The sequence below is a fragment of the Bubalus bubalis genome, chromosome 7, assembly GCF_019923935.1.
Source record: "Bubalus bubalis isolate 160015118507 breed Murrah chromosome 7, NDDB_SH_1, whole genome shotgun sequence".
Classification (NCBI taxonomy): Eukaryota; Metazoa; Chordata; class Mammalia; order Artiodactyla; family Bovidae; genus Bubalus; species Bubalus bubalis.
The window spans coordinates 107,677,688-107,749,776 of record NC_059163.1 but is presented as its reverse complement, the minus strand read 5'-3'; the positions used below and the strand labels follow the sequence as shown (position 1 = coordinate 107,749,776).

Below are 72,089 nucleotides of genomic sequence, written 5' to 3'. Positions count from 1 at the left end.
ATGTCCATCGAGTCAGTGATACCATCCAGCCATCTCTTCCTCTGTCATCCCCTTCTTCTCCTGCCCCCAATCCCTTCCAGCATCAGAGTCTTTTCCAATGAGTCAACTCTTCCCATGAGGTGGCCAAAGTACTGGACTTTCAGCTTTAGCATCAGTCCTTCCAATGAACACCCAGGACTGATCTCCTTTAAAATGGACTGGATAGATCTCCTTGCAGTCCAAGGGACTCTCAAGAGTCTTCTCCAACACCACAGTTCAAAAGCATCAATTCTTCGGTGCTCAGCTTTCTTCACATTTCAATTCTCACATCCATACATGACCACTGGAAAAACCATAGTCTTGACTAGATGGACCTTTATTGGCAAAGTAATGTCTCTGCTTTTTAATATGCTATCTATGTTGGTCATAACTTTCCTTCCAAGGAGTAAGCGTCTTTTAATTTCATGGCTGCAATCACCATCTGCAGTATGACCCAGCAATCCTACTGCTGAGCATACACACCAAGGAAACCAGAATTGAAAGAGACACATGTACCCCAATGTTCAACACAGCACTGTTTACAATAGCCAGGACATGGAAGCAACCTAGATGTCCATCTACAGACAAATGGATAAGAAAGTTGTGGTAGGTATACAAAATGGAATATTTATCAGCCATTAAAAAGAATGCATTTGCAAGGATTTTTCAATATCTGCAAATCAATCAATGTAATAGACCACATTAACAAATTGAAAAATAAAAACCATATGATTATCTCAATAGATGCAGAGAAAGCCTTTGACAAAATTCAACATCCATTTATGATCAAACCTCTCCAGAAAGCAGGAATAGAAGGAACATACCTCAACACAATAAAAGCTATATATGACAAACCCACAGCAAACATTATCTTCAATGGTGAAAAATTGAAAGCATTTCCTCTAAAGTCAGGAACAAGACAAGGGTGCCCACTTTCACCATTACTATTCAACATAGTTTTGGCCACAGCAATCAGAGCAAAAACAGAAATAAAAGGAATCCAAATTGGAAAAGAAGAAGTAAAACTCTCACTATTTGCAGATGACATGATCCTCTACATAGAAAACCCTAAAGACTCCACCAGAAAATTACTAGAACTAATCAATGATTATAGTAAAGTTGCAGGATATAAAATCAACACACAGACATCCCTTGCATTCCTATACACTAATAATGAGAAAACAGAAAGAGAAATTAAGGAAACAATTCCATTCACCATCGCAACGAGAAGAATAAAATACTTAGGAATATATCTACATAAAGAAACTAAAGACCTATATATAGAAAACTATAAAACACTGGTGAAAGAAATCAAAGAGGACACTAATAGATGGAGAAATATACCATGTTCATGGATTGGAAGAATCAATATAGTGAAAATGAGTTTACTACCCAAAGCAATCTATAGATTCAATGCAATCCCCATCAAGCTACCAACGCTATTCTTCACAGAGCTAGAACAAATAATTTCACAATTTGTATGGAAATACAAAAAAACCTCGAATAGCCAAAGCTATCTTGAGAATGAAGAATGGAACTGGAGGAATCAACCTACCTGACTTCAGGCTCTACTACAAAGCCACAGTCATCAAGACTGGCACAAAGACAGAAATATAGATCAATGGAACAAAATAGAAAGCCCAGAGATAAATCCACGCACTTATGGACACCTTATCTTTGACAAAGGAGGCAAGAATATACAATGGATTAAAGACAATCTCTTTAACAAGTGGTGCTGGGAAAACTGGTCAACCACTTGTAAAAGAATGAAACTAGGACACTTTCTAACGCTATACACAAAAATAAACTCAAAATGGATTAAAGATCTCAACGTAAGACCAGAAACTATAAAACTCCTCAAGGAGAACATAGGCAAAACACCCTCCGACATACATCACAGCAGGATCCTCTATGACCCACCTCCCAGAATATTGGAAATAAAAGCAAAAATAAACAAATGGGACCTAATTAACCTTAAAAGCTTCTGCACAACAAAGAAAACTATTAGCAAGGTGAAAAGACAGCCTTCAGAATGGGAGAAAATAATAGCAGATGAAGCAACTGACAAACAACTAATCTCAAAAATATACAAGCAACTCCTACAGCTCAATTCCAGAAAAATAAATGACCCAATCAAAAAATGGGCCAAAGAACTAAATAGACATTTCTCCAAAGAAGACATACAGATGGCTAACAAACACATGAAAAGATGCTCAACGTCACTCATTATCAGAGAAATGCAAATCAAAACCACTATGAGGTACCATTTCATGCCAGTCAGAATGGCTGCGATCCAAAAGTCTACAAGCAATAAATGCTGGAGAGGGTGTGGAGAAAAGGGAACCCACTTACACTGTTTGTGGGAATGCAAACTAGTACAGCCACGATGGAGAACAGTGTGATGATTCCTTAAAAAACTGGAAATAGAACTGCCTTATGATCCAGCAATCCCACTGCTGGGCATACACACTGAGGAAACCAGAAGGGAAAGAGACACGTGTACCCCAATGTTCATCGCAGCACTGTTTATAATAGCCAGGACATGGAAGCAACCTAGATGTCCATCAGCAGATGAATGGATAAGAAAGCAGTGGTACATATACACAATGGAGTATTACTCAGCCATTAAAAAGAATACATTTGAATCAGTCCTAATGAGGTGGATGAAACTGGAGCCTATTATACAGAGTGAAGTAAGCCAGAAAGAAAAACAGTATTTGGCAAAACTAATACAATTATGTAAAGTTTAAAAATAAAATAAAATTAAAAAAAAAAAAAAAGAAAAACAGAAAGAAAATGTGCCAGTATACTAACGCATATATATGGAAATATCAATAACCTCAGATATGCAGATGACACCATCCTTTATGGCAGAAAATGAAGAGGAACTCAAAAGCCTCTTAGAATGAGTTTGGAAGTTTACCTTCCTCTGCAATTTTCTGAAAGAGTTTGAGCAAGATAGGTGTTAGCTCTTCTCTAAATTTTTGGTAGAATTCAGCTGTGAAGCCGTCTGGACCTGGGCTTTTGTTTGCTGGAAGATTTTTGATTACAGTTTCAATTTCCGTGCTTGTGATGGGTCTGTTAAGATTTTCTATTTCTTCCTGGTCCAGTTTTGGAAAGTTGTACTTTTCTAAGAATTTGTCCATTTCTTCCACGTTGTCCATTTTATTGGCATATAATTGCTGAGAGTAGTCTCTTATGATCCTTTGTATTTCTGTGTTGTCTGTTGTGATCTCTCCATTTTCATTTCTTTATTGATTTGATTTTTCTCCCTTTGTTTCTTGATGAGTCTGGCTAATGGTTTGTCAATTTTATTTATCCTTTCAAAGAACCAGCTTTTGGCTTTGTTGATTTTTGCTATGGTCTCTTTTGTTTCTTTTGCATTTATTTCTGCCCTAATTTTTAAGATTTCTTTCCTTCTACTAACCCTGGGGTTCTTAATTTCTTCCTTTTCTAGTTGCTTTAGGTGTAGAGTTAGGTTATTTATTTGACTTTTTTCTTGTTTCTTGAGGTATGCCTGTATTGCTATGAACTTTCCCCTTAGGACTGCTTTTACAGTGTCCCATAGGTTTTGGGTTGTTGTGTTTTCAGTTTCATTCGTTTCTATGCAAATTTTGATTTCTTTTTTGATTTCTTCTGTGATTTGTTGGTTATTCAGCAGCGTGTTGTTCAGTCTCCATATGTTGGAATTGTTAATAGTTTTTCTCCTGTAATTGAGATCTAATCTTACTGCATTGTGGTTGGAAAGGATGCTTGGAATGATTTCTATTTTTTTGAATTTACCAAGGCTAGATTTATGGCCCAGGATGTGATCTATCCTGGAAAAGGTTCCGTGTGCGCTTGAGAAAAAGGTGAAATTCGTTGTTTTGGCATGAAATGTCCTATAGATATCAATTAGGTCTAACTGGTCTATTGTATCGTTTAAAGTTTGTGTTTCCTTGTTAATTTTCTGTTTAGTTGATCTATCCATAGGTGTGAGTGGGGTATTAAAGTCTCCCACTATTATTGTGTTATTGTTAATTTCTCCTTTCATACTTGTTAGCATTTGTCTTACATATTGCAGTGCTCCTATGTTGGGTGCATATATATTTATAATTGTTATATCTTCTTCTTGGATTGATCCTTTGATCATTATGTAGTGACCTTCTTTGTCTCTTTTCACAGCCTTTGTTTTAAAGTCTATTTTATCTGATATGAGTATTGCTACTCCTGCTTTCTTTTGGTCCCTATTTGCGTGGAAAATCTTTTTCCTGCCCTTCACTTTCAGTCTGTATGTGTCCCCTGTTTTGAGGTGGGTCTCTTTTAGACAACATATGTAGGGATCTTGTTTTTGTATCCATTCTTTGTCTTTGTCTTTTGGTTGGGGCATTTAACCCATTTACATTTAAGGTAATTTATTGATAAGTATGATCCCACTGCCATTTACTTTATTGTTTGGGGTTCGAATTTATACACCCTTTTTGTGTTTCTTGTCTAGAGAATATCCTTTAGTATTTGTTGGAGAGCTGGTTTGGTGGTGCAGAATTCTCTCAGCTTTTGCTTGTCTGTAAAGCTTTTCATTTCTCCTTCATATTTGAATGAGATCCTTGCTGGGTACAATCATCTGGGCTATAGGTTATTTTCTTTCATCACTTTAAGTATGTCTTGCCATTCCCTCCTGACTTGAAGAGTTTCTATTGAAAGATCAGCTGTTATCCTTATGGGAATTCCCTTGTGTGTTATTTGTTGTTTTTCCCTTGCTGCTTTTAATATTTGTTCTTTGTGTTTGATCTTTGTTAATTTGATTAATATGTGTCTTGGGGTGTTTCACCTTGGGTTTATCCTGTTAGGGACTCTCTGGGTTTCTTGGACTTGGGTGATTATTTCCTTCCCCATTTTAGGGAAGTTTTCAACTATTATCTCCTCAAGTATTTTCTCATGGTCTTTCTTTTTGTCTTCTTCTTCTGGGACTCCTATGATTCGAATGTTGTATTGTTTAATATTGTCCTGGAGGTCTCTGAGATTTTCCTCATTTCTTTTAATTCGTTTTTCTTTTTTCCTCTCTGATTCATTTATTTCTACCATTCTATCTTCTACTTCACTAATCCTATCTTCTGCCTCTGTTATTCTACCATTTGTTGCCTCCAGAGTGTTTTTGATCTCATTTATTGCGTTATTCATTATATATTGACTTTTTTATTTCTTCTAGGTCCTTGTTAAACCTTTTTTGCATCTTCTCAGTCCTTGTCTCCAGACTATTTATCTGTGATTCCATTTTGATTTCAAGATTTTGGGTCAATTTCACTATCATTATTCAGAATTCTTTATCAGGTAGATTCCCTATCTCTTCCTCTTTTGTTTGGTTTGGTGGGCATTTATCCTGTTCCTTTACCTGCTGGGTATTCCTCTGTCTCTTCATCTTGTTTATATTGCTGAGTTTGGGGTGTCCTTTCTGTATTCTGGCAGTTTGTGGAGTTCTCTTTATTGTGGTGTTTCCTTGCTGTGTGTGGGTTTGTACAGGTGGCTTGTCAAGGTTTCCTGGTTAGGGAAGCTTGTGTCGGTGTTCTGGTGGGTGGATCTGGATTTCTTCTCTCTGGAGTGCAATAAAGTGTCCAGTAATGAGTTATGAGATGTCTATGGATTTGGAGTAACTTTGGGCAGCCTGTATATTGGAGCTCAGGCCTGTGTTCCTGTGTTGCTGGAGAATTTGCTTGGTATGTCTTACCCTAGAACTTGTTGGCCCTTGTGTGGTGCTTGGTTTCAGTGTAGGTATGGAGGCGTTTGATGAGCTCCTGTCAATTAATGTTCCCTGGAGTCAGGAGTTCCCTGGAGTCAGGGTTTGGACTTAAGCCTCCTGCTTCCAGTTATCGGTCTTATTTTTACAGTAGTCTCAAAACTTCTCCTTCTATACAGCACCACTGATAAAACATCTAGGATAAAGATGAAGTTTCTCCACTGTGAGGGTCACCCAGAGAGGTTCACAGCGTTACATGGAGAAGAGAAGAGGGAGAAGGGAGTTAGAGGTGACCCGAATGAGATGAGGTGGAATCAATAGAGGAGACAGCAGGCTAGCCAGTAATCACTTCCTTATGTGCAGTCCACAACTGGACCACTCAGAGATGTTCACGGAGTTATACAGAGAAGAGAAGGAGGAGGAAGGAGACAGAGGTAGCCAGGAGGATAAAAGGGGGGAATGAAAAGGAGAGAGACAGATCCAGCCAGTAATTAGTTCCCTAAGTGTTCTCTACCATCTGGAACACACAGAAATTCACAGAGTTGGGTAGAGTAGAGAAGGGTTAGGGAGGAGACACAGGTTACCTGGTGGAGGAAAAAGGAGAGTCTTAAGGGTAAGAGAGCAGTCAAGCCAGTAATCTCGCTCCCAAGTAAAAAATGGGTACTGAAGATTGTGTTCTTAAAGGTACAAAATTGGCAACAAATACCTAAAAGCAAAAATTAAAAATCTAGAGTAGAGTTTGGAATTTCAAAAATACGATGTTAAAGAAAAGAAGAAGGAAAAGAAAGAGAAGGAAAAAAAAGTCACAAAAATTATAAAGAAAATATAGGTACAAAATTGATAACAAGTACCAAAAAGCATAAATTAAAAATCTAGAGTAAAGTTTGGAATTTCAGAAATACAATGTTACAGAAAAGAAGAAGAGAAAGAAAGAGAGACAAAAAAAAGTCACAAAAATTATAAAAAAAAAATATAGGTACAAAATTGATAACAAATACCAAAAAGCTAAAATTAAAAATCTAGGGTAGAGTTTGGAATTTCAAAAATACAGTGTTAAAGAAAAGAAGGGAAAAAAAGAAAGAGAAAAAGAAAGAAAAAAAAAACAAGGTCACAAAAATTATAAAAAATATATATATGAAGTTTGTTTTTAAAAGAAAATAGGGTCTTGTTTTTTTTTTTTTTTTTTCAAAGTAATAGTAGGTTATAAAAGTCAAAGTTAAAGGAGTAATAGAGGACTTAAAATTTTTTTAAAAAACTTAAAAAAGAAAGAAAGAAAGAATGATCGTAAAAATAGTTAAAATATATCTAGGACTTTCTCTGGTGTTGTTAAGGGTATTGTGGGGTCAGTTCATTTTTGGCTAGTTCCTTGGTCCGGCTTATATTTCTCAAGATCTATAGGCCCCTTCCTATGTAGTCTGTACTAACAACAGGGTTTTCATCTACTGCCTGTCGCTTCCAAGGCAGTTCCCTCTGTTATAGCTTCTTCTGTTTGCTGGTCTCTTCTCTGTCTGATTTCCGCCCTGATACAAAGGGAGCAGTGGTGGACACTTTTTTTTTTTTTTTTCAGGCTCACTTGTTCAGTTGTGCTGTGGGGAGGGAGGGACGCTGCAAACAAATAACACTGGTGTGTGTTTGCAGTGCCTTAGCCACACTGGGCCTGCCCCGGCTCACGGCGTGTGTAGCCTCCCTGCCCACACTGCTCAGGCTCTAGGTTGCTCCACCAGGAACCATCCGAGGCCAGCCCTGGGCTGCCTGCACCTCCCAGGTCTAAGCCACTCAGGTTCTGGCACTCGGGTAGTCCTCAGAGGCACAGACTCGGTTGGGCCTGCGTTTTGTGCCCTTCCCAGGTCCAAGCAGCTCAGGTGATGAGGTGTTTGGCGAGTGCGATTGCTGCGACTTATCACCTCCCCGCTGCTCGGTTATCTAGGTGTACAACTGGCACACCTTCTCAGGTGGATGTTGACCATCCAGACCCCCAAGAAGTCTTAGCTAGCAAAGAAGCCTGCTTACAGTTTTTTAGATAATGTCTCTCTGGGGCTGCAATTGCCCCCTTCTGGCTCTGGCTCAAAAGCATCAATTCTTCAGTGCTCAGCTTTCTTCACAGTTCAACTCTCACATCCATACATGACCACTGGAAAAACAATAGCCTTGACTAAAAGGACATTTGTTGGTAAAGTAATGTCTCTGCTTTTTAATATGCTATCTAGGTTGGTCATAACTTTCCTTCCAAGGAGTAAGCGTTTTTCAAATATAATTCCACACACACACACACACACACACACACACACACAAATCTTTGAGAAATGAAAAGATAGGCCTCTCTCAGCACAAGCAAAAAGCTGGGGTTTTTATTCAGATTTCTTCAGTCATGAAATAGACATACTCTTACGGAGTATTGATTATCCTCATATTCAAACCTGTTACCTTTGAAAAGTAACTTCCAAGTCTTCAGTAAAAACAATTTTTTAGGCAAAGAAATACAAGTGCTGTCAGGTGTAAATGGTCTGGAGCACACCGATAAGATGTATATGTGGCACCAGTATTCGCTACACTGCACCCATTGTACTATTCAGATCCTCTTGAGAGGGTAACAGGCAGGAAGGCCAGGGTCTCCAAACCGAGGAAATAGCCTCCAAGTGTCAGATATTTTTATCTCGCTTAAGAGGCAGAAGGAAACAAACTAGCGATATTTTTTTTCCTTCTCTATACAAATTTAAAAATAAGTTTCTCGTAAATACTGTGTTGCCATAATGACAACTGGTTTCACCTGAAGTTAACTATTCTCAAACCTAGAGATAACCAATGCCTTTTTCTTATGGAAAAGTTTGCCTTAAGCTATGCTAATATACTATGCATTTACCCCAAACTCTGTCTTCAAGTGGTTCCGCCTCTTGGCTCAGAACCTACTTGACAAACCAGTATGTTATACTCAGATATTGTTCCCCTAATCTATGTAAATGAAATTATTTGTATGGTGATCTGCCCTTCTTCAAAACTCAAGTTAATCATTTTATGGCCCAGGATGAACCATTAGGTGCCAAGATTATCCCAAAATGCATCTTACGGGTGAGGGGCCTGGTGCCATTCTGAGTTTTAAGACATTCCTTTCTTTCATTAACAGACTGCTAGTGACTATATAACATCCAGCTGAAGACTAGTAGGGGGGTACTCTTTCTGTCCCCTTCCGATGCCTATGTCAGAAGCTTTCTCTATCTCCTTTATACTTTAGTAAAACTTTATTACACAAAAGCTCTGAGCGATCAAGCCTCGTCTCTAGCCCCGGATTGAATTCTTCTCCTCCGGGGGCCAAGAATTCTGGCGTCTTTGCATGACTCAACAATAACCTTTCACTCTTACTCTCTGACATATGAAGATATCCCTTGAGTTGTAAAGCCATATACAAACATCTTGTCTTTCTCTGCAAACATTTACTTCGATTCCAAAGTATGAAGACTCAAGATTCTTCCCATTATATTTCCAAAGAGACTCTTAGAAGGAAAGGAAGGAAAGCTGTCTCTTTCTTCCCTATAAATGCCAGATTTATTTTTTCTGATACCTGCCTACAGTAGATCCTGTTACATGCCAGACTGTATCTGTTTCCTCTTACATCATCCCAAGGGTAAGAATAAAGGCAAAGTGAACCCTAAGAAGTTAATACTCTATATAAATAGTAATAATCTACCTTGTTTCTGAATCTTCATGTTGGCATTCAAGATAATATTAATGAATGTAGACATTAAAATCTTAAACTCTTTTTTCCTGCCTGTTTCTCTATCAAGAGGAGTCCAAGGTGACAAGGCAGGAGACATAATCCTAAGAGTAGGGACTAGTGGACCCTTTCTTGTGTTTCCTGATAGACACACACTCCCTCTCTCCCTTTTCCTCCAACTCACCACTCTTTAAGAATCAGTTTCTTTATTCCAATGGTACCTCAAGTTGTGCACATAGAAACACAAATTCCCAAATGGGTCATGGGAAGTTACAATGAGAGGAGCAGTGGTATTTCTATGCAGTGGTTTGCAAGCCAACATATTCTACCTGTCAGGGATATAGTCCCACAAAATGGCCATTGATTCAAATTATATATTTTATCTTGAAATATAGTAGGCCAGCTTCACCAGATGCATATCCAGTTTTGTACATTAGGTGAGCATTTACCTAGTCATTACAGTGTTTTTCCATTCAGGTTTTGGGAATAGTTTTTAACAAAAATTTCCCCCGTAGCCATAGGAGATGAGAGTTTCTTTAGTTCTCCCATAGAATCTTTCTGAATTTCACTGTGTATCATGAGTTGGCAGTTAGCTGAAATGTACCTGTCATTTTCTTCTTTCATAGCATTTCCTCTTTCTCTGCACTGAATAGAAAATACCCACATTCACATTCATTTTAATAATCAATACCATTGTATCTCTCATACAATGGCATAAACCAGTGTTTCCTAGAGTAGTCTGAAGAGTCTCGGCTAAATTTTAACACCTTGGCATAGAAAGGTTCAGAAATGAGGGCTAATCTAAAGTCCCAGCCATGGAAACAGATATAAAGAGCCTGGATTTTCTGGAAAGGAATCACACTCAAGAGAAAGCAAATATGGAAGATGGCCTCCATTGGTTTTGTACATCAGGGTACAAGACACAAAGCCAGCAACTAAAGAATATAAATAAAGGAATTAGAATAAAACGGAACCATATACCTAGGCTGATATGGGGACACATATTCCTCTGGGTTCCTAGTTGGAAGCTTAAAATATCCTCACTCATTAGGCCAGTTTAAGTCAGGTTTTCAGTTTCTTCCAGTGGAGATTATCTTAACTGATATATGTGGTATGCCAGTGTTATCTGTCTAAAAATGAACAGATTTTTTTCTATAGTAAGTAAGTTAAAGGAGGAAAAAGACTAAAAATGTATGTAAGATTAAACAGTAATTCTTATTCTTTACATATTTCCCAGATAACTGAGATATAATTTATATATTTTGTAAGGCATAGAACATGACAACTTGATTCACATATATATTGTGAAATGACTACCACAATAGGTAGTTATAACTACCACAATAGGGTTAGTTATAACTTCTATCACCTCACATAATTACCTTCTTTTTGTAGCCTACTGAAATCTTTCAAGATTTGCTCTCTTGCTGCTAAGTCGCTTCAGTCATGTCCGACTCTGTACTACCCCATAGACGGCAGCCCACCAGGCTCCACCATCCCTGGGATTCTCCAGGCAAGAACACTGGAGTGGGTTGCCATTTCCTTCTCCAATGCATGAAAGTGAAAAGTGAAAGTGAAGTCGCTCAGTCTTGTCTGACTCTTCGCGACCCCATGGACTGCAGCCTACCAGGCTCCTCTGCTTGTGGGATTTTCCAGGCAAGAGTACTGGAGTGGGTTGCCATTGCCTTCTCCTAGCAAGTTTCAAGTAAATATTATAGTTCTATTAATGATATTTACCATGCTTTAAACTAGATATTTGGGACTTACTCAATTTATAATTGAAGGTTTATACTCTTCAATCAACATCACCCCATTTTCCCCACCCCAGACTCCTGGCAACCATTCTTCTACTCTCTTATTTATAAGGTCAGTGTTTTCAGATTCCACATAAGGATGACATCATACAGTATTTATTTTTATCTGTCTGACATTTCACTCAGTGTAAGGTCCTCAAGCTCTATTGCTATAAGACAAAAGGCTGATTCTATTCTTTCTTATGGCTGAATAATATACCAGTGTGTATGTTTATGGGTGTGTGTCACATTTTCTTTATTGTTTCACCCATTATTGGACATGTAGACTTCTTACATATCACTGTTCACTATTGTGATTATGCTATGATGAACATGGGAGTACATACACTCTAAGGTGATAATCACCAATTCCCTGCTTCCAAACTGAATCCTCAAGTGAGGTCAGATTTGACCTGTTCTATGAGTTGGTGTCTGATCATTTGGTTCTTCTACACATAACTAGACTAAGGCGGATCACATGAAGTTACATTTTGGAAAGTCAAAAATAATCAAATATTAACAATTTTGTGCAAAACAACCAATTTGTAATCTCAAAGATAACCATGTAATACTAAAATATTGCATTGTTTTATATCTTTTTAGTTTCATGTTTTTCATTATAGCCACTGTGGTAGAAAATAGACAAAAATGAATAAGATCTAGTCCCTTCCCTTAAAGAGCTTATAGCAGATACCTAATAGGAATGAAGTAAATAAATGAAGTTATGAATCAGTGGATATACATAGAACACAATTAGCAGATACTAGGCATATAGAAGAGTAAATAAAACACTGAAAATGAAAAGGTAATCATAGGAAGTGGGTAAAACAGCCATTTAATACCTGTAAGTTACTGAGAATTTGCTTTGTAAATAAAAATAGTGATAATAATACCTTAAGCATATTATTTCTCACCTTATAATTAGGATCACATTATTTCAGAGAGTAGATTTTTGTATTTTCCCTGGTAAAACATATAGGGATTTTTCTCTTAATTCTGTACAAGATTATTTTTTTATGGTAGCAAAGAGTTATATAACCATACATTTTGGTTATGATGCATTGCAACAATTTTCTTTATGGGGGATATATAGGTTCTTTTTATTCTGGATGTAGGTTAAGTAGAAAATGCTTATATACAGACTTGTTTATAAGTAAGAGCATCTGGAAGTTCTGTAATTTAGTAGTTATATAAAGAAAATATATAATCCACAATGTTAGAGCATAAGTTTAAATATAGAATTGAACTATATTTGTCCACCATAGAGGACATATTATTCTTTTATTGAAGAAGGCAAAATTTAATTTGTTAAAAAATGTTCTGAACACGTTTCAGAACTAGAAAGCAATTTACAGTAAGATGCAAACTAAAGAACATGCTGTTCATTTTGTTTTTACATTATGTGATATATTTTTTTTCAGGAATGGAAAAAAAATAGGGAATCCTGTTAGACTCACAGCCACAGTGAATTCACCATTGAATTTAGTAAGATAGGATGTGTGCTCAATTGCTCAGTCATGTCCAACTGTTTGTGATCCCAAGGACTGTAGCCCATCAGGCTCCTCTGTCCATGGGATTTCCCAGGCAAGAATACTGGATAGGTTGCCATTCAGCAGGTTCAATCCATAGGTCAGGAAGATCCTCTGGAGAAGGAAATGGCAACCCACTCCAGTATTCTTGCCTGGGAAATCCCATGGACAGAGGAGCCTGGTAGGCTACAGTTCATGGGGTCACAAAGGAGTTGGACACAAATTAGCAACTAAACAACAACAAACAGCTATATCAGGGTCTTTACCTAAAACAATCAGTGGCAATTGTTTAAATTTCTTCTGCCTGTTGTTCTTCAATCCGTAAGTGGTGTCTAACTCTTTGCTATCCCATGGACTGCAGTGCACCAGGCCTCCCTGTCCTTGACGATCTCCCAGAGTTTGCTCAAACTTACGCCCATTGAGTCGGTGATGCCATTCAAATATCTCATCCTCTGTCATCCTCTTCTCAGCCTGCCTTCAATCTTTCCCAGCATCAGGGTCTTTTCCAATGAACCCTTCCCATCAGGTGGCCAAAGTATTGGAGCATCACCATCAGTCCTTACAATGAGTATTCAAGACTGATTTCCTTTAGGATTGACTGGCTTGGTGTCCTTACAGTCCAGGGGACCCTCAAGAGTCATCTTCAATACCACAGTTTGAAAGCATCAATTTTTCAGCACTCAGCCTTCTTTATTGTCCAACTCTCACATCTGTATGTGACTACAGATGTGGAAAAACACACATCTTTGCTGGCAATGTCTCTGCTTTTTAATATGCTGCCTAGTTTTGTCATGGCTTTTCTTCCAAAGAGCAGGTGTCTTTTAATTTTGTGACTGCAGTCATTGTCTGCAGTAATTTTGGAGCCCAAGAATATAAAACCTGACACTGTTTCCATTTTTTCCCCATCTATTTTCCTGGGGTGGCAACAGTTGGGGACTAAAAAGGGGGTGACCAAAACTTAAAAATTAGAAACGGAGAATGAGATCAATAGGGGACTTTTAAAACCTTAATGTATTCCTAGAAACCAAGAAGATAATGCCCATATAAAGGCTTGTATTCATGCCAAATAAAAACAAAAGACTTAATCTCTCAGCTCTATCTGACCTTGAATCCCTGACAAGAAGGAAGTGAAAGAAAGCTAAGACAGAGTTATAAACTGCCTGCCTAAGCACTGAAAGCAAATATCAAAACAAACACAGTGCCCTTCTGCTAAGACTGGGAAACTTATTGGCTCAAAGCATTTATGAAAATCTCCTTCAAATTATTAGCTGAAAATGAAAGTAACCAAGCAGGGCATTCAGTGGCCACACAACACAAAGAATACAGACCTTATAGAATTAGTCCAGGAAAGACATAAAACAAATAGCAAGAAGAATAACAAAAAACAACAATCAGCAATAACACAAACTTTAGGGGAGGAGGTGATCTGCATCAGAGGATCCCCTATTATATTATCTAAAATGCGTAAGTTTTAATAAAGCAATATGAGACACAGAAAACAAACAAACAAAAAAGCATGACCCTTGCACGGGGTTGGGGGGGAGTGGGGGAATCAGTCAATAGAAAAATATTCCTGAGAAAGATCAGACATTGGGCTTAATATTCAAAGCTGATATAAATATGTTCAAAGAGCTAAAATAAACCATCTCTGCAGTTTTGTGGAAACAATGTCTCACCAAATAGGTATTAGTCTATTAAAGAGACTGTGGGAACAATGTCTCATGAAATAGATATTAATCAAGATAGAAACCATTAAAAAAGAAAAGAGAAATAAATCTTTAATTGAAAAGTATATATATGAAATACTCATTAGAGAGGATAAGCAACAGGCTGGATTGGATAGAAAAAGAAAATAGTGAACCTGAAGATAGGTCAATTAAGGTTATCCAATATGAGAAAACAAAGAAAAAATAAAGAAAAATAGACTCTCAGAATCTTGTGACACACCATTTAGCATATAAACATATGCTTAATTAGAGTCTCAAGAGAAGACAAAGGAGTAGAAAGAATATTTTAATAAATAACAGCATTTAAAAAAAACCCTCCAAATTTGATGAAAAACATTTATCTGCCCATCCAAATGCTCAATTAATTCTAAAATGGATGAACTAGAGAAATCCACTTCTAGACACATCATAGTGCAACTGATAAAAGCCAAAGACAAAAAGGATGATGAAAGTGGGAAGAGAAAAGCAACTCATCACATCTGAGGAATTCTCAATAAAGTTAACAGCTGACTCTTCACAGGATAATGGATGCCAGATGGCAGGAGGATGACATATTCAACGTGCTGAAAGAAAATGAATGTCAACCAAGAATCCTGTATTCAGCAAAACTATCTTTCAAAATCGAAGGAGAAATTAACACACACCCTAATAAATAAAAACAGAGATTTCATTGCTAAAAGACTTTCCTATAAGAAATATTAAATGAGCCCTTCAGGAAAAGCACTATGCAATAACTCAAATCAATGGGGAAAAAATAAGAACACTGGTGAAAATAACTGCACAGGTAAATATAAAAGACAATATAAATATATTTTTCTTGGTAATGCTTCATTTCTGTACAAAAAATAATTTTAAAACTATGAGGATGAACTCATATAAAACTGTTTATTTATATGAAAATAGGACATAAAGCTGAGGAATGGCACTAAATTGGGGCAAAATTTCTGTATATTGTATAAATTCAAGCTTTAATATAAACTAGATTGCTTTAGTTAAGATGTTAGTTGTAATCCGTAGGAGACCTACCAAGATGAAAACTAACAAATAAGAGTTAAATATCCTAGAAAATATCTATTTAGCAAAAGAAAGTAGTTGTTTTTTTTTTTTAAAGGAATAACTGCAGCAAAAAGACAAGATATATAGACAACAAATAGTGAAAATGTCAGGCTCAACTTTCACCTTATCAGCAACTGCACTAAATATAAGTAGATTTACAAAATTGTCAAAATGACTATACTACCCAAGACAATATACAGATTCTGAACAATAAATATCAAATTACTAATGGCTTTTTTCACAAAACTAAAACAAAAAAAATTCTTAGAATTTGTATGGAAGCACAAAAGACCGTAAATAGCCAAAACAATCTTGTGAAAGAAAAACAGAGCTGGAGGAATCAGGCTCCTTGACTTCAGACTATACTACAAAGCTACAGTAATCGAGACAGTATGGCAATAGTAATATAGATCAACAGAACAGGATGGAAAACCCAAAAATAAACCCATTCACCTATTATCAATTAATCTATGACAGAGGAGGCAAGATTACACAATGTTGGAAAGACAGTCTCTTCAAAAAATAGTACTGGGATAACTGGACAGCCACATTAAAAAAAAATAAATTTAGATCACTCTTTAACCCTGAGATTGATCCCAGGTCTCCCACATTGTAGGCAGATGCTTTATCAGCTGAGCCAGCCGAGAAGACCCATTTTTTAACACCATATGCAAAAATAAGCTCAAAATGGATTATAGACCTAAATGTGAGACCAGACACTATAAAACTCTTAGAGGAAATCATAGGCAGAACACTCTCTGACATAAATCACAGCAATATCTTTTTGATCCATCTCCCTGACGAATGGAAATAAAAACAAAAAATTTAAAATGAAACCAACTTAAAAGCTTTTGCACAGCAAAGGAAACAATGAACAAAACAAAAAGACAACACACAGATTGGGAGAAAATATTTGCAAATAATGTGGTCGACAAGTATTAGTCTTCAAAATACATCAGAAAATTATTCTTAAGTGTATGTGAAATATGCACCAGGATAGACCATTTGATGGGCTTTAAAATAAGCCTCAATCAATTCTATATAATTTCAATTATATAAAGTATAATGGTCAGGCACATTAGAATTAAATGAGCTATCAATAAAGGAAAGAAATTTGCATATTACACAATATGTTGAAAAGAAACATTATGCTCTTAAAAAAACAAATGGCTCAAATTATAAGAGAAATTTGAAAATATTTTGTGATGAATAAACAGCACAAAATAAAAAAAAAAAACTTGAGATTCAGTTAAAGTAGTGTATAGAGAGTAATTTATAGATGTTATCCCCTGTATTACCAACTCAATGGACATGAATTTGAGCAAACTCCTAGAGGCAGTAAAGGACAAGGAAGCCTGGTATGCTGCGGTTCTTGGGGTTGCAAAGAGTCAGACATGACTCAGCAACTGAACAATATCACCTGTATTGAAAAAGAAAGATCTCAAATGAAAACCTAAATTTTCACCTTAAGAAATAAAATGAAGATCAAAACTGAAAGAAGCAGAAAGAAAAATATAATAAATAGAGCAGAAGAAAAGGACATAGAACTAGAAAAACAAATAGAGAAAACCAACAAAATCAAAAGTTGTTTCTTTGGAAAGATTCAAACAAAATTAACAAAACTTTTTAGCTAGAATAATCAGGAAAGTAGAGACCAGACTCAAAGTCTGGTCAGAAAGAAAAAAAGAGAGACCACTATCTTCTTTACAGGATAAATAAAAGGATATAAGATAACACCACGAGAAAATACAAGTTACCATGTCTATATGTCAAAAAATGCAATAACTTGGATAAAATGGACACATTTCCAGGAAGAAAAAACCTACTGAAATTAACTCAAAAAATAAATTTAAAAATCTGAAAAGATGTATAAAAGTAAAGAGAGTTAATTGATAATCAAAAAACAAAGGAAATCCCACCCAAGATCAATATACTGGTTTATTCTAACACATATTTAAGGAAGAAATAACACCAAATCTTCAGAAATTCTAAAGTATAAAGGAGTTATTATTTCACAAATCATTTAATGAGTCCAGCATCAACCTACAACCAAAACCAGGCAAAGACAGCACAAGAGAAAAATAATCATATATCCCTTATGAATATGGATGCAAACTACTCAGCTAAATACTAACAAATTGAGTCCAGCAACAACAAAAATAAACAAATAGCTGTACATTATGCCAAGGTTAAATTTAAATCAGTAAGAAGAGACTGATTCAAAATACAAAAACAATCCATTAATAACACCATATTACTTAGAAGACCAAAATCATGTAAGTACCTTAACAGATGTATTAATAGAAAATTATTTGGGAAAAAAAACATCCTTTCATTGTAAGCACACCTAACAGAGTAGAAGCAGAAAACAACTTTCTCAAACAATAATGCAAATCTATGAAAAATCTTCAGGTGATATCAGACATTATGGTTAAAACTTTACCTAAAATCAGGGAAAAGACAGGGATATACACTCACCCCTGGGCTTCCCAAGTGGCTCTAGTGGGAAGAACCCACCTGCTAATGTAGGAGACATAAGAGATGTGGGTTTGAATCCTGAGTCTGGAAGGTCCACTAGAAGAGCACATGGCAACCCATTCCAGTATTCTTGCCTGGAGAATTTCATGGAAAGAAGAGCCTGGAGGGCTACAGTCCATAGAGTTGCAAAGAGTCGGGCACAACAAAAGTGACTTAGCATGCACACATACACTCACCCCTGGAGAAGGGAATGGCAGCCCACTCCAGTATTCTTGCCTGGAGAATCCCATGGACAGAGGGACCTGGAAGGCTACATAGTCCATGGGGTCACAAAGAGTCAGATATGACTTAGTGACAACACATACACTCACCCCACTTAATTTCAATCTTGTAATGAGGGTCCTAAGCTAGACATTAAAAAGAAAGCACCAAGATTGGAAAAGTTTAAGTAAAACCACCTCTATTTATAAATGACATAGTTTTTTCTATTCATGCCTCCTCAGTCGTGTCTGACACATTGTGGCACCACAGACTGTAGCCCGCCAGACTCCTCTGTCCATGGGATATTTTTCAGGCAAGAATACAGGAGTGGATTCTCATTTCCTCCTCCAGGGATCTTCCCAACCCAGGGATCCAACCAGCATCTCCTGCATTGGCAGGCTAATTCTTTACCACTGAGCCACCTGAGAAGCCTGCTAGTTTTTCTTATAGAAAAATCATAAAGAATCCATTAAGAAAAATTACAGAGTGAATAAATTAGTTCAGCAAAGTTTTTTGTTACAAATTCAATAAAAAAAATCAATTGTATTTCTTTTTTTAATTAATTTATTTTTAACTGAAGGATAATTGCTTTACAGAATTTTGAGGCTTTCTATCAATCTTAAACATGAATCAGCCATAGTGTGTGTGTATATATATATATATATATATATATATATATACACTATATATAGTGTATATATATATATATCCCCTCCCTCTTGAACCTCCCTAGAAATGAACAATCTGAAAATGAAATTAAAGAAACAATTCAATTTATAATAGCATCAACAAGAACTAAATAGGAATAAATTCAACAAACTGTAAACTTAAAACTATAAAATATGGTCAAAAGAAATTAAAGTGGTCCTAAGTACAAAGAAAAGCATCTCATATTCTTGGACTGAAAATTTGTCCATGGAGGAGGAAATGACAATCCACTCTCCAATTAACCTGCAAACTCAACACAACTTTTCTCATTTAGCTCAGCTGCCTTTCTTTAGTAGATACTGAGAAGCTGCTCCTAAAATTCATATGAAAATACAAATGATGCAGAATAACCCAAACAGTCTTTGAAAAGAGAGTAAGGTTGTTGGATTCACATTTCCTGATTTCAAAAATTATTTAAAAACTCCATTAATCAAGACATGAGGTACTGGCATGTAGATAGATATGTAGATCAATGAAATAAAACTGAGAATACAAAAATAAGTTCTTACAGTATGGTCAACTGGTTCTTGACAAGTTATCAATAATATTTAGTGGGAAAGTAACAGCTGTTTCAACAAAAGATGTTGGGTCATCTAGATATCCACACACAAAGAATGAATTAAATTGAATCCACGCTTCACATCATGTAAAAAATTTAATTCCAAATTAATCACAGACAAATATAAAAGCTTAAAATATAAAACTAAGAAAAATATAGGTATGAATCTTTGTGACCTGGGGTTAGGCAATGGTTTCTTTGGTATTATGGTAAAAGTACAATTAAAGAAAAAAATAAACTTTATTAATACCAAAAACATTCAATTCAAAGAAAATGAAATGATACAGAATGGGAGAAGATGTTTACAATAAATTATCTGACAATGATACTGTATGCACAACATATAAAGAACTCTTAGAAATCATTTGAAAAGGCAGCCCAATTAAAAATGTGCAAAATATTTGCATAGACACTTCTCCAAAGAAAATATACAAATGTCCAACAGCACATGAAAACATGCTTGATATAAGTAGTCATAAGGAAAATGCTAATCAAAACTATAATATGATGTCCCTTTATATAAGAATGACTAAAATAAAAAAATAAAAATAAAAACAAGCAACAAGTGTTGGTGAGGATGTGATGAATTAGAACACTCAGAAACTGCCAGTGGGAATGCAAAAATGTGAAGCACTTTTGAAAGCAATTTGGGAGTTCTTAAAAATGTTAAACACAGAGTCACAATTTCACTCAGCAGTATCAATCCTAGGTAAAAGCCCAAGAGACTTGAAATATATGTCTACACAAAAGCTTTTACACAAATGTCCATAACATCATTATACTTGATAGCCAAAAAGCAGAAACCATACAAATGTCTATCAACTGATGAATGAATAAACAAAAGTAATGTATTCACACAATGGAACATTATTTAGCCATAAAAATGAACAAAGTACCATCCATGCTACAACATGAATATCCCTTAACAATACTATGCTAAGTGAAAGAAGCCAATCACAAAAGACTTCACATTATATAACTTCAAAGCATCCAGAATATACAAATCTATGTAGACAAAAAGCAGATTAGTGATTTTCAGGACCTGGGGGAAAGAAGAAAGAGGAAATGATCACAAATTGGTATGAGATTTCTTTTGGGGGTGATACAAATATTAAAAATTAGAATCAATATAGTGAAAATGAGTATACTACCCAAAGCAATCTATAGATTCAATGCAATCCCTATCAAGCTACCAACAGCATTCTTCACAGAGTTAGAACAAATAATTTCACAATTTGTATGGAAATACAAAAAACCTTGAATAGCCAAAGCGATCTTGAGAAAGAAGAATGGAACTGGAGGAATCAACCTACCTGACTTCAGGCTCTACTACAAAGCCACAGTTATCAAGACAGTATGGTACTGGCACAAAGACAGAAATATAGATCAATGGAACAAAATAGAAAGCCCAGAGATAAATCCACGCACATATGGACACCTTATCTTTGACAAAGGAGGCAAGAATATACAATGGATTAAAGACAATCTCTTTAACAAGTGGTGCTGGGAAATCTGGTCAACCACTTGTAAAAGAATGAAACTAGAACACTTTCTAACACCATACACAAAAATAAACTCAAAATGGATTAAAGATCTAAACGTAAGACCAGAAACTATAAAACTCCTAGAGGAGAACATAGGCAAAACACTCTCCAACATACATCACAGCAGGATCCTCTATGACCCACCTCCCAGAATATTGGAAATAAAAGCAAAAATAAACAAATGGGACCTAATTAACCTTAAAAGCTTCTGCACATCAAAGGAAACTATTAGCAAGGTGAAAAGACAGCCTTCAGAATGGGAGAAGATAATAGCAAATGAAGCAACTGACAAACAACTAATCTCGAGACTATACAAGCAACTCCTACAGCTCAACTCCAGAAAAATAAATGACCCAATCAAAAAATGGGCCAAAGAACTAAATAGATATTTCTCCAAAGGAGACATACAGATGGCTAACAAACACATGAAAAGATGCTCAACATCACTCATTATCAGAGAAATGCAAATCAAAATCACTATGAGGTTCCATTTCACACCAGTCAGAATGGCTGCGATCCAAAAGTCTACAAGCAATAAATGCTGGAGAGGGTGTGGAGAAAAGGGAACCCTCTTACACTGTTGGTGGGAATGCAAACTAGTACAGCCACGATGGAGAACAGTGTGGAGATTCCTTAAAAAACTGGAAATAGAACTGCCTTATGATCCAGCAATCCCACTGCTGGGCATACACACTGAGGAAACCAGAAGGGAAAGAGACACGTGTACCCCAATGTTCATCGCAGCACTGTTTATAATAGCCAGGACATGGAAGCAACCTAGATGTCCATCAGCAGATGAATGGATAAGAAAGCAGTGGTACATATACACAATGGAGTATTACTCAGCCATTAAAAAGAATACATTTGAATCAGTCCTAATGAGGTGGATGAAACTGGAGCCTATTATACAGAGTGAAGTAAGCCAGAAAGAAAAACACCAATACAGTATACTAACGCATATATATGGAATTTAGAAAGATGGTAACAATAACCCTGTGTACGAGACAGCAAAAGAGACACTGATGTATAGAACAGTCTTATGGACTCTGCGAGAGAGGGAGAGGGTGGGAAGATTTGGGAGAATGGCATTGAAACATGTAAAATATCATGTATGAAACGAGTTGCCAGTCCAGGTTCGATGCACGATACCGGATGCTTGGGGCTGGCGCACTGGGACGACCCAGAGGGATGGAATGGGGAGGGAGGAGGGAGGAGGGTTCAGGATGGGGAACACATGTATACCTGTGGCGGATTCATTTTGATATTTGGCAAAACTAATACAGTTATGTAAAGTTTAAAAATAAAATAAAATTAAAAAAAAAAAAGAACTAACACCTAAAAATTAGTTAATGGTGATGATTGTACAAGTCTGTAAATATATTGAAGACCATCAAATGATCCACTTCACAATGGAGAATTTTATGCTATGTGAATTAAATCTTGATAAATCTGTTTGTATAAAAGAAAATATAATTGGGAACAAGAATTTTAAGACTAAAATTGGTGGTGAAGTACAGAATTAAGTCTTAATCTGTGTTCTCTATATCTATAAAGTAAGAAACTGTAAGAAAAACATGAAGAAAAATGGATACAGATGTGCTTTATAGAGCATGTGAAACTGTGATAAAGGGACAAAAGGGACTTGATTCTTCCAGGAAAATTATAAAAATGTCTCTAAAAATTGTTTACCCGACTCTTCCTTCCACCTTGTTGGCCCCAGGTATGTTCACTCCACTGTACATTCTAGCTGTACTTCTATAAGGCCAAGCCAAGAACCATAGGAAAAGTGGAAAGACATGCAAGATCACATTATGACTGTGATTGGCCCCTTTCACCATAAAAAGGATTTAAATTTTCACTTTATGACTGCATTTGTATAAAGAAAAATACATTACTATTATATATTAAAATATTTTTATAGAGTTAAAAGTTTTGTTTCTTTTAATTTTAAAATAAATTTAAAAGATTCTTGTGGGCTCCTAAAAGTAGTGTGAGCCTTGGCACCATGCCTATTGGGTCTGTCGTGAAGACAGACGATCAAAGCATGGAATGGGAGCCTTAGCACAAAGTGTGCAGAACTGTGGGATGAAGGGATGTGACTGCAGGCATCAGAGGCATCTGCTATCATCCATCATGTGAATAAATATTTTCACTTAAGTCAAATATCATATCTTCTTAGAACACCTTTCATAGAAAATCATTTTTTAAATATTTGGCTTATGACTGTAAATCACCACCTATATTTATAACTGGGATAATATGTAATGGGATAAGGTTATATTACAAGACAAAACGATGCCTGATATTATTTTCTGACATTGTTTATCTGCTAGTCCTTGAAAATTGCATAGAAAGTAATTTTTTTTTTCTATCAAGGAGCATGAATCAATGCAATAAAAGAGACCACTGTAATAATGCTGATGTCAGAGGATAAGATAACACCCACCTGGTAGGCTCCTTCTGTGTTATATTAAGAGAAATGCACAATGTACACAGTGGTCATAGCTTGACCCAAGGTATAATTGAATCTGTGAAATAGTGAAGTGCTTTGTAATAGAGTTTTACTGTAATTGCTTTGTCGGGTTATCAATCTTTAGGGTTATGCTCTACCCGAAAGAGAGAAAGTTTGTCCTGCTGCTTGCAGGTATAGAGAACTGTGGAAGAACAAGTGCATGTCAGCTAAGGTGGCACAGACACAAGGGAGGCTGGAATACTGAACAGATCAAGGAAGAATCCTGATTCAGGCTAGTGCAGGCAGAGTAAGAAATGATCAAGTAAATGGTGTTGATGGGGTTTGGAAAGGGATTAAAAGGAGAACAGTAACTTAAAATGTTCATCCTGTGCAGAAAAATCTGGACTAAAAAGAAATGAACTTAAGATGTTTTTGTTAAATTTTCCACCAGTTGCTATCAAGTCACGAGATGCCTCTGAGAGTAAGAGAGGCAACCTCCTGAAAGTATTTATGGATTTATAAAAAGAATAAAGTTTCCTTGGAGACATAGTTCTTTCAGGCCAGATCTAACTTGGTTGAAAGTAACTTGAACATTAGGAAAATTTAACTGAATATCATCTGGCTCTTTTTCCTAAATGAACCAAAAATACTATAGATTAACAAATTTTAGATGAGAAAGGGGCTTTTGAGAATAATGAACCCTGCTTCCACATTTTAGACATTATTTCCACTAAGAAATATATTTTATAAAGACAACTATATGATGAATTTACATAATATAAATAGTTAAAATGTAATTTAACCTACCTTAGAAATAAAAAGTAAGCTTCTTTAAAATTGCATAGCCATTCACATTTAGAATCATTACAATTACTGTGGGAATATCTTTAATTGTTCCCTTAACCATGAAGAGAATCATAACTTAAGAATAATCTAAAATTTATTCTTATAAAATTATTTTCAGTTTATACCAAAACTTTTATCTTTCACACTTTTAAATGTATTTTTAAGCTCAATGATACTGTGTCCAAATCAGCTGTAGCAATTTTGTTAAACTTAATAATATTAAATAGGCAAGTGTATATTGATGTGTGTATGTTGGTAAATACATGAATAAGCTTTTGCTTCCAGAATCCATTCCACATTTAGTTTTTCATTCAAAATGTATGACATACAGCTTATTGAAACAGATAATAACTTGGTTCTCCTAGGGCATGCCTGACTAACATGCCTGTTAGTCACTCAGTCGTGTCCAACTCTTTGTGATCCCATGGACTGGAGCCCACCAGGCTCCTCTGTCCATTGAATTCTCCAGGCAAGAATACTGGAGTGGGTTGGCATTCCCTTCTCCAGAGGATCTTCCTGACCCAGGGATCAAGCCTGGATCTCCTGCATTCCAGGCAGATTCCTTACCGACTGAGCCACCAAGAAAGCCCTTGGGTAGTGATTCTTAAAATCTACTATCAGTGAGGATATTTTTCGTGCTTCTTAACAGTATAGATACTTGGTTCAATTGGGGATATACTAGGAATCTATATTCTAATGAGCTCCCCAGTCTCTCTTAATCTCAGAAGAGGGAAGAATGTCATATATGATTATAGTTTAGGTTACATAGATAATGTCTACATGTATTGGGCAATATATCAGACTCTCGAATCTCTCTCCTGTATCTGTGAGAAAAGAAGCATAGAAAACTACATTTTAAGATTAAATCCCTAGCTGAGTTCCAGTTTAGATTCTGCCAAAGAAAGTCACTTTCAAAAGATTTTAGAGGTAGATGAAAACTAGAATTCCTTTTTATTTCATGATAACAATAATAAGGAAGCACACTGACTTTGGCTGGAAGCAAGATTATGCTTTGTCTTCCAGATATTCACCAATGAATTGATTAATTAGGTACTACAGGTTTCTGGAATTAGCAGTGCTGGTTTCCTGTAATTTCTGCAGCTTAAAAATTTCCTGACATTACTATGAGCTTTCTCTGACATTTCTTTCCCCCACCCTTCAAAGGCTATTGAAAGCACTCAGTTAAACTCTTTGTCTGAAATATCTTCCTGGGAAGACTTTGACATATATAGCCTGTGAATAAAATGAACGTTAACTACATGCCTAAGTCCTAGTGATAAGTCCTGCTGACATTTAACCTATACCTAAATGTATGTAAAATTTTATCTCCACATGAAATCTTTTGCCTTTACTTATGGGCGTCCCTCTGGAACTTAATATACTCTATCCCAAGAGTACTCCTGCCCCTGCTGATAAGAAACTGTATTCTCGGTCACAAAAGATGTTCTTGTCACCATATCAGAGAATTCTCTCTAATATTTATTATTAGAATTCTCTTTAAAAATTCTCTACCGAGGTAGGAGTCTATGTACCTGCTCTTTTGAGTTGGAATACAAAATATTTATTATCTTGGTTGCAATGATATAAATGATGGTAAAATGAAATTTAACTAGACTATTATATCTTTTTTTCAAACTACAGAAAAAGATGGGGGCTTCTGAGTGTTACAGGAGAACATATACATTTCTTTAATACAGTCAGTGTGGAATCCCAACTCTAACAAACCAGTGGTTTTCTAATATTACTAGGCATAAGAATCACCCAAAATTTGTATTAGAAATAAAGATAGAATGACAGAGCTCCATGGAGAAACAGATGGTTCCTGATTTAAATTTCCCTCAAAGAAAGAGTTACTGGCAACTATCCACAGATGAGACACCTTTGTGAAAATCCCAGCACTTGGGAGTGAGGTTAAAGCAACCTCCTGGATGACAAGAATTGTGAAAAACCACATTATAAGGGTGAGAAGATATTCCTTTTGACTGCCTCACTCTTCCCCTAGGCTGGTACAGAACCACACTAAGGACCTATAGTTTCTCCAGCGGAAAAAGGAAAGCCCAAGGCAGACATCCAACTTCTCCAGCATTACAGCTTCGAATAGGCCTTAGTTATTGCCTCCAGGGAATCAGCTAGAGACATAAAAGGGTGACAGGTTTCACAGCAACATGCATGCAGGTCTTGGCGAACTTCTTTCCTGCTGGCAGTAGTACCTGAGCAGAGGACCGGTGGCTATCTTTATCTACAGAGCCAAGCTGGTGACCCCACATGGCCACTAAGCTTAGTCAGCAGTTCTTCTGAGTTTTACTTATCAGCAGGTAGGCCATCCCAGCCTCAGAGCTCATTCTAGGGCCCTGCTTGGGCAAGGAAGCAAGTAACCAGCCCATATGTTTAGGGTTAGGAGGCCTGGCCAGAGATGCTAGGCAGCTATGAAGTATACCCTACAGCCTGCCAGAACAAGTAAGCAAGTCAGCAGGCCATCCTAACTGCTGTGAAAGGATGAAGAAGAGATTCCATCCTCAATTGTGCAGTTTAGTTCAGTCACTCAGTCGTGTCCGACTCCTTGTAACCCCACGGAATGCAGCGCATGAGGCTCCCTGTCTATCACCAACTCCCGTAGTTTACACAAACTCATGTCCATTGAGAGATGGAATCCAAACTTCTCATCCTCCGTCGTCCCCTTCTCCTGAATTCAATCTTTCCCAGCATCAGGGTCTTTTCAAATGAGTCACCTCTTCACATCCAGGTGGCCAAAGTATTAGAGTTTCAGCTTCAGCATCAGTCCTTCCAACGAATATTCAGGACTAATTTCCTTTAGGATGGACTGGTTGGATCTCCTTGCAGTCCAAGGGACTCTCAAGAGTCTTCTCAAACACCACAATTCAAAAGCATCAATTCTTTGGCACTCAGCTTTCTTTATATTCCAAATCTCACATCCATACTAGACTACTGGAAAAACCATAGCCTTGACTAGAGAGGCCTTTGTTGGCAAAGTAATGTCTCTGCTTTTTAATATGCTGACTAGGATGGTCATAACTTTTCTTCCAAGAAATAAGCGTCTTTTAATTTCATGGCTGCAGTCACCATCTGCAGTGATTTGGGAGCCCCCAAAAATAAAGTCTGTCACTCTTTCACCATCTATTTGCTATGAAGTGATGAGACCAGATGCCATGTTCTTAGTTTTCTGAATGTTGAGCTTTAAACCAACTTTTTCACTCTCCTTTTTCACTTTCATCAAGAGGCTCTTTAGTTCTTCTTCACTTTCTGCCATAAAAGTGGTATCATCTGCATATCTGAGGTTATTGATATTTCTCCCAGCAATCTTGATTCCAGCTTGTGTTTCATCCAGCCCAGCATTTCACATGATATACTCTGCATATAAGTTAAATAAGCAGAGTGACAATATGCAGCCCTGATGTACTCCTTTCCCTATTTGGAATCAGTCTGTTGTTCCATGTTCAGTTCTAATGGTTTCTTCCTGACCTGCTTACCGATTTCTCAAGAGGATGGTCAGGTGCTCTTTCAGAATTTTTCACAGTTTGTGGTGATCCACACACAGTCGTTGGCATAGCTGATAAAGCAGAAGTAGGTGTTTTTCTGGAACTCCCTTGCTTTTTCAATGATCCAACAGATGTTGGCAATTTGATCTCTGGCTCCTCTGCCTTTTCTAAAACCAGCTTGAACATCTGGAAGTTCATGTTTCATGTACTGTTGAAGCTTGACTTGGAGAATTTTGAGCATTATTTTACTAGTGTGTGAGATGAGTGCAATTGTGTGGTAGTTTGAGTATTCTTTGGCATTGCCTTTCTTTTGGATTGAAATGAAAGCTGACCTTTTCTAGTCCTGTGGCCACAGCTGAGTTTTCCAAATTTCCTGCCATATAGAGTGAAGCACTTTCACAGCATCATCTTTTAGGATTTGAAATAGCTCAACTGGAATTCCATCACCTCCACTTGCTTTGTTCATAGTGATGCTTCCTAGGGACCACTTGACTTCACATTCCAGAATGTCTGTCTCTAGGTTGGTGATCACATCACCGTGGTCGTGAAGATCTTTTTTGTATAGTTATTCTGTGTAATCTTGCCATTTCTTAATATCTTCTGCTTCTGTTAGGTCCATACCATTTCTCTCCTTTATTGAGTCCATCTTTGTTTTTTTTTTTTTTTTTGTTTGTTTGTTTTTTTTAATTTTATTTTATTTTTAAACTTTACATAATTGTATTAGTTTTGCCAAACATCAAAATGAATCCGCCACAGGTATACATGTGCTCCCCATCCTGAACCCTCCTCAATATATTCTTTGCAGCCAAAGATCGAGAAGCTCTACACAGTAAGCAAAAAAAAAAAAAAAAAAAAAAAGACCAGGAGCTGACTATGGCTCATATCATGGTCTCCATATTGCCAAATCCAGACTTAAAGAAAAGTAGGGAAAACCACTAGACCATTCAGGTATGACCTAAATCAAATCCCTTACGATGAGTCCATCTTTGTATGAAATGTTCCCTTGGTATCTCTAATATTCTTGAAGAGATCTCTAGTTTTTTTTCCATTCTGTTGTTTTCCTCTATTTCTTTGCACTGATCACTGAGGAAGGCTTTCTTATCTCTCCTTGCTATTATTTGGAACTCTGCATTCAAATGGGTATATCTTTCCTTTTCTCTTTTGCTTTTCGCTTCTCTTCTTTTCACATATATTTGTAAGGCCTCCTCAGATGGCCATTTTGCTTTTTTGCATTTCTTTTTCTTGGGGATAGTCTGCTCCCTGTCTCCTTGTCAATTTCATGAACCTCCATCCATAGTTTCTTCCACTGTATCATCGTAAGGGATTTGATTTAGGTCATACCTGAATGGTCTAGTGGTTTTCCCTACTTTTCTTTAAGTCTGGATTTGGCAATATGGAGACCATGATATGAGCCATAGTCAGCTCCTGGTCTTTTTTTTTTTTTTTTTTTTTTTTTTTTGCTTACTGTGTAGAGCTTCTCGATCTTTGGCTGCAAAGAATATATTCATTCTGATTTCAGTATTGACCATCTGGTGATGTCCATGTGTAGAGTGTTCTCTTGTGTTGTGGAAAGAAGGTGTTTGCTATGACCAGTGCATTCTCTTGGCAAAACTTTATTAGCCTTTTCCCTGCTTCATTCTGTACTCCAAAGCCAAATTTGCTTGTTACTCCAGGTGTTTCTTTGGAGAGGGCAGGGGCACCCCACCTCAGTACTCTTGCCTGGAAAATCCCATGGATGGAGGAGCCTGGTAGGCTGCAGTCCATGGGGTCTCTAAGAGTCGGACACGACTGAGCGACTTCACTTTCACTTTTGACTTTCATGCATTGGAGAAGGAAATGGCAACCCACTCCAGCATTCTTGCCTAGAGAATCCCAGGGAAGGAGGAGCCTGATGGGCTGGCGTCTATGGGGTCACACAGAATTGGACACGACTGAAGTGAATTAGCAGCAGCAGCCAGGTGTTTCTTGACTTCCTACTTTTGCATTCCAGTCCCCTATAATGAAAAGGACTTCTTTTTTGGGTGTTCGTTCTAGAAGGTCTTGTAGGTCGTCATAGAACCATTCAACTTCAGCTTCTTCAGCATTACTATCAAATGTGCAGATACCAATGCAAATAAATGAAACCCTGAATCTGCCTGCAATATGGGAGACCCAGGTTCAGTCCCTGTGTCAGGAAGACCCCCTGAAGTAGGGCATGGCAACCCACTCCAGTATTCTTGCCTGGAGAATTCCATGGATCGAGGAGCCTGGCTGGCTACAGTCCATGGGGTCACAAAGAGTTGGACGCTACTGAGCAACTAAGACACCAAAGAAATACCTGCAGCCTCCATGTTCACTGCAGCAGTATTCACAATAGCTGAGACATGGAAATAACTGAAGTGCCCATTCATGAATGAATGAAAGAAATATATATATATATATAAATGGAATGGTGCTTACCCATGAAAAGAAGGATTCTGTCATTTGTGACAGCATGATCCACCTTGAGGCATTATGCTTAGTGAAACAGGTCAGACAGAGAAAGACAAATACTGAATGACCTCACTTATATGTGCAATCTTAAAAAAGCTGAAGTCAGAAACAAAGAGTAGATTCGTAGTTTCCAGGGATGGAGGGGAAAGGGGAGTTGGGGAGATGTTGATCAAAGTGCACAAACTTCTAGTTATGAGCTCTGGGGCTCTATAGTATAGCATGATGACTTTAGCTAACAATACTATATTGAATAATTGAAAGTTTCCAGGAAAGTAAATGTTAAATGTGCTCAGCACAACAATGTAATTATCTAAAGGATAATCTCTCCTTTAACCCAGATCACTTACCCTGTAAGAACACAAATTCTGTGTTTAATTTGTCAACAAGTGGTTTATCCTGTGAAAATGTCCTCCAATGAATTATATCCCCTAATATCAAGATTCCTTTGCAATGTGATGTCATTACTCTTCTCATCAGAAGGTGAAGTCTATTTCTCCAACATCTTCGGTACAGGCTGCCTTCCTCATTTGATTTAATTAACAATAGAATGTGCCCATTTTAGAGATTAGGAAGCAAAGGAAGTTAAGTATTTTGTCCAAGGTCACATAGCAAGGAAGCATTTAAGCCCTGGCAATCTAGATCCAAAGTTCATGCTCTAAATAAGCATATTATATTGTTATGTAGTGATATGTTGTATCTTACAACATATGTTATATGTTAACATAGTGAATCATTATATAAATCATCCGAACTAGATAATATAACCTTCCCATAAGAAAAAAAGAAAAAGAAGATATACCAAAAGAAAAACAAGTCCCATTTTTCAAGTCTAATTCAAAGCAGCCTAGATGTCCATCAGCAGATGAATAGATAAGAAAGCTGTGGTACATATACACAATGGAGTATTACTCAGCCGTTAAAAAGAATACATTTGAATCAGTTCTAATGAAGTGGATGAAACTGGAGCCGATTATACAGAGTGAAGTAAGCCAGAAAGAAAAACACCAATACAGTATACTAACACATATATATGGAATTTAGAAAGATGGTAACAATAACCCTGTATGCGAGACAGCAAAAGAGACACAGATGTATAAAACAGTCTTTTGGACTCTGTGGGAGAGGGAGAGGGTGGGGATGATTTGGGAGAATGGCATTGAAACATGTATAATATCATATATGAAACGAATCGCCAGTCCAGGTTTGATGCAGAATACAGGATGCCTGGGGCTGGTGCACTGGGATGACCCAGAGGGATGGTATGGGGAGGGAGGTGGGAGGGAGTTTCAGGATTGGAAACACGTGTACACCCATGGCAGATTCATGTTGATGTATGGCAAAACCTATACAATATTTTAAAGTAATTAGCCTCTAATTAAAATAAATAAATTTAAATTTTAAAAAAAGTTGTTAAAATATTATCACCACCATCATGTGAGGATGAGATTTTCAAAAGCTTTTATCATTGGTCTGTTATTATTCTCTATGGTAAGAAATTGTGGACTGTACAAACGGACTCCAATACTGATAACCAAATTGATAAAAATGAAGAATTAGCACAAGATAATCAAATGGATTGGAAGTCATCTAAGTACTACTAAGAAACCACTAGAAGAAATCTAATATATAAGACCTGAAGCAATGATAACAGGGGAAGGATAATGTAATAACTGTAGAAAAATGAAGCAGAGTTTTTGGGTTGTTTTTCAGTGAAAGTATGGTAAATACAAAGATTAAGAATAATAAGAAAAAAATATTTACACTCAGAGAAGTTATTGCAGCCAGAGAATTTTATCCTGAATATGATTCTTAAAGCAAATATTTTTAGAGGCACATTATTATAAAATCACTTGATTTTATAATTATGGCTTGAAAATCTTTATCAAATATGCATGATGACTCTAAACAAGATGTAAAATAAGATCACTGTGTTGCAGAATCATGCAAAATATCACAAATATAATACTTGTAAAAACCAAATCTCTATCATATGCTACCATCTCTTTAATATTTGTTGACCAGTGATAGTGCATTTTGCTATACATATTCTATGCAAGGGTTTACATAAAGCACATGATATTTGGTCTCTGTATTAGTTTACAATTTACTGTGTGAAGAAAGATCAAACTTACAAATGTCACATATGTTTAAAGTGAGTCAGAGCATCACATCACTGAGATACACTCAAAAGGGATTTCTGAAGAATAATTATATCAATTATAATATCAACTATCAATTATAATTGATAGTTCTGGAGATACACCTTCTAGATTTCTTTATCCTAGCAATCATATATAATTTGAAAACAACAATCATCACTGAATATGTTTGACCAGGTACCAAATTAAGAATGAAAAAAAAAATAATGCTTCCCAACATATATCAGGTGTTTTTAACTTTCATTTCTTACACTGATAAAAATAAAATTTGTGATAAAAAATCACATCAACTAAGACAATAGAAAGCACTGATTTCTTATGACTGTCAGTAGTGTGATCAGCTACTGACAAAGATCTTGAATGTCCAAATCCTTTCTCCTCTCTGGAATGTCATATTCTGCTGCTTGATAACAATAAGGAATAATATGACATGATTTAGATGAAGAGGAAAAAAAGAAAGAAAAAGGAGCAAAAAGCAGGTACCAGAGGCAATTTCTGATGAACAAACAAGTTCAGTTCAATCACAGTGAAAAATCAATGACATGAAAATGGACTGCTAAATCATGCTCTGGCCATTTCAGAATGTCTCCATCAACACTTGGAATTTCTATCCATTATCTCTATCTCCCAGGAAATCTCTCTCTTCCTCCCTGTTGACTTGGTGCTATAATACAGTATTTCAAAGTGTTTAAAGTTTTATGTTTCATGTTTCTACATTAGATCTGTATACGCTCTAGAAGACTTCTAAACAATCAAGCACTCTGCCCTTCTTTCAAAAAGAAAAAAAAAAGAAAAACAAAATGTCAAAGCCATTCCCAAATAACACCTGACTTCCTAACATTAAGCTGAGTACTCAATTCTGTGCGTGTGTGCTATGTCACTTCAGTCATGTCACTCTTTGGGACCCTATGGACTCTAGCCCACCAGGCTCCTCCTCTCCTCCAGGTAAGAATACTGGAGTGGGTTGCCATGCCCTCCTCCAGGGGATCTTTCTGGCCCAGGAATCAAACCTGTGTGTCTTCTGTTTCCTGCACTGGCAGGTGGGCTCTTTACCACTAGCACCACTCAACCTCAGATTCAAAAGCAGAATATTTTTATCTCTGAATTTAACCAAATATTTGCAACCACTTTTTGATCTATAGGTCACTTTGGTAGTCTTGTAAAGCCTGGCCTCCTTTTCATAATAATGTTTTTAAATGAATATAATGCATTAAATTAAACATAAAAATATATTGAAATATAGTTTTTAAAAACTTACATTATTTCCTTATTAATGACTAAAGTAATAAGTTCTAATAGTATACTCAATAATTACAATAATGAAGTGTTAACGAGCATGAACTACTGATCAAAATATCTGCAATAACTGTTTCATGATATATAAAATCTCTCATTTTTATTAGTAACAAAGTTACATGTACTTCTGGTAATAAAGTGATATAGACACAAGCTTTTGCCTCTCATAATGCATGGATTTTTGTGTTGAAACCCTGAATCCTTCCACAGACCCTTGGGAGCCCATGGGCTTCAGGTTAAGAATCTCTCTTATAAAAGAAGCATAAACTGTCACCTTAAAGAGCTCTTTTGCATATTCTTCTTTCAGGAATGCTAACAGTGATTTGAACATTATCTGGTATTACCCTGCAAAGTAATATCCAAATATTTCTAACAAGCTGTCTCTTCTCTGTAAACATTAATGCCAGGTTCTGTTTATGATATCTTTGAAAAGGTCTGGGAAGAGAGACTATCAGTGCTGGGTTCCTGTTCTCACTTTGCTTGGAACATGGCCTAATATAATTGTCTTGTGTGCTCAAGGTATGCATTTAAAAGGAATAATTGGTTTGTTCATTTTTATCACCTCCCTCAAAAGCCACTACCCACATATATAGAATTTGATTGGCACTAGGTTATTAGTATCAAGAAGGAGACTAGTGGTTCTCATGACCCACTACTTATACCTGTTGTGTAAAAGCATTCCTATAATTGACATGACGGTAATTTGTACCTCTCTCTGCATCCTATAACTGTCTCTGTGGAAAATATATTAGCTAAAACATTTAAATTTGTCAAGGAAAGATGCTGCAAAATGTACTTCTTTTCACTGCAAGCAGACAACTGCCAGTAGCATAACGATGATGGAGATAGCTTCATACATGCTGAGTACACTCCTATGCATACCCCTATTAGTCATACAGAAATTAATTTTTACAACATACTAAATAGAAACATATTAATGGAATAAATTTATAAGAAGCAGATAGATAGGGTTGTATTAAGGATGTTGGTTGCATTGGAAACAGAATGTCAACAGTCAGGAAAGTTATCCTTGTATTGTATATACTATAAAGGGGCTCTTCAGTCATTTCATCATAAAAAGTGCATGATTGCTTGATTTTGGAAAAATAAAAAGGAAGAATAATTTAATGAAATTGTTCCAGTGAGAGTCCCATAACCAAACTGCCCTCAGTTTTGGTCTTCTTCTTCCTTTGGGCTTCCTCATGGAGTACAAAAGAGTACTGGCAGAAGTACTTGCTGTTTTTTCTTCTCTTCTCCTTTCACCACTTTCTTTTAGGTGATAGAACTAAATGAATTATATATTTTGCTATGGTTATTTTTAAACATTCATTTTAAGCTGAATAAATCCATGTCAGTCTCAAATTCAAGTAGTTTCATAATAATTACAAAGCACAGTAGTTATATGCCCCATTTCTTCTTCGGTTTCTGAGGTTAGCAATTTCAGGAAATAACCATTTGCAATTCTTTAAACTCATTCTCCTTTTGCTTCTGCATTTGATGCAATTTCCTGATGTTTGAGTTTTGAATAAACACTCCACAACTGGAGGATAAGGATTTAAATCTCTCATAGTGTAAAGTGATAAAGTAACGTGAAAGTCACTCATTCATGTCTGACTGCAACATTGTGTGAACTGTAGCCCACCAGGCTCCTCTGTCCATGGAATTCTCCAAGCAAGAACACTGAAGTGGGTTGCCATTTCCTTCTCCAGGGGATCTTCCCAACCAGGGATTGAACCCAGGTCTCCTGCATTGCAGGCATACTGAATCCACAGGATATTGTATTCTCAACTCACACTTCCCTTCCTCCTCATTCCCTTCTAATACAGAAGCATTGGAATTTCAAGGATTGGTACTCAGGCATATACTATTGTAACTTGTCACCACTGAGAATTAAATGTTCAATTGATAAATATCAAATGCTGTACAAATTTTAGTTTTATTGGAACAATGAATGGGAGTGGGGGTCTGATTTCCAATTCCCCATTATCATCAATAGAAACTTGTGTAATTTTCCTCCTGTTCCAATATTTCAATCTGGCTGGTTATTCCCGAGGTGTGTTGCTTAGTTATCCCAGTATTTCTCTGTTGTTTATCCAGTGCATCACTGTTATCTCTGAGATGTTTTTTAATCTTCTCCTTTCTGAATTCAATATGATCCTATTTCTTGGTTTAGTCTTCATTTTGTGAGATTATCTTCTAGTAGTTTCTAGAGAAATGGCATGTTGGATGAATTTTAAAGATACTTCATGCATGAAAAGATCATTATTCTTTCCCCATACTCATTTTTACTGACCTTAGAATTCTATGCTAGAAATTTGGGGCCAGAAATTTTGAAGACTAAGTACCAGTGTCTAGTCTTACAGAGAAGTAATTCCAAACCTTTCTCTGATGTGCTTTTATTCCTCAGTGATTTTAAGAATCATGTTTATCTCTTCTGAAATTTCATGATGAACATAAATTTATAAGTTTTTTTTCATTAACTAATCATTACATGAGGCCTTTAATTCTGAAAACATATTTTATTATTCATTGATAAGTTTTTAACTATTTTTTCACATCTTTGTAGAGCTATTTTTATAGGACTTCCCAGATGAGCACTCTAATTTTATCTCTTTCACTTTTTTCTTGAGCTATGTCTCAACATATTTCTGCTGATCCTCCTGAAAATTTCAGTTGACTTTGACATATTAGAAGTTTTAAAAAAATATTTTATTTATATACTACCTTGGTATTTAGGTTTTGATGATTCTGGTTTGTCTTAATGTATACCAATTTAATTATAGTCTAGGTAATTTTTTATATTGGATTACTATAAAATATACCCATACCTAATATTTGGCCATGTATACTTTGCACATAAACACCACAAAAACATTGATTTTTCTTATGAATAAAGTGTTTTTTAAATACATAATCATTTATTAATTACAGATTTTTTTTTATACATTTAAGCATGATTGGTCCCTAAACTGACCATCCAGACAGATGCAATACTTTTTTTAATTTAATTAATTTATTTTACTTTACAATATTGTATTGGTTTTGCCATACATTGACTTGAATCTGCCATGAGTGTGCATGTGTTCCCCATCCTGAACCCCCCTCCCACTTCCCTCCCCATCCCATCCCTCTGGGTCATCCCACTGCACCAGCCCCAAGCACCCTGTATCATGTATCAAACCTGGACTGGCGATTTGTTTCACATATGATATTTTACATGTTTCAATGCCATTCCCCCATATCATCCCACCCTCACCCTCTCCCACAGAGTCCAAAAGACTTCTCAATACATCTGTGTCTTTTGCTGTCTCGCATACAGGGTTATTGTTACCTTCTTTCTAAATTCCATATATATGCATTAGTATACTGTATTGATGTTTTTCTTTCTGGTTTACTTCACTCTGTATAATAAGCTTCAGTTTCATCCACTTCATTAGAACTGATTCAAGTGTATTCTTTTTAATGGCTGAATAATATTCCATTGTGTATACGTACCACAGCTTTCTTATCCATTCATCTGCTGATGGACATCTAGGTTGCTTCCATGTCCTGGCTATTATAAACAGTGCTGCAGTGAACATCATCAAATAGGTGAGTTTATTTTACTGAAAGCAATTTATCACTTAAATATCTGTTCATCTTTATTATCAGAAATTATGACTCTATAGAGACTTCCCAAGTGGCATTAGTGGTAAAGAATCCTCCTGCTGATGCAGGAAAGATAGATGCCGTTTCAATCCGTGGGTCAGAAAGACCCCCTAGAGGAGGGTATGGCAACCCTCTCCAGTATTTTTGCCTGGGGAATTTGATGGACAGAGGAGCCTGGTAGGCTATAATCCATAGGTTCACAAAGAGTCAACAAGCCTGAAGGGACTTAGCACACATGTACACCCACACTCATGAACTATTAAAATTGGAATTCAGACAGGAGGAAGGTTAAAGGTTTAGGAGGCTCCATGATTGCCCTCAATCACACAATGTGCACATGGCAGGGCAATTACAGAAAAATGAGTACATATCAAGTGGGTCTTAGGAAGCATTACTATGAACAAAGCTCATAGAGGTGATAGAATTCTAGCTTAGCTATTTCAAATCCTAAAAGATGCTGTTAAAGTGCTGCACTCAATATGCCAGCAAATTTGGAAAACTCAGCAGTGGCCACAAGACTGGAAAAGGTCAGTTTTCATTCCACTTGCAAACAAAGGCAATGCCAAAGAAAGTGCAAACTATTGCACAACTGCATTCATTTAACATGCTAGCAAGATAATGCTCAATATTCTTCAAGCTATGTTTCAACAGCACATGAACCAAGAGCTTCCAGATGTACAAGCTGGACTTAGAAAAAGCAGAGGAAACAGAAATCAAGTTGAAAATACTCATTGACTCATGGAGAGAACAAGAGAGTTCCAGAAAAACATCTACTTCTACTTCATTGGCTATGCTAAATAAAGCCTTTGACTGTGTGGACCACAACAAACTGTGGAAATCTAAAGAGATGGGATTACCAAACCACCTAAAATGCCTCCTAAGAAACCTGTATTAAGGTCAAGAAGCAACAATTAGAACTGGACATGGAACAACAGACTTGTTCAAAACTGGGAAAGAAATATGTCAAGGCTGTATATTGTCATCCTGCTTATTTAATTTATATGCAGAGTACATCATGCAAAATGCCAGGCTGGATGAAGCTCAAACTGGAATCAAGATTGCCAGGATTAATATCAATAACCTCAGATATGCAAATGACACTACCCTAATGGCAGAAAGCAAAAAGGAACAGAAGAGCCTCTTGATGAATGTGAAAGAGGAGAGTGAAAAAGCTGGCTTAAAACACACACACACACACACACACACACACACACACAACACAACATTCAAAAAACTAAGAGCATAACATCTGGTCACATTACTTCATAGCAAATAGATGGGGAAACAATGGAAACAGTGAGAGACTTTATTTTGGGGGGGCTCCAAAATCACGGCAGATGGTGACTGCAGTCATGAAATTAAAAGAAGTCTTGCTTCTTGGATGAAAAGCTATGACAAACCCAGACAGCGTATTAAAAAGCAGAGACATTACTATGCCAACAAAGGTCTGTATAGTCAAAGCTATGGTTTTGCCAGTTTTCATGTACGGATATGAGAGTTGGATAATAAAAAAGGCTGGGCACTGAGGAATTGATGCTTTTGAACTGTGTTGTTGGATAAGACTCTTCTGAGTCCCTTGGACCGCAAGGAGATCACCAGTCAATCCTAAAGGAAATCAACACTGAATATTCATTGGAAGGACTGGGACTGAAACTGAAGCTCCAATACTTTGGCCACCTGATGTGGCGAGCCAGCTCACGGGAAAAGACCCTGACGCTGGGAAAGTTGAGGGCAAGAGGAGAAAGGGGAGACAGATGATGAGATGGTTGGATGGCATCATTGACTCCATGGACATGAGTTTGAGCAAACTCCAGGAGACAGTGAAGGACAGAGAAGCCTGGCGTGCTACAGTCAATGGGATCACAGAGTCAGACACAGCTCAGCGACTGAGCAACAACAATATATAATTATAATATGGGCTTCTCCAGTGGCTCACCGGTAAGAATTTGCCTGCCAATGCAGGAGACACAAGACATGCGGTCAGGAATGTCTTCCTGACCCAGGAAGGGAACTTCCTGGGTCAGGAAGATCTCCTGAAGGACAAGCTGGCAACCCACTGCAGTATTACCTGGGAAATCCCATGGACATAGTAGCCCAGCAGGCTATACTCCACGGGGTTACAAAAGAGTCAGATGTGACTTAGTGACTAAAACAATAACGACTCTATAGATAGGATCTAGAGACCCTACAATGACTATAAACCACATGACCACTATTATAAATGCTACTTTTCTTCTCTCCTTATTTTAATACTAAACCCAGGGAACCCTCTTCAAAGCTCCCACCTTCATTCACAAACAAAGGTAGACATGTGTGCAAATGTGCATATAACATTTGATTTCCTATCAAAATATAAAGTTTTAAAGATAACTTGCTTCTCTTTTTAAAGGAAAATATGGAGAAGAATCACTTCTGGAATGGCAGAGTCAATGTCCACCACCTGATGAATGGATGAATAAAATGTAAAATATTACCAGACCATAAAATGGAAGCAGTGATACACAAACATGAGTAACCTTGAGGAAATCATTCTAAGTAGAAAAAATTGTCACAAAAAGACCACATACTACATTAATCCATTTATTTGAAATATGCAAAACAGGCAAATCTATAAAGACAGTCAATGAGTGCATGGCTAGGTCTGTGTTGTAGAGAGAACACAGCAACTGACCACTAATGGGTACAGGGTTTGTTTGGTGTGTGATGAACATATTCTAAAATTAGATTGTAACGATGGTTGCACAACTTTATGAATATGCTAAAACTCATTGAATTGTAGACCTTAAATAGGTAAATTTTATGGTATGTGAAGTATTTATTTCTCAAACTCTTTTAAAAGGTGCTTCTTGTAGAAAATGAAAAATATAAAGTTGTAGACAGGGTCCATTGTATATTCCCTTATACAAATATAGCACTCGTGTTTATTTATATTTTTTCTTTTAATCACATTTTGTTTACATTCATTCTATAAATTTTGTATTCTAATTTCACATTACAGACTATACAGTAAGTGTTTTCCACCTGAGGAAAGTTTGTTAATATAATGTATCTGCTTAATATTCCAAGAATTAAACCTTTTGTAATTTGCCTAACCAATTAATTAATGTTGGACATTTAGTGCTTGACTCTTCACATTGTTTACAGTAGATGACTTAGAACTTCATAGGGCCTAAGAGATTCATATATACAGGTTCTATGAAAATTCACTATGTAAATTCAAGAATTATCTGATACTGAAGTTAATTTTGAATGAAATAGATATGCTGACTTTTTGCTTGGTCAGTTTCTCCATTTTTACAAAGTCCATTTGTTCTCTTTCCATACTTCACAAGTGCCAATCAAGTTTACACAAATATATTCTGTCATGTACATGTTCTTAGTTCTCTGGGCATTCCTTTTTTAGTTGCTTAAAAAAGAGATATTCAGTATGTAAACACAAATCAGTCAAGAAAAATAACTACAGTAGTCAAACTAGCATAAAACTGGTGAAAGAATAGACAAATATTAATAGATCAATAGAACAGAAAATAGAAAAAGAAATAGACCCAAGCAAATATACTCAACTACATTTGGGGCTCCCCTGGTGGCTCAGTTGGTAAAGAATTCACCTGAAATGCAGGAGACCTGGATTTGATCCCTGGGTCAGGAAGATCTCCTGGAGAAGGAAATGGCAACCCACTCCAGTATTCTCACCTGGGAAATCCCAGAGACAAAGGAGTCTAGTAGGCTACAGTCCATGAGGTTGCAAGAGTTGGACGTGACTTAGCGATTAAACCACCACCAATTTTTTATTTAAAAAAAAAAAGCAAAAACAATCAAATGCAGAAACAAAGTCTTTTTAACAAATGGAATAATTGACATTTAGTTAAGACAACTGGATATTTGGCACAAGAACATAAATCTAAACATTGGCCTGCTACTTCCACAAAACAACTCAAAAATGGATAACGGTGGTGGTATTCAGTCACTAAGTCATATCTGGTTCTTTGTGACCCCATGAACTGTAGCCTGCCAGGCTTCTCTGTCCATGGGATTCTTCCAGCAAGAATACTGGAGTGGGTTGCCTTTTCTTCTCCAGGGGATCTTCCAGACCCAGGTACCAAAACTGGACTTAATCAAAATTAAAAATTTCTTCTCTTAGGAAATTAAAAACTTATTCTCTTAGGAAAGTACTGTTCAAAAAATGAAAAGACAAGCCATAGTCCTGGAGAAAATATTTGTATAACAAATATTTGATAAAAGACTTGTATTCTTTAGTTCACAATGAACTCCTAAAACTCAACATTAAGAAATCAAACAACTCAATGTTAACGGAGGGGGGGCAGAAGACCCTAACAGACACCTCATCAAAAAAGATATATGAATAGAAAATATGCATAGAAAAATATGCTCAACATTATATATCATTAAAAGATTTAAAATAAAAGGTCAGTTTTCATTCCCATGCCAAAGAAAGGCAATGCCAAAGAATGCTCAAACTACCGCACAATTGCACTCATCTCACACGCTAGTAAAGTAATGCTCAAAATTCTCCAAGCCAGGCTTCAGCAATACATGAACCGTGAACTTCCTGATGTTCAAGCTGGTTTTAGAAAAGGCAGAGGAACCAGAGATCAAATTGCCAACATCCACTAGATCATGGAAAAAGCAAGAGAGTTCCAGAAAAACATCTACTTCTGCTTTATTGACTATGCCAAAGCCTTTGACTGTGTGGATCACAATACAATAAACTGTGGAAAATTCTGAAAGAGATGGGAATACCAGACCACCTGACCTGCCTCTTGAGAAATCTGTATGCAGGTCAGGAAGCAACAGTTAGAACTGGACATAGAACAACAGACTGGTTCTAAATAGGAAAAGGAGTACGTCAAGCCTGTATATTGTTACCCTGCTTATTTAACTTATATGCAGAGTACATCATGAGAAGTGCTGGGCTGGAAGAAGCACAAGCTGGAATCAAGACTGCTGGGAGAAATATCAATAACCTCAGATATACAGATGACACCACCCTTATGGCAGAAAGCGAAGAGGAACTCAAAAGCCTCTTGATGAAAGTGAAAGAGGAGAGTGAAAAAGTTGGCTTAAAGCTCAACATTCAGAAAACGAAGATCATGGCATCTGGTCCAATCACTTCATGGGAAATAGATGGGGAAACAGTGGAAACAGTGCCTAACTTTATTTTTTTTTTTTTTGCTCTAAAATCACTGCAGATGGTGACTGCAGCCATGAAATTAAAAGACGCTTACTCCTTGGAAGGAAAGTTATGACCAACCTAGATAGCATATTCAAAAGCAGAGACATTTCTTTGACACCAAAGGTCTGTCTAGTCAAGGCTATGGTTTTTCCTGTGGTCATGTATGGATGTGAGAGTTGGACTGTGAAGAAAGCTCAGCACCTAATAATTGATGCTTTTGAACTGTGGTGTTGGAGAAGACTCTTGAGAGTCCCATGGACTGCAAGGAGATCCAACCAGTCCATTCCGAAGGAGATCAGCCCTGGGTGTTCTTTGGAAGGAATGATGCTAAAGCTGAAACTCCAGTACTTTGGCCACCTCATGTGAAGAGTTGACTCATTGGAAAAGACTCTGATGCTGGGAGGGATTGGGGGCAGGAGGAGAAGGGGAGACAGAGGATGAGATGTCTGGATGGCATCACTGACTCGATGGACGTGAGTCTGAGTGAACTCTGGGAGTTGGTGATGGACAGGGAGGCCTGGCGTGCTGTGATTCATGGGGTCCCAAAGTGTCAGACACGACTGAGCGACTGAACTGAACTGAATATCCACCATATATACCTATTAGAATCGTTAAAATCTAAAACATGGACAAGATGAAATGTTGGTGAAGATGTGAGGAGCAACTGGAAATAACTGCCAATGGGAATGCAAAATGGTGCAGCTTCTTTGGAAATAGTTTCTAAGCTGTTCTTCAAAACTAAACATACTCTCACCACATTATTTGCAATCCCATTTCTTGGTACTTACCCAGAGAAGTTTAAAACATATTCACACACACACCAAAAAAAACATATGCACAAGAAAAACTGATAAAGATTGGAAGTACCCAAGATGTCTTTCAATAAGTGAATGGAATATTGTTATTCAGCAACAAGAAGAAATGAGGTGCAGTCAAGCCACAAAAAGAAATGGAGGACATTGACTGCACATTGTTTAGTGAAGGAAGCCAGTCTAAATGACTATATACTGTTTAATTACAACTATATGATATTCTAAAAAGGCAAAACTATAGAGATAGTAAAGAAAAAAAAGAGGTAGTTATCATGGGTTGGGGTTGGCAGGGAGTAGAGAAGAACAATGAATAGGTATGAAAGGGGGCATTTTAAGGCAGTGAAACTATACTGTGCTTAGTCACTCAGTCCTGTCTGACTCTTTGTGACTCCATGGACTGGCCCGCCAGCTCTACTGTCCATGGGGATTCTCCAGGCAAGAAAACTGGAGTGGATTCATTTCCTTCTCCAGAAACTATACTGTATGATACTATAATGGTTGAGACATGACATTGCATGCATTTAGCAAAACCTTTGGAATTTTATGACATAAAGAGTGAACTATGGATGTTAGGCAATAATAATTTACTGATATTGGTGCATCAATTATTTGTTCAATGTTGAAAAAAACTGAACAATGTTTATTGTCCAGTTGGTTCATCAACAAATATACCACACCAATGAAAATGTTTATTATAGGAAAAACAGAGTTGGGGAGAGAACTCTGTACATTCTGCTCAAGTTTTCTGTAACTCCTCTAAAAAATAGTCTATTTCTTTAAAAAATTAAATCATAAACGACCTTTCCACTTAAAGATGACTATCTTTGTAATTTCCCAAAGGACTCCTACAAAATCACAAAGGATTTGTTCTTTCATTTTGTAAAAATAGGGGTACTGGGAATCACTAGGATTATTTGACATGTTTTACTAATGATGAGTTGCATGGAAAAAAGTGTCAAGTCAGAATAGGCAGATTTCCTTCTGTTAAATTTGTATTGATATATTTATTACAGAAAATGTATGCTGTATGGGAGGTCATTCTCCTTGTTGCTCATTACATGTTCCCCTGTTAGTATCTTGTGGCTGCTTTGCCTCATATCTTAGACATAGTGTTTTCAATTAATAAATTTGTTTCATTTTAAGGTGTTAACTTGGCTGTAACTTTACTCCTTTAATTTAAAATAGCATCTTCTCAACTATTGGCCTTCAACTGAAGGTTTACAAATTTATATTAAGTTTGTCTTAATATACAGATATTTAGGACTTCTTCAGATGTCTTTATAGTCTTCATATACTCTTAATATATTTTAGTGATTTGAATGGTATATTCACGGTCCATGTCAATTTTTTTATATCTGAAGTTTTCTTTGTAAATGTTTTTTTCATTTGTGTATATTAAGTTTAAAATGCACCAGTTTTGAAAATAGATGTAAATTATTATCTTTATATGCATTTGTCCAAAAACTTTTGGAGATTGAACTTTTGTTTTATGTAGCATAGAAACAATCAAATTCCCTTTCAGTTGCATTGTTCTCATAATGCGTTATTATCTAATCTTTGTTTTGCTTGTCTTTCACAATCACAGCTCTTTAAAGTACACTTTTCTACCAATGCATTCATTATTATGTTATGATAAAAGTGATATTTACAATGAAAATGATGATGATGACGACAGTACCTAACGCCTATAATTGTGCTTCTTGTTTTCCAGACACTATTCTCCGCATAATACATATAGCAAAGATTTGTTCTTCATCACAAGTCCAAGGAGTAGAAAATATTAGTATCTCTCTTTAATTAATGAGGAAACCCAAGAAAAGATGTTAAACAACTAGCCCAAACTCACAGAGTTAGTAAATTGTAAAGCCAGGTTTCAAACACAGGCTATTGGTTCCAAGGTCTGTGCTCTTAACACTTATATCAACCATCTTACTGTTAAGCTTCTAAAGATAACTTCTTTTTTTTTTTTTTTTTCATCTAGAAGACTCCTCCCACATGGTTCTGTCTCTTTGAATCCCTGCTGTGATCGCCTCTACTTTTCTATAGTGGAGCTATACAGATGCCTTCCCTGATAGCAGAGTTGGTAAAGAATCCACCTCCAATACAGGAGACCCTGGTTCAGTTCCTGGGTCAGGAAGATCCAATGGAGATGGGATAGGCTACCAATCCAGTATTGTTGGGCTTCCCCTGTGGTTTAGCTGATAAAGAATCCACCTACAATGCAGGAGACCTGGGGCTGCCCACTCCAGTAATCTGGCCTGAAGAATTCCACAGACTGTATAGTCCATGGGGTCACAAAGAGTCGGACACAACTGAGCAACTTTCACTTTCATACAGATGCCTTAGTTCGGTTCAGTCCAGTCGCTCAGTCCTGTCCAACTCTGTGACCCCATAAACTGCAGCACGCCAGGACTCTCTGCCCATCACCAACTCCCGGAATTTATCCAAACTCATGTCTATTGAGTTAGTGATGCCATACAACCATCTCATCCTCTGCCAACCCCTTCTCCTCCTGCCCTCAATCTTCCCCAGAATCAGGCTCTTTTCAAATGAGTCAGCTCTTCACATCAGGTAGCAAAAGTATTAGAGTTTCACCTTCAGCATCAGTCCTTCCAGTGAACACCCAGGATTGATTTCTTTTAGGATGGACTGGCTGGATCTCCTTGCAGTCCAAGGGACTCTCAAGAGTCTTCTCCAACACCACAGTTCAAAAGCATCAATTCTTTCACACTCAGCTTTCTTTACAGTCCAACTCTCACATCCATACATGGCTACTGGAAAAACCATAGCCTTGACTACACATATCTTTGTTGGCAAAGTAATGTAGCTTTTTAATATGCTGTCTAGGCTGGTCATAACTTTCCTTCCAAGGAATAAGCTTTTTTTAATTTCATGGCTGCAATCATCATCTGCAGTGATTTTGGAGACCAAAAATAAAGTCAGCCAGTTTCCACTATTTCCCCATCTATTTGCTATGAAGTCATGGGACCAGATGCCATGATCTTCGTTTTCTGAATGTTGAGCTTTAAGTCAACTTTTTCACTCTCCTCTTTCACTTTCATCAAGAGGGTCTTTAGTGCTTCATCATTTTCTGCCATAAGGATGGTGTCAGCTGCATATCTGAGGTTATTGATATTTCTCCCAGCAATCTTGATTCCAGCTTGTGCTTCATCCAGCCCAGCATTTCTTAGGATGTACTCTGTATATAAGTTAAAAAAGCAGGGTAACAATATACAGCCTTGACATATTCCTTTTCCTATTTGGAACCAGTCTGTTGTTCCATGTTCAGTTCTAACTGTTGCTTCATGATCTGCATACAGGTTTCTCAAGAGGCAGGTCAGGTGGTCTGGTATTCCCATCTCTTTCAGAATTTCCACAGTTTGTTGTGATCCACACAGTCAAAGGCTTTGGCATAGTCAATAAAGCAGAAATATATGTTTTTCTGGAACTCTCTTGCTTTGTCCATGATCCAGCGAATGTTGGCAATTTGATTTCTGGTGCCTCTGCCTTTTCTAAAACCAGCCTGAACATCTGAATTTCACTGTTCACACATTGCTGAAGCCTGGCTTGGAGAATTTTGAGCATTACTTTACTAGCATGTGAGATGAGTACAATTGTGCAGCAGTTTGAGCATTCTTTGGCATTTCCTTTCTTTGGCATGGGAATGAAAACTGACCTTTTCCAGTCCTGTGGCCATTGCTGAGTTTTCCAAATTTGCTGACATATTGAGTGCAGCACTTTCATAGCATCATCTTTCAGGATTTGAAATAGCTCAACTGGAATTCATTACCTCCACTAGCTTTGTTCCTAGTAATGCTTCCTAAGGCCCACTGAACTTCATATTCCAGAATGTCTGGCTCTAGGTAAGTGATCACACCATTGTGATTATCTGGGTCATGAAGATCTTTTTTGTACAGTTCATCTGTGTATTCTTGCCACCTCTTTTTAATATTGTCTGCTTCTGTTATGTCCGTACCATTTCTGTCCTATGTTGAGCATATTTTTGCATCAAATGTTCCCTTGGTATCTCTAATTTTCTTAAAGAGATGCCTAGTCTTTCCCATTCTATTGTTTTCCTCTATTTCTTTGCACTGATCACTGAGGAAAGCTTTCTTATCTCTCCTTGCTATTTTTTGGAACTCTGTATTCAAATGGGTATATCTTTCCTTTTCTATTTGCCTTTTACTTCTCTTCTTTTCACAGCTATTTGTAAGGCCTCCTCAGACAGCCAATTTGTGTTTTTGCAATTCTTTTCCATGGGGATGGTCTTGCTCCCTGTCTCCTGTATAGTGTCACAAAGCTCCATCCATAGTTCATCAGGCACTATGTCTATCAGATCTAGTCCATTAAATCTATTTCTCACTTCCACTGTATAATCATAAGGGATTTGCTTCAGGTCATACATGAATGGTCTAGTGGTTTTCCCAACTTTTTTCAATTTAAGTTTGAATTTGGCAATAAGGAGTTCATGACCTGAGGCACAGTCAAATCCCGGTCTTTTTTTGCTGACTGTATAGAACATCTCCATCTTTGGCTGCAAAGAATATAATCAATCTAATTTTGGTATTGACCATCTGGTGATGTCCCCGTGTAGAGTCTTCTCTTGTGTTGTTGGAAGAGGGTGTTAGCTATGATCAATGCGTTCTCTTACAGAACTCTATTAACCTTGCCCTGCTTCAAACAGATGCCGTAAGTATTCTGCTTTATGGTTGCCTCTAAGGGCACAAATAATATGTATAAATATTTTATCCTCCAAAGCTCTATACGATGTTATCTATTGTTTTAACTTTTACTTTCAGAATTTATTTTTATTGCCTTTATATTTACATATTTTTAAACTATAATTATTATGAACATATTTTTTAGAGCCTGACTCAGTTCAGTTCAGTCGCTCAGTCATGTCTGACTCTTTGCAATCCCATGAATCACAGCACACCAGGCCTCCCTGTCCGTCACCAACTACCGGAGTTCACTCAAACTCATGTCCATCGAGTCGGTGATGCCATCCAGCCATCTTATCCTCTGTCGTCCCCTTCTCCTCCTGCACTCAACCCCTCCCAGCATCAGTGTCTTTTCCTATGAGTCAACTGTTCGCATGAGGTGGCCAAAGTACTGGACTTTCAGCTTTAGCATTAGTCCTTCCAATGAACACCCAGGACTAATCTCCTTTAAGATGGACTGGTTGAATCTCCTTGCAGTCCAAGGGACTCTCAAGAGTTTTCTCCAACACCACAGTTCAAAAGCATCAATTCTTCAGCACTTAGCTTTCTTCGTAGTCCAACTCTCATATCCATACATGAACACTGGAAAAACCATTGACTAGACAGACCTTTGTTGGCAAAGTAATGTCTCTGCTTTTCAATATGCTATCTAGGTTGGTCATAACTTTCCTTCCAAGGAGTAAGCGTCTTTTAATTTCATGGCTGCAGTCACCATCTGCAGTGATTTTGGAGCCCCCCAAAATAAAGTCTGACAGTGTTTCCACTGTTTCCCCATCTATTTCCCATGAAGTGATGGGACCTGATGCCATGACCTTTGTTTTCTGAATGTTGAGCTTTAAGCCAACTTTTTCACTCTCCTCTTTCACTTTCATCAAGAGGCTTTTTAGTTCCTCTTCACTTTCTGCCATAAGGGTGGTGTCATCTGCATATCTGAGGTTATTAATATTTCTCCCAGCAATCTTGATTCCAGCTTGTGCTCCTTCCAGCCCAGCGTTTCTCATGATGTACTCTGCATATAAGTTAAAAAAGCAGGGTAACAATATACAGGCTTGACATACTCCTTTTCCTATTTGGAACCAGTCTGTTATTCCATGTCCAGTTCTAATTTTTGCTTCCTGACCTGCATATAGGTTTCTCAAGAGGCAGGTCAGGTGGTCTGGTATTCCCATCTCTTTCAGAATTTTCCACAGTTTATTGTGATACACACAGTCAAAGGTTTTGGCATAGTCAATAAAGCATAAAGAGATGTTTTTATGGAACTCTCTTGCTTTTTCGATGATCCAGCGGATGTTGGCAATCTGATCTCTGGTTCCTCTGCCTTTTCTAAAACCGGCTTGAACATCAGGAAGTTCACAGTTCACATATTGCTGAAGCCTGGCTTGGAGAATTTTGAGCATTACTTTACTAGCGTGTGAGATGAGTGCAATTGTGCGGTACTTTGAGCATTCTTTGGCATTTCCTTTCTTTGGCATGGGAATGAAAACTGACCTTTTCCAGTCCTGTGGCCACTGCTGAGTTTTCCAAATTTGCTGGCATATTGAGTGCAGCACTGACTACCTTACTTCAAATACCTGCTCCAACTCTATCTCCCTAACACTTCAGGCATATTACTTAGCCACTCTTAAATCTTGGCTCCACCCTATGTAAATTGGGGATGACAATAGGGCCCTTCACCTGGAGTAGATGCTATACTGAGGGAGATAATGCGTGCAAAGAACTCTTTATAGTGCTTGGAACATATAAAGCCCTTTATCAATAGCATTACCTTATTAAACCCTAATTTCACCAAAAACTCTTTGAGGTCAGTGAATAATTTATATTCCTCTTTATATCCCTTTTATAACATACCAACCTGAACTTACTGTATGCTTAATACTTTTTATAAAAATCAGAATAATTAGACCCATTTGAGTCACAGCACACAATTTCTTTATAATTCCCACTTAAACATTATATTGTTTCTACCCTTGTTCAGTATATTCACATAACATATGCAACATCCTGTTTGTTACTCATTTAATTACTTGAAAGACACTAGTTTTTCCTGAAAACTAAGTGATTTCAAAATGTACAGTTTTTTCTAGATCTTTATATAAATACACAAGCAGGTATAGTAAACTGTGCATATTACATATAGAAATATAAATATATATATTTTATAAAATAATTTAACCATATACATAATCGTCATCCAGACATAGTGACCTTTGCTCTCTGGACTTCATAAGATTATTAGCAAAATGAAATTTGATAACTCATTTGAAGATACTTTGTAAAATATTACACATAAAATTACATGTGTGATATTAAATATTAAAATATTACACATAAAATCTAATACACCACATTAACAAATTGAAAAATAAAAACCATATGATTATCTCAATAGATGCAGAGAAAGCCTTTGACAAAATTCAACATCCATTTATGATCAAAACTCTCCAGAAAGCAGGAATAGAAGGAACCTACCTCAACATAATCAAAGCTATATATGACAAACCCACAGCAAACATTATCCTCAATGGTGAAAAATTGAAAGCATTTCCTCTAAAGTCAGGAACAAGACAAGGGTGCCCACTTTCACCATTACTATTCAACATAGTTTTGGAAGTTTTGGCCACAGCAATCAGAGCAGAAAAAGAAATAAAAGGAATCCAAATTGGAAAAGAAGAAGTAAAGCTCTCACTGTTTGCAGATGACATGATCCTCTACATAGAAAACCCTAAAGACTCCACCAGAAAATTACTAGAACTAATCAATGACTATAGTAAAGTTGCAGGATATAAAATCAACACACAGAAATCCCTTGCATTCCTATACACTAATAATGAGAAAACAGAAAGAGAAATTAAGGAAACAATTCCATTCACCATTGCAACGGAAAGAATAAAATACTTAGGAATATATCTACCTAAAGAATCTAAAGACCTATATATAGAAAACTATAAAACACTGGTGAAAGAAATCAAAGAGGACACTAACAGATGGAGAAATATACCATGTTCATGGATTGGAAGAATCAATGTAGTGAAAATGAGTATACTACCCAAAGCAATCTATAGATTCAATGCAATCCCTATCAAGCTACCAACAGCATTCTTCACAGAGCTAGAACAAATAATTTCACAATTTGTATGGAAAAACAAAAAACCTCGAATAGCCAAAGCGATCTTGAGAAAGAAGAATGGAACTGGAGGAATCAACCTACCTGACTTCAGGCTCTACTACAAAGCCACAGTTATCAAGACAGTATGGTACTGGCACAAAGACAGAAATATAGATCAATGGAACAAAATAGAAAGCCCAGAGATAAATCCACGCACATATGGACACCTTATCTTCGACAAAGGAGGCAAGAATATACAATGGATTAAAGACAATCTCTTTAACAAGTGGTGCTGGGAACTCTGGTCAACCACTTGTAAAAGAATGAAACTAGAACACTTTCTAACACCATACACAAAAATAAACTCAAAATGGATTAAAGATCTAAACGTAAGACCAGAAACTATAAAACTCCTAGAGGAGAACATAGGCAAAACACTCTCTGACATACATCACAGCAGGATCCTCTATGACCCACCTCCCAGAATATTGGAAATAAAAGCAAAAATAAACAAATGGGACCTAATTAACCTTAAAAGCTTCTGCACATCAAAGGAAACTATTAGCAAGGTGAAAAGACAGCCTTCAGAATGGGAGAAGATAATAGCAAATGAAGCAACTGACAAACAACTAATCTCGAGAATATACAAGCAACTCCTACAGCTCAACTCCAGAAAAATAAATGACCCAATCAAAAAATGGGCCAAAGAACTAAATAGACATTTCTCCAAAGAAGACATAAAGATGGCTAACAAACACATGAAAAGATGCTCAACATCACTCATTATCAGAGAAATGCAAATCAAAACCACTATGAGGTACCATTTCACACCAGTCAGAATGGCTGCGATCCTAAAGTCTACAAGTAATAAATGCTGGAGAGGGTGTGGAGAAAAGGGAACCCTCTTACACTGTTGGTGGGAATGCAAACTAGTGCAGCCACTATGGAGAACAGTGTGGAGATTCCTTAAAAAACTGGAAATAGACATGCCTTATGATCCAGCAATCCCACTGCTGGGCATACACACTGAGAAAACCAGAAGGGAAAGAGACACGAGTACCCCAATGTTCATCGCAGCACTGTTTATAATAGCCAGGACATGGAAGCAACCTAGATGTCCATCAGCAGATGAATGGATAAGAAAGCTGTGGTACATATACACAATGGAGTATTATTCAGCCATTAAAAAGAATACATTTGAATCAGTTCTAATGAGGTGGATGAAACTGGAGCCTATTATACAGAGTGAAGTAAGCCAGAAAGAAAAACACCAATACAGTATACTAACGCATATATATGGAATTTAGAAAGATGGTAACAATAACCCTGTGTACGAGACAGCGAAAGAGACACTGATGTATAGAACAGTCTTATGGACTCTGTGGGAGAGGGAGAGGGTGGGAAGATTTGGGAGAATGGCATTGAAACATGTAAATATCATGTATGAAATGAGTTGCCAGTCCAGGTTCGATGCACGATACTGGATGCTTGGGGCTGGTGCACTGGGACGACCCAGAGGGATGGAATGGGGAGGGAGGAGGGAGGAGGGTTCAGGATGGGGAACACATGTATACCTGTGGCGGATTCATTTTGATATTTGGCAAATCTAATACAGTTATGTAAAGTTTAAAAATAAAATAAAATTAAAAAAAAATAAATAAATAAATAAAATATTACACATAAAATCAATATACTACTGATATTTAAATGACTATATAAGGATAAGGATGAGGATTGGTGTGGAACCGATCTGTATGTGGGTATCATTAACTTTAATGTCTAATAGCCCAAAGACTTTCCAAAATTGGATTGATATTCTTTCCAAACTGAGCAATTCATGTAACTATCTTAAAATATAAGGTGTGAAATAAAAAACAGGTATTTTCAATCTATCCTTACTTAACTCCAAGTCCTGTAGCTGATTTTAAACTTATTAGCTCTTTTTTCTTCCTTAGTTCTAAAATTCATGTATTTACTGCTTTCGATTTTTAAATGTGAGTCACTATCTACAGTGGAAGCAGAGTGTTTAGTTCTCTCCGTGAACTTCCCACAAGTCTAACTCAGACACAGATCCCCATTTCCCAGTGAATCTATGACTTTTAATTAAATAAATATTTGGCAATTTTATTTTAAATGGTACATAAATATTGTTTACACCTCTGCCACAGAATGTGTCATTTAGTATGTTTAATTAATTTCATCTAGAGTTAATAACTGACTTTCCTGTTAATATTATATGTGCCTATCATTAATTCTTACCTTAACTCCAGGACTAAATCCTAACAACTCTTTTTATTGCAGTTCAACACAGAAGCCAATATAACAAACTTTGTTTTTGCTGATCTTCAAATATCCCTCCTGGAACCATTCATCCTCCTCTCCATTCTAGATTGTTGTTCTCTATACATGCCAGCATAGATTATAGGACATTCTTTCATAATCAGCCTGGAAATTCTCTTCATCTTGTTCCTGCTTTGGATCTATTATCTCCTGAAGCTCAAGTGTTCCTCTCTCATGGTTTATTTCTTCATTTACATATTCTAGAAACTCCCAAAATAAAGGTTGAATTGCATTTGAGAGATTTTTGAGACTTTGAATAGCTGAATATGCCTTTACTTTACCCTCACACTTGATTGCTAGTTTAAGCTGGTACAGCAATCTAAGTCCAATCAGGAGATAAAAATTATGCAAAAATTAATATAGAGAATTTGTAACTGCATGAAAGAGGAAACACAAGATATAAGACAACACTATAGGTACCATGGCTATGTGCCTATGGTACCACAGGGAGAGTGCCTAAGAAGGATGAACTTGGAAGGGGTCTGACAATTTTATGGTGTTATTTAGAGGAAATAGGATACATGCATCTCAAACTGAGATAAAAACTCCCAATTGGGATACAGATTTTGGAGGCATAAACATAGACGGTACATTGCTATAAACTGAGTATTTGTGTCCCTCCAAAATTCATATGTTAAATCCTAAGGCCCAGGTGATGGTATATGGAGGTGAGGCCTTTGGGAAGTGACTAGCCAATGAAGGTAGAGCCCTTATGAATGGAATCCATGCCCTTATAAAAGAGACCCCAGAAAGCTTACTTGTCCCTTATACCATGTGAGAACACAGTAAAACCACTATCTATAAACCAGGAAGCTGAGCCTCACCATACATTAAATCTGTCAGTGACTTGATCTTCAACTTCCCAACTTCCAGAACTGTGAGAAATAATTTCTGGTTTTGTTTACAAGCCTCCCAGTCTATTGTATTTTTGTTATGGCAGCCTAAAGAGACTAAGACATAACATATTTATGCCTTGGAAGTCTAGTGTGATTCCCAGATCTAGTGCCTGGGAGAAAAGGTGAATATAGTTATCTTTTTTTTAAAAAAAGGAAACAATGATTAGGAAAAGGATTTCTTTTAACAGAGTATCAGTTCAGGTTTGGGCGCGAATTTGAGTCCCTTTGGAACATCCAAGTGCACATGTTTAAAACTGCATAAAAAGAAGAAAAAATGTGAACTAGAAACATCCAGCTAAGCCTTATTAGAATGGGGACAATGATACCCCTCCTTCAGAAAATTTTCAGCGTCTTTAAAAAGATATAAAAATTTTCTCTTCTCCTGTTTAAATTATTTACATATCAGTGAAGACATCACAGGTTGTAATAATTTGTCTACACAAGAATAAATGTAGGATTCCTCATGAAAGTATTTTTCTGTAGTTGCTCATATCACTTTTAAGTTTCTGAAATATACATTTTTGAGTTGTCTCACATAATAGTGAATTGAATGAATGACGAAAAATGCAAGCAATATAATTTTCCATAGGTTGTTTAATATTAACTTATTTGAATAGCAATAAGCAACATTTTTAAAAGAAACTTCTAAGGTCTTTCCTTATTGCAGTGATCAAAACGGTTATTTAATACAGTTTTACCTTAAAAACTGGCAAGTCTACTATTTAAAAAAATAGTCATTATAAAATTGCAATTAAATATTGACATTATTTCAATATCCTAAAGTAAATAATAGTCCTGTTTTGCACAGGTAGGTTATCAACTCAGAACCAAAAATGAAAATACTATTTTTATATCAGTTTCCTACTGATGCTATAACAAATTACCACAGATTTAGTGGTTTAAAATATTTACTTACAGTTCTAGAGCCCAGATATCCCAAGCTAACCTTATGAAGCTAAAACTTAAAGTGTCAGTAAAGCTAGATTCTTCTGGAAGTACAATGTAAAATCCATCTCCTTGCCTTTTTTTCTGGATTCTAGAATTTCTGGGCTCATGGTTCCCTTACTTCCTCTGCAAAGTGCATAGTTCCAAACTCTGCTTCCTTCATCACTCTTTCTTCCACCTTCTTCAACCTTCCTGCCTCCCTTTTACAAGGACCTTTGTGATTCATTTGGGCGTATCTGGATGACTCAGGATAATCATTCCACTTAAAGAGATTTCATTTAGGGACTTCTCTGGTGGCCCAGTGGTTAGGAATCAGCCTGCCATTGCAGGCGACGTGAGTTTGATCCATGGTCCAGGAAGGTTCCACATGCCATGGGGCAACTAAGCCTGTGTGCCACAATTACTGAGCCTGTGCGCTACAGCCTGTGCTTTGCAGTCAGAGAGGCCACCCCCATGAGTAGCCTGCATACCACAACTGGAAAAAGCTTGCACAAAGCAACAAAGACCCCGTGCAGCCAAAAATAATTTAATTTAAAGAATACTGCACCATCTGAATTTCAAATCATGGAACATGATTTACTCACTTATAAATAAAAACATTTTTAAAAATATATTTCATTGAATCACACCTACAAAGTTCTTTCTGTCATGTAAGGGTACATATCAGAGGCTGGGATTAGAATGTGGATATCTTGGGAAGAGGGCATTGTTCAACATACCATAATTTTTTTAACTACATTTACAGCCAATTTTGAAAGTATTATAAAATTTGTTTAATTGGCAAATTGTCTACTCTTTTACCTTCCTATCTCTATTGTTCTCAGAGGCTGACAACTAGAGACCCAAAGCAGATGTGAAGGGAAAGCTTAATGATGCAGTTTTCCACTGTTCTTCATTGTTAGATTTGTACCAAACACCTGATTCTTGTTTAAAAAGGGAAGTAAAAATACAGGAATAGACTGAATACTTTTTCTTTAGCCTGTAGCATTATTCTATTATCCATTTCTCAAGACTATACCATTAATTTTTTGTATGTCAGACTCAGTGTGGACCATCACCTGCCAGGCCACTCCATCCAAGGGATTTCCCATCAAGAGTGCTGAAAGTGGATTGCCACGCCCTCCTTCCAGGGAATCTTCCCAAGTTCCAGGGATCAAACCTGTGTCTCCTGCATTGCAGGCAGATTCTTTACCACTGAGCCACTGGGGAAGCCCATATGTATAACCAGTAGGAACTATTTACTTAGCATAGAATTCTCTCTCCTCCTGGTACATGTTCACTAGCTGCATGCTTGAGTGATTGCAACCAACTTCTACTGTGTGTCATCAGTGCTACCCTTGAGTTAACAGCGGTTCATGGAGTCAAATAATCTAGGGCATACTAAGAAGTAAGGGAACTCCTACAGGGAAATTTAACAGCTTATGTGTGCCTAACTCTCTCAGTCAATTCAGATGATTGTCGTGTTCCAGCCAATTGCATATTTGGTTGAACTGTTCAACACCTGTCCCAGTTTCAGGTACCCCTGCTGAGTGTGCGCATGCTTGAATCGCTTCACAGATCATTGCAATTTTTTTAACGTCTGTTTCCAAAAACAAGCTTTAAGAATAATGCAGACTTAAAACATATATTCTAATGCTATAATGAGGTAACTACAACATATGAACAAATGCATTGAAAAACTAAAGTTTCATTTGTAAACAAACTAGCCATAAAGCAGCCTCTTGTATTATGATTAACAGTTGGGATTGTTTCATTGCAAGCAGCAGAAACTCCTCTAATCAAGCAAAATGGAATTTATTGGAAGATATTTGAAACAGAATCTGAGGGATTCTAGAAGGTCAGACCTAAATTGTAGAAACTAACCTGTCTTTGAGAACAGAAACAAAATAACATTCCAATAGCAGAATCATTATGGTCAAAGTTTTAGCCTTGGGATGACTGGAAATGCAACCATTTTCAGTTCCACTGTGCTTCTGTTCATGATCAAATTTTTAGGAAATAAGTATATATTAATCTAGCCTAGATAACATGCTGCAGATTAGTGGACATAGAGGAGGAAAAGGTAATTTCTCTAAATAAGAGTAGGTGTGGTAAAAAGTGAATTCTAGACATTGAAAAAAATCTTAAATATTCACCACATACAATGTGTACTTTTATTTTCAGTATTACACTCCACGTGGAAAAAGATTTTTTTATCGGTCTATAACAGTGATGTTTAACATACATATGTATACTGGTGTCTCTTTGCATGTCCAATTTCCTTTTCATAGGCACCAGAGAGACTGGATTAAAGACCACCTAAAGAACCTTATTTTACCTTAATGGCTTTACTTCCTAATATAGTCATACTCTGAGGTACTAGAGTTTGGGCCTTCAACATAGGAATTTTGTGGGGGCGAGCACAATTTAGCCCATAACACTATCTCATGTGAGGGTAAAAATAAAAATAAATAAATAAATAAAAGTTTCAATTTGTAAGGAAGACAAGGACTCAAGGACATAGACTGGGAACACTGGAGGACACCACTGGCGTTGCGAAAACAAATAAGGAAAAAAGAAGAAGAGAAGAAAAACTGTGCCTGTGGAGGAAGAACAGGCACCCTGGACAAGGTCGACAACCTTCAGTGACACAGGCACACTGTACACTCCAAAGACTAAGATTCACTTAGTACATTAGCATGTGCTTCTCTGACCTACACCCTACCAGCCTCCAGTAAAAATACCAGTGAATTACAGCTGGGAGGTCTGCAAGAGACAGATTCTCTCTGAGGAACATTTACAAAAGGAAGACCTGAAGCCAAGAGCAGAGAAGAATAAAAGGTCTCTAGAGGAGCCCTCTGATGCCCACAGTAAGGGCATACTGCAAACACAATATAACTAGATTCATACAAATCCTCACTTTATAGTCCTATCACCTAAGAGTCTATTTTCCTACATAACATGATCAGCTGTCAACAAAATTTACAGAGGATGACAGATGGCAAAGAGGAAAAAGTCTGAAAATAAAAAACAATTGCCAAATCCAGATATGATATAGATATTGGTATTTTCAGACAGATTGTAAAAGAACTAACATGTTGACAGCTCTAATGGAAAGATGGTCAAACATGCTAGATCTAAATCGAGTGGATAGTTTCAATACAGAGTTGAAACTATCAGAAATAATCAAATAAAAACTAGAAATTAAAAACACAGTAACAGAAATGAATATGTCTTTGATGGGCTCCTTAGTAGATTCAAACAGCCAAGAAAAGTATGAGTAAACATGAAAATATAGAAATAGAAATTATACAACATCTTTAAAGCTTCCAAAATTAGTGGTGACAGACACCAAACCACAGAGTACACCAAGGAGAAAATATACTAACACAACAAAAACTAAGTGTATCACACTCAAACTAAAAAGAAAAGGAAATCTGAGGGCAATCAAAAGTGGACTGGGGTTGGGAAGGACAAGTTTCATACAATGGAAACGACAAGAATTATCACAGACATCTCATTAGAAACCCACAGGATAGTAGAAAATTGAGATCTTTAAAATTGGAAACAAAAAAATTCAACCTAGAATTCTATATCCATAAATTTAAAGATGAAGAAGAGATAAAGATTTTATCAGGGGAAAAAAAAAACTGTTAAAGAGTTTCTTGCCAGCAGACCTGTCCTATAACACAGTTATTGAGAAATAGTTCAGGCAGAAGTAATCATAAGATCAAACATATGTTATACACCAAAAATAAAAAGCATCAAAATTGAATGAATGAATATAAATATAACTTTTTTTACTTAGTGTAATTGCTCTAAAAGGTAGTTATTCAAGGCAATAACATATACTATATACATTGATATTTGCAGTACACATAAAAACATGAGGGGCTTCCCTGGTTGCTCAGTGGTAAAGAATCTTCCTGCCAACAGGAAACGTGGGTTTGATCCCTGAAGCAGGAAGATTCAACATGCCTCAGAGCAGCTAACCCGATATGCCACAAATATTGAGCCTGTGCTCTAGAGCCTGAGGGCCACCACTACTGAGCCTATGTGCTGCAACTACTGAAGCCTGTTTGCCCTAAAGCCTGTGCTCTGCAACAAGAGAAGCCACCATAATAAGAAGCCCATGCACCTCAACTAGAGAAAAGCCAGGGCAGCAACGAAGACCCAGTGCAACCAAAAATAAATATTTTTTTTGAAGTCATTTACAGAAAGACTTTCCAACTATGACCTAAACTCTGGTGTTGTGATTACCTGCTAGTATCCCTAAAATGCCAACAATGAAGACATATTTCCTTGACTTCATCAGTTAATTTATACTTTGCCTTGTTTTGATTTTGAAAGTTTTATCCTGTGAGTTCCTTTCCACAACATGTTCCCCTACGAAGAGATCTTTCACAAGGTGCTTTTGCAAATCTAACTCTCCTGAAACAACACATTCACTCTGGGATCCAGTGAACATTATTTGACATGCACAATTAAAAGAAGGTATCTAATACAGATGCCCAAAAATAACATAAAAAGATGCTCAATATCACTATCAGAGAAATGCACATCAAAACTTCAGTGAGGTATCAACTCACACCTGTCAGAATGGCCATCCCCCAAAAGTCGTCTACAAACAATAAACACTGGAGAGGGTGGTGGGGGCAAAAAAGGAATGTAAATTGGTACAGCCACTATGGAGAATAGTATGGAGGTTCCTTAAAAAAACAAATATAGTAAAGTTTAAAAATAAAATAAAATTAAAAAAAAAAAAAAACAAATATAGAGCTATTATATGATCCAGAAATTCCGATCCTGGCATATATCCAGACCAAACCATAATTCAAAAAGATACACGCACCCCTGTGTTCACGGCAGCAGCATTATTCACAGTATCTAAGACATGGCAAAACCTAAATCTCCATTGACAGAGGAAGGAATAAAGAAGATGTATTTATACAATGGAATATTCCTCAATCACAAGAAAGAATGAAATAATACCACTTGCAGCCACATGGATAAGCCTAGAAATTCATGCTAAGTGGAATAAGAGAGAGAAAGATAAATATCATTTGGTATCAGTTATATGTGGAAACTAAAGTGATACAAATGAACTTATTTACAAAACAAACTCAGACTTAGAAAATTAATCCATGGCTCCCAGAGGGGAAAGGTGAGGGGATGGCATATAGTAAGAGTTTGGGTAGAACATGTACACATGACTATATATAAAATAGATAATCAACAAGGAACTACTGTACGGCACAGGGAACTCTACTCAATACTCTTTAATAACCTATATGAGAAAAGGATCTGAAAAAGGATAGACATATGTATAACTAAATCACTTTGCCACCCATTTGAAACTAACACAATGCTGTAAATCAACTATACTTGAATGTAAAATAAATCTTTTAATTAAAAACAGTTTCTAAAGAAGAAATTTCTTCAATTTCTAAACAATGCTTAGTAAGAGCAGTTTAGTCATCTAACCAAACGAATAGAGCATTTTACTTATATTTTAAAAGCCTTGTTAAATAAGATTATAAAAAAAGGCATCACACAACACAAATTTTAAACATAGTTTGATTATTATATTGATCACTTAGAAATGGTTGCAGACTTTTACTATCCAATTAGCATACATCTTGACTAATTTGTACCCTATTGAAAACATAATTATGAAGTAATTATGGAAACTTAAAATGTCATTAACTTCATCCTCCATGGATTTGGAAGCCTAATAAGACTCATCTAAATTTTGGAACTCCCCATTTAAAAAGTCAAACAATACATAAAAGAAGATAAAACTTATACACACAATCAGTGGCATTTGTTCTTTTAAAATTGTTTCCTCAAAAGTGTCTTGTTTATTAATTTGCCATCATTCTCTAATCTTCATTGTCCTTTTTTAAATTTTTTAGGGTGCCTCTAAACTTAAAACTTGAATGTCTCTCTTTACATTTGTATAAGTTTGCTATGTACAGGTATTTGTCACTATATTTATATAATTTTCTGTGGAATTATCGTACTGATGCAAATATATGCTTGTGACCATTGACAGAAAAATTAAATCACTGATATAAAAACTTAAAGAATATGCTTATTCCTCATGGATAATACTGTTTGATCTGAATCCAAGTTTTGGGCTTTCTTGCTTTTTTCTCTGAATTTTAATTTTAACTTATGTATCAGCTATAGAAAGGAAAGATAATCCTGAATAACATTAACTATGCAATTTTATCTTCCCAGGTAGTGCTAGTAGTAAAGAATCCCTCTGCCAAAGCAGGAGATGCAATATACAAGTATTCAATCCCTGGGTTGGGAAGATCCCCTGGAAAGGAAATGGCAACCTACTCCAGGATTCCTGCTTGGGAAATCCCTTGGACAGAGGAGCCGGGCAGGCTACAGTCCATGGGCTCGCAGAGTCAGACATGACTAACTGACACTTTCACTTTAACGCTTTCAGGCAATTTTAAGGAAAAAATAAGAAAGTTTTTCTTCTACTACTTTTTTACTTTGTAGAAATTAAAAATGCTAGATTTCAATTTGATTTTGATTCTGTTCTCTGAAAGTCACCAAACAACAACAACTAAAATGAAAATGAAGAGGAAAAAAAAGAAGCTATCTTTTTGTGATTTTAACACCAAACAGGAATCTCTGATATTATCTGCCAAATTATTTAAGTATAGACAATAGGAAGGAACCTTCTGAGAAAATGCACAATCTTTTTAAGCAGCTGTAGCAAATGGATGCTTTTTTTCTTCCCATAAGTGTTGTAGTTTTTAAGAGCTTAGAGTGACAACATCAACATCTGATAACATTCTAGATGCTTTAAACACATACCACACAAACAGAACATACCCTACAACATTTATGCATAGTATTTTTATGTTTGTGGCAAATTTTACAGAGGTATATATACATACAAGAGATTTACTTTTCAAAATGTGAAGGTCTTTATATGATTTTTTAATATATTCTTAGATGGAACATCCCTTATGTGTCTTTATAAACTCCCTCTCTGCTTTTCCCTAATCTATCATGGTTTCCTCAGGTAAATTTCCCACTATTTTTTGTTCCAGATTTACCTAGTATGCAAATAATGTGTTCCTTCAAACATGAGCCCTTTATTTTGTATCTTTTTCTATTCACCCTCTCTTGATCATCATTGCAGTAACTGCAATAACTTTCAAGGAAATCAGTTGTAAATCATATCATAGTAAAATGATTACTTACATTTTGAATGCTATCTACAAATATCTTAATATTTTAATCCTAACAATAACCTTACAAGGTATATAATTTTTTCTCCAATTATAGAAATAAATGAAAGGTCAGAGAACAACTTATCCAAGTTCACAAAGTCAGTAATTGGAGGAGCCGGTTAAACCTATCTCAACATCAGCTCTGTATTTTTTCCATTACATCTATCTGCCATTATTAATCCAGGTCATCAAAGAATAGATTGTGCTCAGTATCTCTTGTTTAATAAGGCACAGAACTATGTAATTCATTTAAGAGTGATATCCATCAAAATAGTTAAAACCAAAAATAATTGCAGCACTTAACAGGGTAAATGTCAATCATCTAAATATTACCTTTAGGTGGAAGAACTATTTCTCTAACAATATCAGATAAACTAGATGTCTCTACATTTAATTACTGTGTGCTTTGCTCCTGCTTTGGTACATGTTTTTCATCTCCAACTAGCATTTCATTGTTTGATTCATTTTCATTTACCAATGAAGATTTTTGTCTATTTTCAGATTTCAAGCATTTAGAAATTTATGGTAATTTGATTCATACCAACATACTCCCAGGTTTTCATTTTAAGATGGCATCATTAAAACTGTTAAGCACAGTGTGAGATTGGAGTGGCATTAATTTTGTCACAGACTGGGAAACAGTTTCATTTCTGCTTGAATTTGAAAGGGACTTTGGTCTTTGCTCCATGAATTCTTCCTGGCATAACTTTTGTCTTCTTTATAACATTTGTCTCAGCCTGGCTTTCAAGCTACTTAAACCATTCTCTGGACAGTTTTGTTTTAATTAAATTAACCCCCATTTCATCATTTAAAACCAAGATTTATAGATGCTTTTTAATATTTAGGGGAAAACCCCTTTCCTAATTCCATAAGTTTACCACTGACTACACATTCCTCTGCTCCCTCCTTTAGAGAAAAACTCCTTTAAAGGGTTGTCTATATAATTGTTTTCTAATTCTCCCGCATTTTCTGTTTCTCTTGAGCACATAGAACCACCTTCTATAAGTTTACAAAGCATGGCTGTATCGCTAGAGCCAGCGACCAAGTTTTAGTACTTACCTTACTTAGCCTGTCAGTAGCACATGATGTAACTGATAACACCCTCCTCCTTCAATTTATTCACCTAGCTTTGGGAATCACACTTCTCTCCTGCTCCCATCCCCCACTCCAACTCTCTCCCAAAATTAATTAACAACAACCTTTTTAAACAGACCTGGGAGACTTAAAGAGAAAGTTCTCACACCGTGTGACAGTAGCAGAGCCCAGCAGGAAGAAGAAAGACCCTCTTCTTTCCTGGCAAGGACTCAGACAATGAAAAGTCATGGGCTCTGTTTACTGCAGCCCTTCCAGCTTCCTTCTCCTCTATAAAAGTGTTCTCCCTCCCTCACCATACAAGGACTTGCTCAAATGACTCACCAATGCTGCAGATCCAGAATTTCAATTTGCTGTTGGTCTGGAATAAATTCATCCTTGCTAGAGAAATATCTGGCTGTCTATTTGTTTCAGGTCAACATTTGGTGGCCCATGCTGGGACCAGAGAAGACTCCAGAAGGCTCTGAAGCTGGTGAGGAAACAGGTGCAGTGTTCACAATCGAGCCCCTTGTTCGCTGCATCTGTGCTAAGTCACTTCAGTCTTGTCTGACTCTTTGCTAGCCTATGGACTGTAACCCGCCAGGTTCCTCTGTCCAAGGGATTCTCCAGGCAAGAATACTGGAGTAGGTTGTCATGCCCTCCTCCAGGGGATCTTCCCAACCCAGGGATCAAACCCAGGTCTCCCGCATTGCAGGTGGATTCTTTACCAGCTGAGCCACAAGCAAAGCCTGTCCAGACCTTATTCAGGATCTATTTAAAGGCTTCCTCTTTCTCCTTAAGGCCTTGTTCTGTTTACAAGTACTCATTTGACACTTGGTTCTGATATTGATATCATACTATTTCATCTGAAGCTGGCTGAAAATGCCTTCAGCACAATTCCTCAGGAAGGAGTTGCTTCAAATAAAACTGCATTGTTCCCTCTTCAGCCTATTTCTTTGGAAGGGCTGTTCTCTAGAAATGGGCTGAAAAAGCCTTTGGCTTGGCTCCTCTGGGACTAAGCAGTTTCCTTTGAATCGACAGGGATTGATTTGCCAGTTGTTTGGACTGAGTCATTTGTGCTGTAACTTGTTTGAAAATTGTTCTTTAGCGCAAAAACCTCTAGGAAATGGGGTCCCAGTTTTCTAAGTATTTTGAGGCCACCTCCCCGCATCCTTTTCCCTTCCCCAGGATTCCAGCCCATCCAATACTTTTTAAAAATAGCCCTTCCTCTTGTGACTTTCTAACCAAATGACAAAAGGCATTTAGAACATCAATGACCATTATGGAGAAATTTTGAAATGTACATATCTAATTTTCTTAAAACCAAATTGGATTACAATAACTAAAATTTCCAGAACTGAATGGAGTACTTATTTCATTTCGTATTTTGAGGCTTTCCAACTTTATCAGAAAACTAAACTTGCCCCTCCAAAAAACATGATTTTAAGAGGAACTGAGGAAAACAAACAAAACAATATAAAATGGTCCCCAAGCTACCAGCCTTTTCTTCCTTCACTTCTTTGCCTCAGACATCACCTTTGGGTGGTCTTGACCCTCTCCTTCTGCTCATCGTGGCCCAACTTCACCTCCTGTACTATCTTCAGACCTTCCTTCCACACTGACTGCATCTACGCTATACCCTCAAATTTCCTCACTAAACTTCCCCTTTCCTCTGAAACTCTTATTCTCTTTTCCTATCAACTTGTCAGAACTGTCCCTTTAAAATTAAGTTTTCTGGAACTTCCTGGTGGTCCAGTGGTTACTGGACCTGTGCTCCCAATGCAAGGGTCCTGTTTGATCCCTGATCAGGGAACCAGATACCAGGTGCAGCAACTAAAGATTTGGCATGTAGCAATGAAGACTCCAGGTGCCACAACTAAAACCTGGCACAGACAAATAAAAATTAAAAAAAATAAGCTTTGAGGATCCAGAAGCTAACCTCTTAACAACTTATACTCCCTGAAATAAAAATGAACTGTAAGCCATAGTCAAAGATTTTTTCCAAAGTAACTGAAAATCCTCACAATGTTGCTAAAGAATTTAATATAGGCATTAAAATTTATCAACCTGGTTTCTCTAAATTATATCAGCTGCTTCATATGTTTGTCAGTGAAGGGCAGGCTTAGCGCTGGGTGAAAACTGCTAAATGAGGAAATCCTGAAAGGTCTCTAGAATTAAAAATGGGCAACCAGCCCACTAGCTTATTACAGCTGATCCTTGAACAACACTTGTTTAAACTGCACAGGGCCACTTATATGCAGATTTTTTACGATAGTAAACATTACAGTTTTAAACATTACTACACAATCCTTGGCTGTTGAATCTGAGAATGTGGAACTGCAAAATATGAGCACATAAGATAGGGTCCCCCAGAGAAAGGCAGTTAGGGATGGCTTTCTCGACATAAAAGACAATTTTGGCCTTAAGCTGCATTGTGATCTAAGCCTGGCCATGATGCCAGTCCTTGAACAGGTCTTAGTAATTAAAGATCCTAAGGGAACAAAAGAATGCAGAAACATTACCTATTATCAGGCAGCAGAAGTAACAATAGCAAATATCAGTTGTAAAGTTTCAATGGTAAACATTAGCCTGAAACATTCAACCACCAGATGTACTGAAACCCAAAGGCTGATGATATTGACCTTTTCTGCCCCTCATTAATAAAGCTTAGACTGTGTGAACCACCCAAGCCCCTTCATGAATATGCATGTATCTTTACCTTAAACCCGGAAGTTTTTAAAGGTAAAACTTCCAGTTTTGCTGTTCAGAGAGATGGTGCTTTGGGGAAGATGCCTGGTGTTCACCTTACTTGCTGCAAGTAATAAATCCTTCCTTCTGAAATTTGACTGGGTTGTGTCTTTCACTTGATACCCACCAAGAAATAAACCCATTTTGGAGGTGATACAGATGGAATGAAACCACATATACAAAGGCCGAATATGAATTTTACATGGATTTTCGAGGGTCGTACCCCTAACCCCCTCATTGGTAAAGGGTCAAATGTGTAAGATTTGGTTCAGGCAATCACTAGGCAACTTTATCAGGCAATTTTTAGTGCTTTTTCAATGCCAGTTTATTTGAACAAAATTGAGGCTTATCCACAAAAATCTGAGGAAACTGTTTGTCAATATTACAATCAACTTCACATTATTTTTAAAGAAAATTCTAATCTTTCTTCAGATGTTAACGCATCACAACTACCTTTTATCTGACAAACCACCTCTCTTGTACTCTAGATGAATCACCTCCAGGGCAAAATTCTCAATTTTTACCTTCAGCTCCTAAATGAAAGGCTCTTAAATGAAACCAAAGCCTCCTAGTGAAACAGAGCAGACCCCTGTGGGGCTCCCAGGTAGAGGCCTTTTGTCCCCCATTTCTTACAGGCAAGACACCAGCCTCCATGACCTTCCCTGATTCCAAAGGGCAGATTTGAACCCTTGCTAATCAAGAGAGTAGCAGCCATGGAACCACCTGAGACAAGATGAAAGGAATGCAAACCCTGCTCACACCCTAATCTTGTCAGAGACCCCACCTTTGAACCACTGTTATAAAACCCTTCATCAGATCCTCTGGGGTTGTGACGCATAGGCAGAAGACTGGAGTGCCTCCCTTTGCCTTGTAAAGTAATAAAGCTATCCTCTTCGGTTTCACCCAAAACTCTATCACCAGGATTTGATTTGGCACTGGTGCGTAGAGAGGCCAAACTTTTGATAATACTAGTTCTCTGCTATTTTTATAAAAAGTCAGGACACTGGAAAAGAGACTGTTAAAAATGTAAGCACTTTAGGATCCTTAAGCCCTCTAACCAGGCTTTCCAAACTCCTCCCAGTTCTCAATAATGGGGCTCCAAAGAGCTGCAGGGCCCTTCCCAATTCTCCCCCTTAATGGACTCGGAGAAACATTTCTCCACATTGGAAATGAATCTCTTCCAATCCCTATTGATACTGGAGCCACACTCTTGGTACTCAGCCCTGCTACTATAGTACAACCCCTGCCTTGGAGAATTAAAACAGCTCAAATAGTGGGGCTCTCTAATGAATCCCAAGAGGTTCCTGTCTCTGAACTGTTGGGTCACACTCTGCAGGTCCACAAGGTTTGTGACTAGCCAACTTCAAGACCCAGAAAAGAGCCTGCAGTCAGCAAAAGAGATATCAGTGGTTTAACAGGTAGGTGGTCAGGGAGCTTACATGTCTGAAGCAAATTTCTGGAGCGACATCCTACTGTGTGAGGTGAATGGCAAGCAGGAAATGGCGGCAGCCTTCACTCCCAAGGAGGGAGGTGGGGGTGGGGGGGCTGTGGACAAGGTTAACCAGTCACAGACATTGACATCGGGTGGGCTCATTAGTTACCAGGGAAACGACAATAGGGACATGCTCCTCACAGCCCCTTGATGAGAACAATCACTAGCTGGGTTCTGGGGCAAGTACACAGACAGGTTCGTCAAATGGCTCGTCATATGAGTTAGGTGTGGGTGAGCCAGGTACTGGCTGGGCTGGGGATGTCCAGAGCAAATAGCAACCATCTTCAGTGACCCGGCCATACAGAACCTATTCCCTTTGTTTAGGCCCTTTGAGAAATACAAATCTTTTTCTCATTAGTTTCTCCACCCTTATACATTTACTAGCCTGAGACTTCTTAGAGAAGTATCACACCAAAATTTCTTTCTCCCAAAAGAGGGTAATAATTTTAGAAATTGACAGTCATCAAAGTAACACATCAGATGAATTAAATGATCCTTTTATTTATTTGATAGCTATTATTTGTTCCATGTCTGACAGTACGAGAGCTGATGCTGGAAACATGGACAATCTGCCACTATTAAATTAGCTACAACTTTCCTTTTGACAGAATCTCCAACTCTTGGCGAAATTTACAGTGCACCCCTCATCAAAACTCAAATAGATGCCTCAGAAACTCTTCCCAGAGTTAATGTCCTGCTAAGTCACTTCAGTTGTGTCTGACTCTCTGTGACCCCATAGATGGCAGCCCACCAGGCTCCCCCGTCCCTGGGATTCTCCAGGCAAGAACACTGGAGTGGGTTGCCATTTCCTTCTCCAATGCATGAAAGTGAAAACTGAAAGTGAAGTCGCTCAGTCGTGTCCGACTCTTAGCGACCCCATGGACTGCAGCCTACCAGGCTCCTCCATCCATGGGATTTTCCAGGCAAGAGTACTAGAGTGGGGTGCCATTGCCTTCTCTGCAGAGTTAATCAATACTCTGTAAATAAAGAAGCCCTTCCAGACACGAAGTCTATAATAAAAGATTACAAAGCTCAAGGCCTCTTTATTCCTTGTACTAGCACCTGTACATGCAATTGTATCCAACTTGATGCAGCACTATGGAGCATAGACCACCAGGCTCCTCTGTCCATAGGGTTCTCCAGGAGGCAAGAATACTGGAGTGGGTAGCCATTCCCTTCTCCAGGGGATCTTCCCAACCCAGAGATTGAACCCGGGTCTCTTGCATTGCAGGCAGATTCTTTACCATCTGAGGCATATCAAGAAGGCTGGTAGCAACTGTAACACTCCCATTTTACCAGTGATAAAACGTAAGGGTAGAATTTTGTCCAGGATCTACAAGCAATAAACAGCACTGATATCTCTAAACCTCATACACTACCAATATCCATTCCACCAAAAGTAAATTCTTTTTTTTTTCCCTCGTATTTATTTATATATTTATTTTTTAACTTTATTTTATTTTTTAACTTTACAATATTGTATTGGTTTTGCCATATATCAAAATGAATCCGCCACAGGTATACATGTGTTCCCCATCCTGAACCCTCCTCCCTCCTCCCTCCCCGTACCATCCCTCTGGGTCATACCAGTGCACCAGCCCCAAGCATCCAGTATCGTGCATCGAACCTGGACTGGCGACTCATTTCATATATGATATTATACATATTTCAATGCCATTCTCCCAAATCATCCCACCCTCTCCCTCTCCCACAGAGTCCAAAAGACTGTTCTATACATCAGAAGTAAATTCATTACTGTAATTGATTTATTCAGTGCATTCTTTAGTTGATGAAACTGCTCAATATCTTTCAGCCTTCATTTGGGGAAAAAAAAAAAACAATTTACCTACACAGTAACACATCAGGGTCATACTGAGATTTCTTATTTCTTGCAAATTCTGAAGGCTGATCTGGAAGATATAAAGTGCCCTAGAGGTTCTACTTGGAGAAGACAATGGCACCCCACTCCAGTACTCTTGCCTGGAAAATCCCATGGATGGAGCAGCCTGGTGGGCTGCAGTCCATGGGGTCGCTAAGAGTCAAACACGACTGAGCGACTTCACTTTCACTTTTCACTTTCATGCATTGGAGAAGGAAATGGCAACCCACTCCAGTGTTCTTGCCTGGAGAATCCCAGGGACGGGGGAGCCTGGTGGGCTGCCGTCTATGGGGTCACACAGAGTCGGACACGACTGAAGCAACTTAGCAGCAGCAGCAGCAGAGGTTCTACTTTGTTGCCGCTTATGGATGATTTGCTTCTTTGCTCTCCTGTCAAGCCTCCTCACCGGAAGACAGCATTCACTTGTTAAAGCAATTCACCTTAGAGGGACATGAATTTCCCAAATAAGTATTGCAGTTTGCCCAAATATAGGTTCAATAGTTAGGGCATCTGATATCAGAACAAGGGCTACAACTAGATCCAGACAGATTTCACCGAGTCTTAAAGTTTCCCCAAACCCAAACTAAGTGCCAACTGTGAGGTTTTCCTCGGCTAGTTGGTTACTGCTGAAATTAAACTCCAAATTTCTCTCTGTGTCCAAACCTGTCCTGTATGTTTTACACAAGGATAACAAATCCAACTGAATTTATAGGTGGTTTACGTGCAGGACCCGACAACATAGCCCTCAAAACCTTAAAGAGCTATTTGATAAACCCACCTGTATCCCAATTATCAGATTCCCCTTTTTCTTTTTGTACAGGAAACAGGATGGAAATACTGGGGGTTCTTACCCCAAAACACAGGAATCTCAGTTGACCTATAAGGCCTTACCGCCAGCAACTGACCCTGTGGCATGGGGATCCCCTCCTTCCTTAGTTGTTACAGTCACACCTCTTTTAGTTAAGGTCACCCAAATAAATCATTGTGGGATCCCTTTGACTATTTTTATACCTCATACTGTAGAGGCTTTCCTGAATTCCCATTAAACTCAGCACTTCTCAGGCAGCTGCCTCACCTCCCGTGAGGTCTTTTTGTTAACTGTCTTCACAGGACTCTTTCACAAGGTAATAACCTTAACCCTGCTGCTCTTCTTTCCATCATCAATGAAGTCCCTGATGACTGCTTAATGCTGACAGACCACCTCCTGACTCCTTGTGAGATTTATAGGAAATTCCACTGGGTATCACTGACTATTCATGGTTCACTGATGGTTCTTATGTAAAAGGTGACAATGGCAAATAGTGTGCTATTACAACTTCTTTTGATGTTGTTGCGGTAGCATCTTTACTATGGCCACTTCAGCCCTACAGACTAAATTGTACATTCTTATAGGGGTGTGTACTTTAATCAAGGTCAAAAGTGCCAAACTTTATACTGATACTAGATGTGCTTTCAGAGTAGCCCATGATTTTGGAATGTTGTGGGAGTAATGTGACTTCCTTAAGTCCAGTAAAAATAAAATTTAAAATGGCCCTATATTCAGGATGTATTGAATGCAGTACTATTACCTAGAGCTTCCCCAGTGGCTCAGCAGTGAAGTGGCTCAGCCTACAATGCAGGAGACGTGAGTTCAATCCCTGGATCTGGAAGATCCCCTGGAGGAGGGCATGGCAACCCACTACAGTATTCTTTCCTGAAGAATCCCTTGAACAGAGGAGTCCGGCAGGCTACAGTCCATATGGTCACAAAGAGTCAGACACAATTGAAGTGACTGAGCACTCATGCATGTGCTATTAACTACTGCTTTAGCTATTATTAAGATTCTAGGGCATTCTCAACTTTGACTTGGAAGCTAAGAGAAATCACCCTGCTGATATTTCTGCAAGGAATACTGCCCTTAAAGAGACCAATAGCAACCAAATATCTTTCGTGGCCCAAAGAAGTATTTCCCCAAAAGATAATTTACAAAAACTGGCTAGATAAGCCTAGTAATTGACCTCAGAAAGGAAAAAGAGCAAGATTGAAAATTCAATAATTGTTGGTTTTATAAAAAGAGGAAGTTCTTAGTTTGACCAAATAACAACCCAGTCTTACAGGATACTCTAAAATTTCCACTCCTCACCACTGTATATGCATTAAACCATTGGCCTATTGACAAAATAATAGCCTTCATGAGTCAATA

At 37.3% G+C, this 72,089-nt stretch overlaps 1 long non-coding RNA gene across 2 annotated transcripts; it reads right to left on the bottom strand.

The window, feature by feature from the left end:
• Positions 1 to 19,775: 19,775 nt before the first annotated feature.
• Positions 19,776 to 68,087, bottom strand: LOC123334532. 2 transcript variants are annotated; one of them, XR_006552536.2, is made up of 3 exons: positions 67,976 to 68,087; positions 64,134 to 64,278; positions 19,776 to 20,593 (listed from the first exon to the last, which is right to left on the bottom strand). It is a non-coding gene; the product is annotated as an uncharacterized LOC123334532 (long non-coding RNA). The 2 variants fall into 2 exon arrangements; XR_006552537.2 differs by lacking the exon at positions 67,976 to 68,087 and adding an exon at positions 66,311 to 66,407.
• Positions 68,088 to 72,089: the final 4,002 nt, after the last annotated feature.